This window comes from Zalophus californianus, chromosome 6 (assembly GCF_009762305.2).
Source record: "Zalophus californianus isolate mZalCal1 chromosome 6, mZalCal1.pri.v2, whole genome shotgun sequence".
Lineage (NCBI taxonomy): Eukaryota > Metazoa > Chordata > Mammalia > Carnivora > Otariidae > Zalophus > Zalophus californianus.
The window spans coordinates 19,581,364-19,653,452 of NC_045600.1; the positions used below are offsets into that span (position 1 = coordinate 19,581,364).

At 38.0% G+C, this 72,089-nt stretch overlaps 2 long non-coding RNA genes across 3 annotated transcripts; one reads left to right on the forward strand and one right to left on the reverse strand.

Moving 5' to 3' along the window:
* Positions 1 to 19,701: 19,701 nt before the first annotated feature.
* Positions 19,702 to 51,356, reverse strand: LOC113910128. The gene is made up of 3 exons (XR_003515924.2): positions 51,263 to 51,356; positions 22,371 to 22,500; positions 19,702 to 19,752 (listed from the first exon to the last, which is right to left on the reverse strand). It is a non-coding gene; the product is annotated as an uncharacterized LOC113910128 (long non-coding RNA).
* Positions 51,357 to 51,461: 105 nt separating this feature from the next.
* Positions 51,462 to 52,520, forward strand: LOC118357101. Of its 2 annotated transcripts, none has more exons than XR_004820155.1 (3): positions 51,462 to 51,501; positions 51,795 to 51,944; positions 52,124 to 52,520. It is a non-coding gene; the product is annotated as an uncharacterized LOC118357101 (long non-coding RNA). The 2 variants fall into 2 exon arrangements; XR_004820154.1 differs by lacking the exon at positions 51,462 to 51,501 and adding an exon at positions 51,523 to 51,677.
* Positions 52,521 to 72,089: the final 19,569 nt, after the last annotated feature.

Below are 72,089 nucleotides of genomic sequence, written 5' to 3' on the forward strand. Positions count from 1 at the left end.
GCCCTCTAAAAAAATACAAAATTATTGCTATAAAGTCAGGTATGGAAGTAAATATTTATTTAGAAAAGGTAAAGATATTACCAGTATTAAAAAGCTGACAACACAGGTATCATAAAAGTCTTGGAATATATAAATTATTATTATTATTGTTATTATTAGCTGCGTGATATACTTCTATGTTACTTTTTCCCTACATTGTAGAAGCATTTTTTTGAACACCTCTTCATATAATACTTTTATAGTAGAGAGAATAGAAAGGTAATTCTCTCATTGAAAAAAAAATCAAAACTTGTTGTTTGTGGAAGCCAGCTTACATAAAATCTGTCTTTTATTTTTGACAGTGTAGAGAAATAACTTTTAGTTTCATAATTTCCTCTGCAGTTCTTGCCCTGGTTGTGCCTCATGATGGATGGAAGCCCTCCAAAGCTCTAGTCCTTGAATTTCCCTTCTTTGACCCCTGGGGAAAGCCACTGCCTCAAACACTGGTCCAGGTTGGCCTAATCTCTATCTCCTGGGGTTTCTCCCCCCTACTTACCATTGCTGCCCCTGGGCCAGTCCGGGAGGTGGGGGGGGATGGATAAGCCTTGGTTATAACGTTGATCCAGCAGATAGAAGAACCATGATGCCTTCAGATCCTTCCCCTTGGTGTGAACGGTAGGGCCCAGATACTGGTCAAGGTCAACCAGGAGAAAGTGTCGCTCTGGACTTGGTGGTTATAGAAAGGAGTGCTGCCAGCATGGTGCCCCCTACTGCCAGCCTCAGATCCACCACTGGCATGTATGATAGGGCTCAAGGCACTTCGTGCCTCTACCACACCATTAGATTCCTTTCTCCTGAATCCCCAGAGACCTAGAAAGGCCCAAAACAAGTGAGGGACCATAATGCTTAAGTTTCATTACTTTTAAGTTAAATCTACTTTTGGAAGTGGAGATGGGAGAAGTTTGATTCTTTATAAATGTTGGCCATAGAATCAAGAGGCCTTGATGATGGATTGAATGTGTGTGTAAAGAACGGGAAGAAGGTGAGGAAAGCACTGTGGTTTTAGCACAAGTTCCTAGAAGGACGGAGTCGTCATTTTTTCAGATGGAGGAGAAAATGGGAGGACAATATTGGAGAATAAGAATAGAAATTCAGTTTTAGACACATTCAATTTCTAACAGTCACTGATGTACAAATAGAGATGTCAAGAAAGGCAGCTGGATATGAGTAGGGACATCAAGAGAAAGGACCAAATAATTTTACCATGTGTATGTAACATTGAATCATCACGTTATATACTTTAAATATATGCAGTTTTCTTTGTAAATTATACCTCAGGAAAGCTGGCGAACAAAAAGCAGGATGGGGAAGGACCAAAAGGAAGATATAAACTTGGGAGTCTTCAGCATGTAGATGGGATTTAAAGTAATGAGACTGTGAAATTAAAAGGGAATAGGAGAGATTTCCAAGGAGTATGTTCTATGTTGCACTCCCATTTTATTTTTTAATTTTTTTAAAGATTTTATTTATCTATTTATCTCAAATAAATAGAGAGAGAGAGCATGAGCAGGGGGTAGGGGCAGACAGAGAGGGACAAGCAGACTCTGAGCTGATCACAGAGCCCAAACGGCCTCGATCCCAGGACCTGCAGATCATGATCTGAGCGAAAATCAAGAGTCATACACTTAACTGACTGAGCCACCCAGGGGCCCCACACTCCAATTTTAAAGGATCTGAAAGATAAGAATAACCTGTAAAGGAAGAATAAAAAGGAGTGGCCTGAGGTAGGAAAAAGAAGAGAGATACAGGGAAAGAGAAATACTGCCTGGAAGCCAAGCGAGGAAAGTAGATAAGTCATCAGCTTGCCAAGTGCTGCTGATAGATCAAATAGGGAGAGGACCTAGAACTGATCACTGAATTAAAAAACATATAGGTTTTGGGGCACCTGGGGGGCTCAGTCAGTTAAACATCTACCTTTGGCTCAGGTCATGATTCCTGGGGTCCTGGGATCGAGCCCCGCATCAGGGTCCTAGGGTGGAGCCCCATGCTGGACTCCCTGTTCAGCAGGGAGTCTGCTTCTCCCTTTCCCTCTGCCCCTCGCCACCCCCCTCCCGATCATGCTTTCTCTCTCTCTAATAAAGTCTTTTAAAAAAATATAGGTTTCACTGATGGTCTTGACAAATAAATAGATGTGGATAAATACCTCCTTGCAGTATGGAAAGAGAGGGATTAAGCAGCTGGCTTGTGGTCTATTTGTCTACATTTACCTGGGTGATGTTTCCAGGAAAGAATGAACCAGATGACTCCAATTTGCACCTCACAGCAAATAAACTAATGGTATTTGAGGAGAGTTCTTATTCATGAAATTATTTTAGTAGAATATCATTGATTTATAGATTTTTGAGGCCTAGGTTCCTGGAAAACATCACATAATCTATGTAACTATCTGAGTACAGAATGGAGAGATTTCATTACCTAAATCTTCCCTGTGTGTGAGAAACTGTCCATTTCAATAAGAGATCAGTTCTTTTGACCTAGGCAAAAGAGTGCATCTGACACTGCTGGGAAGGACATTAGGAGACACTCTGCTTTACCTGTGTCACGAGATTACTCATATCCTTGAAATTATTAGTGAAAGATCTCTGTGAGATCTTTCTCACTGATGTGGCAATCTGAGCCTTTGCTTTAGCTGGAAGAGGATTCAAGAAAAAAATGAAAGAGTTTAACTCCCAAGGATATTTGCTCTTAATGGGACTAGAAGAATGAGGCAAGTATAGAGGAGACACGTAGTCAAGATAGGCTTTACTCTTAATGTTTTGAAATTCCTTTGAATTATCTAGAAGAATTAAAATCAGGGGAAACCCAACCTGCCTTCGGAAATGTTTATATATGTTCCCCCAAATAATGGACTAAAATGTTTATAGCAACATTATTTGTAATAACTCCAAAATGAAAGCTACCCAAATATCCATCAACAGAAAGGATCAATAAATGATATACTCACCCCAGGAAATATCATACAGCAATGGGAATGAGCACTCTACAAACACCTGCAACAGTATGAATGGCTCTTATAAACTTAGTGGTTGAGCAAAACAATAAAGGCACTAAAGATCTGTAAACTAATAATGTAAAGTACAATACATTTATATAATGTAGTGTGTTTGTAATGTATATATGAAGTACAAAAATGGGCAAAATCAATCTGTTTTGTTAGAAGTCAGGATACTAGTTATTTTGGGGGGCAGTAATCGGAAGGGGTCAGAAAGAGAACTTTAAGAATTCTTACAATGTTCTATTTGTTGATATAGTTTTCACAGATGAATTCAGTTTTTGGAAATTTGTTGAGTTGTATATTTATGATTCAGGTACTTCCCTGCATGTCAATAAAATTTTCTAAAAAATACTGGGCACAAAGGGGCTTCACATTCTCCTTATTCCACTTACAAGGCTTAATTAAATTGGGCCCTCATAAAAGCAAGCTTGAAAAAGAAAGGAGAAAAGAAGGACATAGTGAACTTTATAGTCTCTATCTCTTCATCTCCACACTTGGTCCCAAGATAGGAAATTCTCACAGCTGAGCATTCTTTCTTCAAAAGGATATCATGACCGATGACGTGATGTCAGTCACATTATTTAGATCATATCTTGACTGAAATAGATCCTTATCAAAGGAGATTCTTCTATAAATAGCCATGCAATATGCATGGTTCTCAATTTATGATTGGTAAAATGAGGAGGCATAAGATAGAGTAGCCCCACTCTTTGGACTAAACCTTGCTTCTCCCCCACCCCCAACCCAATTAAAATCAATGACGGGGCCTTCTTTTGCCCTACCTTGCTCCACATATTACCGGTAAAGCCCAGGTTACTTTTCACCAATTTATTTGTTTAGAACATGGTGATTAACATAACATAATAAAACACACACACACACACACAGACACACACACACACAACTTTGACCAAAAAAAAAAGAACATTAACTAGTTAACAGTAGAAGCCTTTTTAGGAGTCTGTAAATATTTAAGCTTGCTTAGAGAGACTCAATGAACTAATATGTGAAATTACAACATTCTTAAAGTCAGGTCGATAAGGAACAACATTCCCAGTGTTAATTTAGTATATTACTCAGAGTTCACACACTAGTTTGATGATTACTTTCGAAAGTGTTCTCATCTTCACTGGTGAGATGGATACAACCCTGACAGGATTAAGATCCGCCTGGAAGAGCTGAATCTCACAGAGCCGTAGCAAGAATACTCCCCCCAGGGAATGTACGATCAAGGGCATATATAAGACGTGGACATGTCAGGTTAAGTCACACAGGGGGATAGAGATGCTAAATGACACAAGAATGGGTTAGACTATAAAGATAAGGGGAATTACATTGGGGAGATATGGTGGTAAGCTGGATAAAGAAGGGAAGAACACAGAAATATGTGATTTGGGCGTGGGTGGGTGGGAAAATGAACGGCTGGGGCAGATGGTCTGATGGGTCTGTCCATTGAGTTTTGTGTATAATTCTTAGGTCTAGAGGAGTTGTAGGAGCTCACTGAGGAAATTTAGGTAAAGATTTTATAACGGCTTACCAAAGATTAGAACATTTTTTTCCCCAGCAAGTAGATAGAGAAAAGCATTGAGGACATTTACAAAGTTTTCATATGGCATGCCCAGCATTGGGTGGATGGGACACTGTCACTTGAGCTAAGTTGAAAACTATGGCATTGATTCTATGGAAGAAAACCTGCTAAAATCCTAATCCTCAAGAGGAGACTGAGGCATTCAGCAAGTTTCAAAACACAGGACTTGGCAACAAGGATGGAAGTTAGAGCTGGACTCCCCAGCCAGTCATAAGAGGGACTTTTCGCAACAGAAATAAAAATAGGTTGGGGTACAAGTATGGAGATTGGGGTGTCTCCTCCAGGCCAGGTCAGTGGAAATGATGGGGTTCTTTCAAATGGGTGTAAGCCACTCCTACTAGATCTTGGCATATTGAGAGGGATATTAAGGTCCCAATGCCGAGGCAAAGACTCTAGAGATAAGGGGAAAGAATAGAGAAGTTTCGAATTAGGCTGGCACTGACTCTTTTAAGATCAAAATCCTGTGGCACTTTTTGATAGTTACTTTCATGTGTCAACTTGAAGGGGTTTTTTGGATGAGATTAACATTTAAATTAGGGAACTTTGAGTAAGGAGACTGCCCTCCATAATGCCTCATCCAATCAGTTCAAGACCATACTAGAACAAAAAGTTCTGCCTCTGAGCAAGAGTGAATTATCCAGCAAACTGACTTCAGACCTCATCAGCACCCCTGGGTCTCCTGGGTCTTGAGCTTACCTGCCCACAAGGTAGATATGGGCTTGCTAGTCTCTACAGTCATGTGAACCAATTCCTTATACTAAATCTCTCTTTCTCTCTCTCTCTCTCTCTCTCTCTCTCTCTCTCTATATATATATATATATATATATATATGCATACACATTTTATTAGTTCTATTTCTCTGGAGAATCCTGACTAATACACACTTGACCATGTACCTCAAAAATATAAGACAATTTTGAGAGCTGAAGTGTCAGATCAACACTTTGGAGAGTAAGTCATATTATTTATTACTGATCTACACAGCTGCTTGGTACTATATATTCAGTAATATATACTCAAATATAAGATGAAGTTTGTTGAATAAAAACAATATGCAAAAGTCTTTTTTTTTCCAGAGGTGTCTGAGAAACAAAAAATCAATCCAACAAATAACATCATTTAAATTAATGTGAAGGATGCTAAGTCTAGAAAAAAAATAATTTTGATTATGGCTAGTCTCGTTTCCTAAGTTTTAGTTTCTGCCACCTTAATTTACATTATATATGTTCTTTTCCTAGTTGCTAAGGATATGCAATAACCACTGAGAGAAAGCCACTGCTTTTGTCAGTAATAATCACAAGTGAGTCTACCAATGATTTTCCCAGTGTTAACACCACTGGCAGAAATTTTGAGAATAAATAAAAAACCAAGATATAAAACACTTTCAACAACCTCCTAAAAAATATTTTAACTTTGCAACCTTGTTAAGCAACTTTCTTTTCAAAGCTCTGTCCCCAATTCCACAAAGTAAAAACTCTGAGGAACTAATATTTTCCTCAAGTGAAATGTACACTTAATTTTTCCCTAATGTCTGTGATTTGGGATGATTTACTGACCTCTCTAGGATATCAAGTATCCTACCATTTTAAGTGCACAAGGGAATAGGGACCATTGCCATGGTAATATTACTCTTGTTGTCCTCAGAAGGACACAGGAGTTGAGTGAGACCAATCTTTATTTGTAGCCTCTTCCCCTCACGATATCAGAGAGTGCCTATCACACTAGGGCCACTGTCTACCTCAGGTGCCCTTCAGAGAACTTAGTTTTTCACTGGGGCTGGGAAGGATAGAAGGTGGCTTGTTCTGTTAGCAATTAACTGTTTCCTAATTGCCTTGAGATATTATATATGTATTATATATATATCATATCACATCAGTTTCATATATATATATGTGTGTGTGACACGTCTCTTTCTCAGTCTTTAAAATAGTTTGGTTTGTTATTGGTATTATTGGTAAGGCTTTCAGTCAATAGTAGGCTATTAGTAGTCAAGATTTTGGGGAGTCAAGTTATACAGGGATGTTTGACTGCATGGGGAGCCAGGGCCCCAACCCCCATGTTCTTCAAGGGTCAACTGTAGATATTAGTCTTTCTACTAAGGGGAATGCTTCATTTGCTTCTGTTTACCATTAGCATACTCACATCCCTCCAGGAATTCCTCAGCCTTCCCTAAATCTAATCCTGCCTCAAAGTCTTGCTATGTCAGTTAAATGACTTAATATATGAAAGTGCAGTGTTTAGAGTAGGCCACCTGCTCTTACAAATCAACCAGAACTCTCAGTGGCTTAACACAACACATTATCGAACAATGCATGTCAGGGAATCGGGTGGATCTGCTCTAAACATCCAGGGACCCAGTCAGTGACTCTGCATCTAGTGGCTCTGCCATCCATCAGGTTTTCAAAGCCCACCCTTTATTTTCTGCATCTCACCGACAAAAAAGAGGAGAGAGAATATATGGAGAAATGCACTGGAGACTTTTGAGGGCAGGGTTTGAAAATGTATACATCACATTCAACAACATTCTGTTATAATTTAGTCACATAATAAGGTTAGGTGGGACAGAAAAATGGTAAACAGTTTTCTACAAGTGCTTAGAAAAATACTTGGCATAAGAAATCAATAATGGAATTTCTTAGGTAGGATCCACTATTGAATCAAGATTGATAAATCTGTGAAGTTATCATGACCCAACTAAACAAAGAAGGATTCAACTATCCAAGATACACTGATGGGGCTCCACGCTCAGTGGGGAGTCTTCTTCAAGAGTCTATCCCTCTGCCCCTCCCCCTTCCAAAACAGATAAATACCTCTTTTTAAAAAAAGAATATATTTAAGCTCAAAATCAAATCAGGCAGATCTGACACCTCAGGTTGGACTCAGGCTGGACACAGTTGGGAATATGTAGCACAGTTCAGTGGTGAGGGACTAGAAAACAGGATAAATGTGAGTGTGGCAAAGTGGGCATAGTGGAGTGAATTCAAAAGAGAGCAAAATAAAGACAAAATGCAGTTTCAATAAGAAAGGGTAACTAAGTGTAATACAATTGAAACTGCAGAAGGAAAAGGAAATTAGCATAAAAGAAAGGCATGCCCTTTAAAAATGGGGACTAAGAATATACTAAAGATCTAGCAGTGGATAAAAGGAATGATAAAGGTAGGAGGAACTGAGCAGGTTATTATGTTCTGAAAACTAGGAAAAGGCTAGTTCTGAGGATGTCTGTGCATCATGTCAGGGTGTTCCCAGCTAAATGGAATTCTATGAAGTATAGTGGTAATTCCTGGCTAAAGAGCTGAATTTGCACTGAGAAAAGTGAGCTATTGGAGGCTAAAATAAATTGGTAGATATGGGAGAGCACAGTGCAAATAGAGGTGAACAACCATCACCATGGTGTCCAAGTTACGATATCTGTAGGAAAGGAAAAGAAATTGTGTGCAAAAAAGACACTGTAAGGTCCATGTTAAGTAGAACCTTCTGCAGACCCTTTCTTGGTCGTCTTGACATTTAATCTGCAAGATCAGATTCTAAGGGTTGTTGTTTTTTTCCTGGATTTTTTGTTGTTGGTGGCGTTGGTGGTGTTGCTGTTGTTTTGAATCAGGAAGGGTCTCCTACACTATATATTTTTGGAAAGAGGTGGCTAAGAGCAGAGAGAGTTTTGGGAGGTTGTGGCTATCACCAAAAGGGGTGACAGAGGAAGACCCCCTGCTTTGTACAGAGCCACTATAGAGTTCCGTCCCCTGTGTCTTCCTTTGCAAAGCCCTGGGTATAGGACTGGATGTTTGCTTAGATCCAGTAGAACTGTTTTTCAAATAAGCTGAATGAAATCTTAGTGACTCGTTTAAAGAAATTTTCACATATTTTATACCTCTTTAGTGCCTCAATTTTCTTTGCACTTCAGAATAGCTGCAGACAGTACTGAGAGTAAGTAGAGATTACGTCCTTATTTTTTGTAAGAAAAACAAAACCCAAAGAAATAAAATTACTGTCTCAAAGTCACAGATCTTCTAATTGGTGGTTCTGAATATGAACACTAATTTATCACCCAAAGCTCATTTTACAGTCATATTGCTGACATTAAAAGCCAAATTAATCTCCTGATTACAGTGCATGTAGGATAGCCCGGGAGCAGAAAGGTTTGCCAAGTAAAAAGACGTCCTGTCAGGGAATGCATGCATGCAAGTGCACACTCACACGTGTGTAAACACATCACTCCCAGTTATAACTTAAAGAGAATCAGCGCAGTAGACAACACAGGCAGGTGACTGATTTTAAAATATTTAGTACACAAATGAGGTCAAATAAGATTTCAAATCTTCATTTTAATCCATCCAAGCCCAATACATTACGGACAAATCTATCTAGTTTAAAGAAAAATAACAAGTTGGGTGGCATTAGGTTGGTAACTAATATCGCCTGGGCATTTACATTGAGTCTGGAATGGGAAACAGAATCAATATGCTATAATGACTTATTTTATCCTTTTATTTAGTCATTGATTCAACAAATATTCACGGAGTACTTCTGAATTTCCAAACATTTTAGTAGATGTCAGGTCAGAGTGAAAACATAAATTAAAAAAAAAAGCACACGTATTTTCATTAAAAGTGTAAATATTATCACAGGTCTCCATCTGGTTAATAAGCATTATCACTTCTTCTGACCTAACTTTGCTTACTTTTACACTATTCTCTGCTTGATTTAATTAACAGCACTTGTGAGTTATCAAAACAACTGAAATAATATAGAGGAAAAGTGGCATACATCATGAATCTAGCATCTTCTCTGCCTCAATTTATTCCTTTTTTTTCCTATTATAAATTCTCAGGCTTCCTAATCTCTTCATATGTCAAGCTTGACTTTATTATAAGGCAGGCTCTTATAACAATGAATGCGGTGAGTTGGTGTCTCCCTCGAAAAAGGGGTTAATCAAAGAAGGTCATTTTATTCTGATTTGAGAAAATTTAATTATCTCTGCTGTCTTGATAATTTGCATATTTTACCCACAAGGCACCATAACACATTTTCCTTCAAAATTATCATGACCTATAGATGAGTCATTTTTATCCTTGTGGCCACTGCTGAGGAAAGTGATGGACAGATTTAGAAACTTCTGCAATTACTGTTTCAGTCATATCTAACTGAATATATGTTAGGGCAGAATGGAGGCAGGAGATTTCAACTGTCCTGATCTGATTCTTTTATTCTTTTTCTCTTTTGCTAAATCTGTCAGCGACTGTAATAGCATTGATACAATCTCTGAGTTGCTTGTCTACCATGACTTACACATTTTAAATTTAAACTAACTTCCCTTTTTTATGTATCTCATATTTCCTAAAGCAGTGGGCTAGTAAGCAGAAAGGTACACACCATGAAATGGGTAAGTAATTCTCGCCTCATAAACATCTTGAAAGTTAAAGCAGAGATACACAAACCCAAAACCAACCAAATAAAACAAAACAAAGACAGAAACAAACAGAAACCTATTGCCATGACATTAGAAAAGTGAACAGTGGGGGTTTATAAACACTGAGTATTTCACACCACATGGTGCTTAGAATAAGGAAATCACCTTAAGCAGGTTTTAATTAATGAGATGCTCCAGAGGTTAACTGGACTAAATTTTGACCTGGATTATCTTCTAAAGGCTAATTATAAAGTTTGCGTAACTCAAGGGGGGGGCAGAGCAAGATGGCGGAGGAGTAGGAGACCTGGATTTCATCTGGTCTCAGGAATTCAGCTGAATAGAGATCAAACCATTCTGAACACCTACGAACTCAACAGGAGATCGAAGAGGAGAATAGCAACAACTCTCTGAACAGAGAAGCGACCACTTACTGGAAGGTAGGACGTGCGCAGAAATGAATCCGAGGCAATATTCCGGAGGATAGACGGCAGGGGAGGGGGCCTCCGTCGGGCCGCTTCTGGCGAGTGATAGAGCCGCAGAGCACAAAATCGGACCTTTTAGAAGCCGGCTCCACTGAGGGATATCGCTCCAGTGGCTAAGCCGGGGGTGGAACCCTCGCGGGACAGTGTGGTCTCAGGACCCTTGGGGTCACAGAAAGACCGAGGGTGCCTGAGTGCAGCTGAGCTCCCAGGTATCGGAGCGGGGAAGCTGGCTGCAGAGACAGAGCCGAGGCATGGGCTCTCAGCTCGGGGTTGCCATAAACTGTGATCCACGGCCCAGTCGGGCCACTGCTCCTCCAGCAGGGACCCAACAAGTGGCAGAGCCGGGAGACTCCGCTCCCTCCCCAGGGAGGAGTGGCGCGGGAGCGCACTGCAGGGATCTGCTGGGCTTGGAGACTCCACCCGGGGGTCGGGGGCCAAAGATAGAAACGCTCAGTCACAGGCCGGGTGAGCACGGAGAGTGGCCGGAGACCGGGGAGACGGGAGTGACTGCTTTTCTCTGGGGCGCAGTGAGGAGTGGGGCCCAAGTTCTCAGCTCCTCTGGGTGGAGATTGGGAGACCACCATTTTCACCCTGGTGCTCCAAAGCTGTACCGAGAGCTTGCAGGGAACAAAAGCTCCTGAGAACAAACCTGAGCAGCTTGCTTAGCCCAGACTGACAAGGGCAGGGCAATTCAGCCTCCGGCAAAGACCTTTGGGAACCATGGCAACAGGCCCCTCCCCCAGAAGATCAGCATGAACAGCCAGCAAGCCAAGACCAAGTTTACCGATCAGGAGAACCAGAGAACTCCACGGCTAGGGGAATACTGCACATAGAATTCATGGCTTTTTTTTTACCATGATTCATTAGTTCATCAAAGTTAATTTTTTTAACTGTTTTTTTTTTAATTTTTCTTTTTCTCTTTTTCAACCAACATCTTATCAATCCCTTTTCTAAAAAAACATTTATTTTTCATTTTTAGAGTCATATTTTATCCCTTCATAGTAATTACCCTTATTTTTGGCATATATATATATATATATATATATATATATATATATATATATATATATATGTTGTTCTCTCTTTAAAATTTGAGATAGTTTCTTCTAACAGATCAAAATATACCCTAAATCACTAGTGTATGGCTTTGTTCTAGTCTCCTGCCTGATCACATTCTCTCCCTTTTTTTTTCTTTTTTTTTATCTTCTTCTTTCTTTTTCAAACAGCTTCTTATCTTATGAATTCCTTTTATAAAATCTTTTATAATTTTCATCTTTACAGTCATATTCCATCCCTTCATTGTATCAACCCTTATTTTGTACATATATGTCTTTCTTCCTTTAAAATTTTAGGAGGCACTTTTTTCTAACAGACCAAAATATGCCCAAAATCTAGTGTGTGGCACTGATCTATGCACTAGCCTGATCATATTTGATCATATTCTGCTTTTTTTGTATTGTTCTGTTTTTGTTTTTGTTTTTATCTTTTTCTTTTTTTTTTTCCTCTTTCTTTTTTTCTTTCTTTCCCTTTCTTTTCCGTGGGTTCAGGTCTTTTCTGATTTGTATAGAGTATATTTGCTGGGGATGTTGTTAACCTGTTAGCATTTTGTTCTCTCATTCATCTATTCTCCTCTGGACAAAATGACAAGATGAAAAAAAATCACCTCAGCAAGGGCGCCTGGGTGGCTCAGTTGGTTAAGCGACTGCCTTCGGCTCAGGTCATGATCCTGGAGTCCCGGAATCGAGTCCCGCATCAGGCTCCCTGCTCAGCAGGGAGTCTGCTTCTCCCTCTGACCCTCTTCCCTCTTGTGCTCTCTATCTCTCATTCTCTCTTTCTCAAATAAATAAATAAAATCTTTTTAAAAAAATCACCTCAGCAAAAAGAACAAGAGGTAGTACCGTCAGCCAGGGACCTACTCAAGACGGACATTAGTACAATGTCGGACCTAGAGTTCAGAATCATGACTTTAAAGATACAAGCTGGGCTTGAAAAAAGCATGGAAGTTATTAGAGAAACCCTTTCTGGAGAAATAAAAGAACTAAAATCTAACCAAGTTGAAATCAAACAGGCTATTAATGAGGTGCAATCAAAAATGGGGGCACTAACTGCTAGGATAAATGAGGCAGAAGAGAGAATCAGCAATATTGAAAATGAAATGATGGAAAATAAAGAGACTGAGAAAAAGAGAGAGAAACAACTACAGGATCACGAGGGCAGAATTCAAGAGATAAGTGATACCATAAGACAAAACAACATTAGAATAATTGGGATCCCAGAAGAAGAAGAAAGAGAGAGAGGGGCAGAAGGTATACTGGAGCAAATAATAGCAGAGAACTTCCCTAATGTGAGGAAGAAAACAGGCATCAAAATCCAGGAGGCACAGAGAACCCCTCTCAAAATCAATAATAATAGGTCAACACCCCGACATCTAATTTTAGTATATGTGCTGCCGAAGCGAGCACAACACCCCGACATCTAATAGTAAAACTTACGAGTCTCAGACACAAAGAGAAAATCCTGAAAGCAGCTCGGGAGGAGATATGTAACCTACAATGGTAGAAATATTAGACTGGCAACAGACCTATCCACAGAGACCTGGCAGGCCAGAAAGGACTGGCAAGATATCTTCAGAGCACTAAACGAGAAAAATATGCAGCCAAGAATACTATATCCAGCTAGGCTGTCATTGAAAAAAGAAGGAGAGATTAAAAAGCTTCCAGGACAAACAAAGACTAAAGGAATTTGCAAACATGAAACCAGCCCTCCAAGAAATATTGAAAGGGGACCTCTAAGCAAAGAGAGAGCCTAAAAGCAGCATAGATCAGAAAGGAACACAGACAATATACAGTAACAGTCACCTTACAGGCAATAAAATGGCACTAAATTCATACCTTTCAATAGTTACCCTGAATGTAAATGGGCTCAATGCCCCAATCAAAAGACACAGGCTATCAGATTGGATTAAAAAACAAGACCCATTGATATGCTGTCTGCAAGAGACTCATTTTAGACCCAAAGACACGCCCAGATTGAAAGTCAGGGGGTGGAAAACCATTTACCATGCTAATGGACACCAAAAGAAAGCTGGGGTGGCAATCCTTATATCAGACAAATTAGATTTTAAAACAAAGACTGTAATAAGAGATGAAGAAGGACACTATATCCTACTTCAAGGGTCTATCCAACAAGAAGATCTAACAATTGTAAATATCTATGCCCCTAACATGGGAGCAGCCAATTATATAAGGCAATTAATAACAAAAGCAAAGAAACACATTGACAACAATACAATAATAGTGGGGGACTTTAACACCCCCCTGACTGAAATGGACAGATCATCTAAGCAAAAGATCAACAAGGAAATAAAGTCTTGAAATGACACACTGGACCAAATAAACTTCACAGACATATTCAGAACATTCCATCCCAAAGCAATGGAATACACATTCTTCTCTAGTGCCCATGGAACATTCTCCAGAATTGATCACATCCTAGGTCACAAATCAGGTCTCAACTGGTACCAAAAGATTGGGATCATTCCCTGCATATTTTCAGACCACAATGCTTTGAAACTAGAACTCAATCACAAGAGGAAAGTCAGAAAGAACTCAAATACATGGAAGCTAAAGAGCATCCTACTAAAGAATGAATGGGTCAACAAGGAAATTAAAGAAGAATTAAAAAAAATTCATGGAAACCAATGAAAATGAAAACACAACTGTTCAAAATCTTTGGGATACAGCAAAGGCAGTCCTGAGAGGAAAGTATATAGCAATACAAGCCTTTCTCAAGAAACAAGAAAGGTCTCAAATACACAACCTAACCCTACACCTAAAGGAGCTGGAGAAAGAACAGCAAATAAAGCCTAAACCCAGCAGGAGAAGAGAAATAATAAAGATCAGAGCAGAAATCAATGAACTAGAAACCAAAAGAACAGTAGAACAGATCAACGAAACTAAGAGCTGGTTCTTTGAAAGAATTAACAAGATTGATAAACCCCTGGCCAGACTAATCAAAAAGAAAAGAGAAATGACCCAAATCAACAAAATCATGAATGAAAGAGGAGAGATCACAACCAACACCAAAGAAATACAAACAATTATAAGAACATATTATGAGCAACCCTATGCCAGCAAATTAGATAACCTGGAAGAAATGGGAGCATTCCTAGAGATGTATCAACTACCAAAATTGAACCAGGAAGAAATAGAAAACCTGAACAGACCTATAACCACTAAGGAAATTGAAGCAGTCATCAAAAATCTCCCAACAAACAAAAGCCCAGGGCCAGATGGCTTCCCAGGGGAATTCTATCAGACATTCAAAGAAGAATTAATACCTATTCTCCTGAAACTGTTCCAAAAAATAGAAATTGAAGGAAAACATCCAAACTCATTTTATGAGGCCACCATTACCTTGATCCCCAAACCAGACAAAGACCCCATCATAAAGAAGAATTACAGACCAATGTTCTTGATGAACATGGATGCAAATATTATCACCAAAATACTAGTCAATAGGATCCAACAGTACATTAAAAGGATTATTCACCACAACCAAGTGGGATTTATCCCTGGGCTGAAGGTTGGTTCAAATTCCGCAAATCAATCAACGTGATACAATACATTAACAAAAGAAAGAACAAGAATCATATGATCCTCTCAATAGATGCAGAAAAAGCATTTGACAAAGTACAGCATCCTTTCTTGATCAAAACTCTTCAGAGTATAGGGATAGAGGGTGCATACCTCAATATCATAAAAGCCATCTATGAAAAACCTACAGCAAATATCATTCTCAATTGGGAAAAGCTGAGAGCTTTTCCCCTAAGGTCAGGAATGCGGCAGGGATGTCCACTGTCACCACTGCTATTCAACATAGTATTAGAAGTCCTAGCCACAGCAATCAGACAACAAAAAGAAAACAAAGGCATCCAAATCGGCAAAGAGGAAGTCAAACTCTCACTGTTTGCAGATGATATGATACTGTATGTGGAAAACCCAAAAGACCACCCCAAAACTTCTAGAACTCATACAGGAATTCAGTAAAGTAGCAGGATATAAAATCAATGCACAGAAATCAGTGGCATTCCTATACATCAACAACAAGACAGAAGAGAGACAAATCCAGGAGTCGATCCCATTCACAATTGCACCCAAAACCATAAGATACCTAGAAATAAATTTAACCAAAGAGGGAAAGGATCTGTACTCAGAAAACTATAAAATACTCATGAAAGAAATTGAAGAACACACAAAGACATGGAAAAACGTTCCATGCTCATGGATTGGAAGAACAAACATTGTGAAGATGTCAATGCTACCTAGAGCAATCTACACATTCAATGCAATCCCCATCAAAATACCATCCACTTTTTTCAAAGAAATGGAACAAATAATCCTAAAATTTGTATGGAACCAGAAGAGACCCCGAATAGCCAGAGGAATATTGAAAAAGGAAAGCAAAGCTGGTGGCATCACAATTCTGGACTTCCAGCTCTATTACAAAGCTGTCATCATCAAGACAGTATGGTACTGGCACAAAAACAGACACATAGATCAATGGAACAGAATAGAGAGCCCAGAAATGGACCCTCAACTCTATGGTCAACTAAACTTTGACAAAGCAGGAAAGAATGTCCAATGGCAAAAAGACAGTCTCTTTAACAAATGGTGTTGGGAAAATTGGACAGCCATATGCAGAATGAAACTGGACGATTTCCTTACACCACACACAAAAATAGAGTCCAAATGGTTGAAAGACCTAAACGTGAGACAGGAGTCCATCAAAATCCTAAAGGAGAACACAGGTAGCAACCTCTTCAACCTCAGCCACAGCAACTTCATCCTAGAAACATTGCCAAAGGCAAGGGAAGCAAGGGCAAAAATGAACTATTAGGATTTCATCAAGATAAAAAGCTTTTGCACAACAAAAAAAACAGTCCACAAAACCAAAAGACAACCGACAGAATGGGAGAAAATATTTGCAAATGATATATCAGATAAAGGGCTAGTATCCAAAATCTATAAAGAACTTATCAAACTCAACACCCAAAGAACAAATGATCCATTCAAGAAATGGGCAGAAGACATGAACAGACATTTTTCCAAAGAAGACATCCAAATGGCCAACAGACACATGAAAAAGTGCTCAACATCGCTCGGCATCAGGGAAATCCAAATCAAAACCTCAATGAGATACCACCTCACACCAGTCAGAATGGCTAAAATTAACAAGTCAGGAAACAACAGATGTTGGCGGGGATGTGGAGAAAGGGGAACCCTCTTACACTGTTGGTGGGAATGCAAGCTGGTGCAACCCCTCTGGAAAACAGTATGGAGGTTCTTCAAACAGTTGAAAATAGAGCTACCATACGATCCAGCAATTGCACTACTGAGTATTTACCTCAAAGATAGAAATGTAGGGATCCGGAGGCGTACGTGCACCCCAATGTTTATAGCAGCAATGTCCACAATAGCCAAACTGTGGAAAGGGCCAAGATGTCCATCGACAGATGAATGGATAAAGAAGAAGTGGTATATATATATACACAATGGAATATTATGCAGCCATCAAAAGGAATGAGATCTTGCCATTTGCAATGACGTGGATGGAACTGGAGGGTGTTATGCTGAGTGAAATAAGTCAATCAGTGAAAGACATGTATCATATGACCTCTCTGATATGGGGAATTCTTAATCTCAGGAAACAAACTGAGGGTTGCTGGAGTGGTGGGGGTTGGGAGGGATGGGGTGGCTGGGTGATAGACATTGGGTAGGGTATGTGCTATGGTGAGCGCTGTGAATTGTGCAAGACTGTTGAATCACAGATCTGTACTTCTGAAACAAATAATGCAACATATGTTAAGAAAAAAGAAAAAGAAGAAGTTAGCAGGAGGGGAAGAATGAAGGGGAGTAAGTCGGACGGGGAGATGAACCATGAGAGACGATGGACTCTGAAAAACAAACTGAGGGTTCTAGAGGGGAGGAGGGTAGGGGGATGGGTTAGCCTGGTGATGGGTATTAAAGAGGGCACGTTCTGCATGGAGCACTGGGTGTTATGCACAAACAATGAATCATGGAACATTACATCAAAAACTAATGATGTAATATATGGTGATTAACATAACAATAAAAAATAAAAATAATAAAAAATAAAAACTAATGATGTAATATATGGTGATTAACATAACAATAAAATTTTTTTTAAAAAAAGTTTGTGTAACTCAATCTATAGCCCTAGAAAACATCACAGTTCCAGAGCTGTCATTTTTCTCCCACTCTATTTTTACTTATTATTATGTTTTGGTTTTGGTTTGCTTTGTAGGATGGGAGAACCAAGTTTAGGGTCAACAACCCAGTCTTGAATTATGATGAGATTCAAAAAAGTCCCCTTCACCACGAGCAGATCTCTGACAGCACTAAATTTTGTTATTAATAACTATACAATTCATCAGCATGTGAGACACTTTTGCAAATGAAATAGCTCATCTTTTTTCTAGCATACCAATAAATGCCATCTACTTCTCACATTCCCCACATGAACTGAGTTCAGTTACAGAAAGGGAGACCCTTCTGTATCTTCAGTTTTATGAACTCATGATTTTTTTTTTCTGAGCGCAAGAAGACTTGTTTCAGAGCCTGTTGCTCTTCTTAAACATGCTTAAGGAGCTTTTTGTTTTGTTATTTTCTCCCTTTGAAGCAAGTTAACATTTCTTTTTATTGTTTTGATAGGAAAACTTCAAAAGCTATTGGAGCAAAATAAGCCTACAGATACAAGTTTTAAATCTATAAGAATGCCATTCTTCTCTGATTTACCAAGATTTCCAGGAAGGCAGGTGACTCACTTCCTTTGTGTCCTTCCTCTAGTCCTTACCTCTCCAGCGGGTGCTATAAATATTTGTCAGAAGATTTTTTTTTAAACTGGAGAATATTACTGAGTTCTTATATAACAGATCTTATACTATATACTTTTATGTGTATCATCCCATTAAAGATCACAAAAACTCTGTGAAGTACATAAAATCGTTATCTCCATTTCTAGAAGATGAATCAGAGATTATGAAACTTACCCAGGTAAGTAAACAGCAGAGCCCAAGATCAATCTAACTAAATTTGTCAGGCTCTAAAGCCTATGCTTTTAGCTATTAGTCAGTCGCCAATGGAAACAACTCTACTGGGTGCCAAATAGGTCATGTGTTTCCCTCTAGTCTTCAGTCCTCCTTGCTGTTAGTTGGGGCCTCATGAGCCATCTAGCAATGGGATGTGAGCAGAACTGCTACATGCTGTTTTCAGTCTGAGGTAATTGAGGGTGGGGTGGTCATGTAATTTCTTTCCTCCTGCTGTAGCCAATCTGGAAGGCACACGTTGGCAGTATTCTAAAGTGGCAGAACCTCCAAGTGCCCAACTTTCTGAGTGTCTAACATGGAACAAAGCTACCCTCCACTTCCAAAATGTGCTTTAGATAATTTGGAGGGTAATTTGTTACTTGGGCAAAATCCAACCTTTCCTGACTAATATAGTGTTCTGTGAGAAAGAAAAAAACAAATTATTTAGTGACTAAATGGGTATATGATAGATTTCATTGGTTCTGAGTATATATTATATTAAGAAGGATACATAATTCTCATAATTGTCAATAGATGATACCACACACCTCACATAAAAATTTATTGGAAGTTCTGAGATTTCTTTTTTTTTAAGATTTTATTTGACAGAGAGGGAGAGACACAGCAAGAGAGGGAACACAAGCAGGGGGAGTGGGAGAAGGAGAAGCAGGCTTCCCACTGAGCAGGGAGCCTGGCGTGGGGCTCAATCCCAGGACCCTGGGATCATGACCTGAGCCGAAGGCAGACACTTAACGACTGAGCCACCCAGGCGCCCCTGAAGTTCTGAGATTTCTTAGTGGAAGAACAGAATAAAGTATACAGATGTCATTAAATACTATCAATATTAACTTTTTGAGAATATTTGCTTAAGCATTTTTTTCTTCCTTTTTAATCTAAGAGGATAAATATTATTGAACTTTTAACTTAGGGGGGAAAAGGGTGACATGATATCCTGGAACTTTTTATTCTTCAGTTAATTACATTTACTATTCTATCTGATTATAAGACACTTCTAAGTCAGGCCTATCTGAGACCAAAAAAATTGGGGAGAAAAATGTTCAAGTGCTGGGGGACTTACCAGGGTGAAATGGGGAGAAGAGCCTGCTTGATAGAAGCTGTAGATAAGGTCTTACTCCTCTACATAAAGATTTCAAGACAAACAGGAATCAGAGTTTCAAATAGCATTAGTCTCTGCAAAATATGACTCACTCACATAATGAGGTTCAATTTGTTCAAACTGGAAAAAATGATTGTTAGTCACAGAATTATCTTTTCTAAAAATGTGCACAGAAAATATCATTAGAAACTTTACTTTGGGAGCAAAGAGAGTATATGTGTCTCAGTACAGAGTAACCAAAACCATGGAATATCACAACATGTGAATAGGTAAATGAGTGAAATCATGTAGCTAAAGCTGTTACTTTGGGCTAGGAGCCAGGAGGCTTAGCTGTTGTTGATTTTTGTTTTGTTTTGCTTTTTTGTTAAAGCTTTAGAGACAGGGAGAGAAAGAGAGAGCATGCACATGAGCAGAGGGGAGGGACAGAGGGAGAGAGAGAAGCAGACTCCCCACTGAGCAGGGAGCCTGATGCTGGAATCCATCCCAGGACCCTGGGATCATGACCTGAGCCAAAGGCAGACGCTTAACTGACTGAGCCACCCAGGCGCCTGGCAAAGCTATTTATAGGATCATAGGCAAGTCATTAACATGCCAGGTTCAGCTTTGTGTAATTTGTAGAAATTTGTGTAATATGGCAAATTAATGTCTGAAATATCTCTAGTCTTAATATTCTGAAAATCTCTAACTCTTACAGCATAGTCGTTAAAAACCTATGCTCTGAACAGCTTCATAACCTGATACATTACCTAACCTTTTTATAATTAAGTTGTCAAATTTAAAATAATAATGGATCTATCTCATAAGGTTATTGTGTAAAGTTAAGATAATGCAAATAAATGCTGAGAATTATTTAAGAAATAAGAATGATTTTTATAGATAAAAGAACACATATTTTCCAAAATTGTTTATGCCCTACCAGATGCTGGGGAGGCAGAATTTTTCTCTGACCCTTTAAGGTTCTTTTGTCTGGTTTAAGAATTAAATTGACATGAGACAGATTAACAGAAGAAAATCAAATTTAATTATATATGTATTGGGGCCCCATAAAAAAATATGAGACCTAAGCAGTCAAGCAATTGAGGCTCATATACCTTCCAGAGCTAAGAAGAAGGAGTTAGAGGTCTGGGACTTAAAAGGGAAGGTAGACAATTCATAGGAAAAAGAAAAAGAATAAAGGTTTGGTAAACAAATGTTTGGTGGGCCATACAGAAACAATGGGACGCAGAAAGAAATTTTCACCGACTTTGTTAATCTCCTCCCTATCACATCTAGTTCAGATTATGCCGTACTTCTCTATGGTGATAATTCCCTTCCTGGAGCAGGTCCTCTATCTAAATTCTTTTGGGCAGTGAGAGGGAAGGTCAAAGGTTCTTTCTGAGCCTTCTGTTTCATAAAAATAAGCAGCCTAAAATAAGTCACATGCCAGAGACACATTTTCTCTGGTGGCAAATTATTCACCCCTACACAGACAATTTGACTAAGTTTTCCCCTAAGAAATGATCTAATTTGAAGTTGGCTAAGATGGGGTTTACTTAATGCAGTCACAAATTGTGTAAATCACTCAAGTTCTTACATGTTAATTCTAAATGTCTTTGCTCACGTTTATTTCCCTACAGAGTTTGATCTCATGTTCTCTTCAGAGTGAGTTGGAACTAGTTGAATGTTGCATGCATGATAATATTTTGCACATTTACATAATTCCTTTATCATTATTTTTTAGTTGAAGTAGTATACCAATGAAAGGGTTCTTTAATAAAGTTACTGTCCTTTTTTTAGGAGCCAGTTATGTCAGTTCATTTTCTCTATTCTCAGTATGATGTAGATGAGCCTTAATCCTCAGCTGGAAACTGATCTAGAACGGGGGGGGAACAGAGGCACACCAAAACTGGAAGAGATTTCCTTACACTGTTTGTCACTGTGACTAGAACAGTCAGTGATCTGTTCCCAGGAAGCAAAAGCATAATAAATAGGAAGCTTGGAGGATGGGAAACCTCGTTAAGTGACAACAAATGAGGACTCTGCTAAAATTTTGGCCTTTCTCAGATGATTTTAAAGGAACTCAGTAAAGATAATTGGGTTGGTGTTTAAATAGAAGTAAGGAGAGGCAAGCAGGGTGGTAGGGATAAGAACTCTTATGGAAAGGTAAGTGTCATAGTGACACTCCCTTCTCATTCTCTTGGTAGAAAGACATTATCTAACTCTGCAGTTTACTTTAATACAATCTTTCTTTTATGAAATCAGAGGAAACCTGTATATATATATATATATATATATATATATATATATATATATATATTACTTTCTTTAACATGAAAGGCTTTTATGTATTTAGGTGTACCCTCTATTTCTGGCCCCTAAATTCTAGATTAAGCAAGAGAAATATGCTTATATTCTACCTTTATTTTTCCTTCCTTTAATATTATGGAAGGAAGAAACATTCCAGTGTAAAAGTCAGAAAGATGTGTATTGGCAAATTAACCACAAACACACATATTGTGGAATCTACAGATGTTCTACGGCTTAAAATTTCCCTATTTCTACAAGTCAGTATGATTTTCCCTTGCTCAGCTCAACAGAATCTCAACGTACTCCCATGGGATGTTTCTGCCATTACCTTCCAAAAGGGATTAATTAGTACCTGGAAAAGTCATGCTGGAGTGTTGGTAATTGCTCAACTACATGCTGAGACTACAGTCATTTCCAGAAGGAGAAAGGGTGATCTGCTGCCGATATAGTAGGTAAGCTTTGTTTATACACTCCAACATTAACTGAAAGACAAAGGAGAACTAACTTCAGTAAGGAATTTTGCAAGTAAGAGTCAACATACGATGTCACTTCTTACTAGAACCTTGCCATCGCCAAGTACAGTTTGTTCAAGCTGAGGCCTGCCTGTCTCTTTCACAGTGACACCAGCATCTGACACATTCAGGGGAGGCGAGGCTATAATCTGAGCCAAGATACTAATTATAAAGAACATAAAAGGATGCTAAATTTGGCTGGTGAACAAAAGCAAATGACTGTTCTTTTAAAAATCAGTTCTAACATTTGATCTTCTTAATCATCTATGGTGATTGTAATAACACTGGAAAATAACACTGCATAAAGGATTAGTAAACACTGCTAAGAAAGAACTAGCCCAAAGATAACAAAATTATATTTGGTTAAGAAACCTGATTCTCTATTAAGCCCTCCCTCCTTATATATTCAACCTTTCTGTGCTTTTTGCAATAGAAGACAGCTCTGGTTTGCTAAATCATTGCCTGATTTAATTATTCATAACAATCATCTTTAACAATATGGATAAAAATTTTTATTGTTTTTTTTTCTTTTTTTGCTTGGCGGGGAGAAGAGTTCTTTTGCTCTTAGTGAAACCTACATGATTGAATGTATTGTACAGAAGATTGTCACAAGCAGAGAGTGCTTGTTCTTAGCCACATGTTCTCACTCTGCACGGCTCTTTGCTCTTCAGTAATGCCTTCTTAGGGACCCTGTCCCCTATTGCCTCATCCCTTCATCCCTTACAACTTCACGAACCCAATTCCACTTGAGCTTGTTGTGCACCCTCTTCTCGAATGAGGACAAATTGATTTAGCTTCAGCATTCCATTCCACTGACACCTTTCCCAACTACAGTTCACATTCAAGTCTGGGAAACCCTCCTCGGTAGTATAAGCAAAGCATGTACTGGCTGTGTTGGTTGTCAAAGAAAACCCAAATCCTGTCAAAACGTCTCAATGCCTACAACATTTATAACACGGTTACAGAAATTGGTATCAAAGGCACTTTGAGTATATTTTTTCCCTAAAAGCTTAGGTAAAAATTAACTGATATAACCAAAACGAAACCCTGATCCTCCAAGGTGGAGTGGGAGAGTTGTTGCAAAGAAAAGACTCACCCAGGAGAGACTATCGATTTTGAACCTTGCTAGATGAATCTAACTCGTAACATGCTCTAAAATGCTCCAGGGAAAAAGAGTCCCCTTTGTTTCTATTCTCTGAACTTTCTTCCGGGATAAATTCAGGCAGTTTTCCAATTCATGAATACTTCCCTCCAGCAAGGGCTGATTGCTGCAAATGTGTTGCCGGGATGGCAGACTCTTCTTTGGCAGAAACCCCAGAGTAAATAGATAATGTGCCTGGGAAACCAAGTTCCCAATCCTGGGAAGGTCAACCGAGATGGACTTCAAGAAAGTCACTTTTCAATCCTGCTGATTTCTTCTTCGGTAAGCAGTGCGGGGAAGCACAGACACTGGCAATACTGCTCTTCAGGTAAGTTTCACTCATTTAGCAGCAGTAGTAAACCTAGGAGGCTGACTGCAATGAGCAAACCGCAGTAATGCTGGTAAACAAGTGTTCACACCTGTTAACAGCTGTGTGGGTTTGCTGTAGCAGGTGTGCTACGTAAACTCAACTCAACGCTACATTTATCACTTTTTAAGAGTTATCAAACTGCACCATGCAGATGATCCCTCTGGCTATTGTCACAAATAAAGCTGGGTGTCATTTGTCAGGGGCCTCAATTAAGTGGATGTACAAGCACAATGTAAATCAGAGATCATATCACATAGGCTCCAATTAAAATTCTGTACTATTAAAAGATACTCCAAAGCCGTAGTCCTGGATGACTGCCACAAACCACTTAATTCTAATATTTTTAAGAAGCCAATGGAAAACTTTCTTGATGATTTTTTTTGCGGGGGGAGCAATCACAAAGGCAGAAGCATTTACAATTGTGTGAACAATTGTGATGAAGAGATGTAGATTTCTGATTAAATTGCTACAAAGCCAATCAAAACCAGACCTGCCAACTTGCAAATTATATTATAAATTCTGTGGTAATGATGGGAGAGAGACTGGGTGGCAGAGTTTCTAGGTACTACTTAGGCAATTAATTTGATTGTAAATTTCTTCCCCTGCTACATCACATACTTAATAAGTTGAATACTCCTACCATAGATAGTGAGCCCCTTGAATGCTGAATCACAGAATTTACGAGTTGGAACGTACTTTAGGAGTTGTCAAATATGTCCTCCCTCTGATATAGTAAGATTTTCCACATAATGCCTTTAAAGTCACTGATGAGCTTCTTCTCAAATATTTCTACCAATCAAGAACTCCATATTTCACAAGAAATATATTTTATCTCTGAAGATCACATTCCTCAATTAAGCTAAATTATACTTCCCCATAATTTTATACACCAATTCTATTTCAATCCATTTGTTCCTACTGCTTCTCACAAGAATGTAGGTTTCATGTGGGCAGAGGCTGTGTCTGTCTTGTGCATTTTTTACCTACATCATCTAGTACATGGCATGGGGGTGGACAGAACCAATACATATGTTTATTGAATGAGTGAAACAACAGACAGTAACCCTCCTTGTAGCGTCTCAATAATCTTGAGGGGTTCCTGGGTGGCTTAGTCGTTAAGCGTCTGCCTTGGGCTCAGGTCATGATCCCAGGGTCCTGGGATCGAGCCCCCCATCAGGCTCCCTGCTCTGTGGGAGCCTGCTTCTCCCTCTCCCACTCCCCCTGCTTGTGTTCCCTCTCTCGCTGTCTCTCTCTGTCAAATAAATAGAATCTGAAAATGTTTAAGAAGAGTTAAAAATCCTTTAATTCACATCTCAGCTTTCAATTTTTACTCCTATATTTTACCATCCTGATTGCTCATTTATGGGCTTATTTAAGTCTATGTATGTGTGAGTGTGTGCCTTGAGAAAGAGAAAATATACCTATGCCTTACCATATTACTGCTAGTATTCCTTAGTCATTAACAACTTTAAAAAGGTGTAATCATTTTCATCTAGTCAGGAGTGCTTTGTCCTAGCGTATCAAAATCATGATCTATAGGGCGCCTGGGTGGCTCAGTTGGTTAAGCGACTGCCTTCGGCTCAGGTCATGATCCTGGAGGCCCGGGATCGAGTCCCACATCGGGCTCCCTGCTCAGCAGGGAGTCTGCTTCTCCCTCTGACCCTCTTCCCTCTCGTGCTCTCTATCTCTCATTCTCTCTCTCTCTCAAATAAATAGAATCTTAAAAAAAAAGAAAAAAAAATCATGATCTATAACTCATAGATGAGGACCCCATCCAAACTGTGACTCAGCAAATCTTCTTGTCTCTTTCAAAGTCACAGGTTTAAATAAGAGCAATATTAAAAACACCACATATTCCTTCATTTCTATCAGTTTCTTATGCAGACCTTGAAATATACCGATAAAATAGTCCCCATCAAAATGAAGACAACAGATTTCTAATTGATATCACAGAAGTCTGTAGGGACCCTCAAAATTTAAATTAGAGTGAACTATACACTTTGCCTTTTTTTAAAATAAAATTGGAGACTTCAGAAAGTTAGAAAATTCAACTTTTTATTCTTCTCTTCTAATTTATTTGTTGTACTTAATTCTCAGAATTGTTAGCAGCCAGAACTGACATTTTTGCCAATCATGAACAAAGACTATGAAAACTTCCTGGGGTCAGCTCTTTCTAAGAGAAACTAGTGAGTGTTTATTTAGTACCTCCTGAGTTCACACAACGAGTATTTATTTAGTGCCTACTATGTGCAAGAAGCAATTCTAAATACCATCTCTTATAAACAGTTGGGATAGGAGGAATTGGAGAATAAATACAAAAAAATGAGTAAAAAAATGTATATATGAGATAATGCTAGTGGAAAAATAGACCAATCTATGTGTTCTGTCCAATGGGTGGGAGTGATGATTTGTTGCTCAAATACTGTAAAAGTGACATTTGAGTAAAGAAGTAAAGGAGGAAGGGGTCAGAGTTATGTAGATAATTGAGGGAAGCAGACAGAACAGGCTTTTTCCAATGCTACTCAAATGTTACAGTGCATATAAATGAAGGCCATGACACAAGGGTCCACAGAAAAACCCAACAGGGCAACATAATTTGTTGGTATAGTCTGATGATAAGAGATATGAAGGGAAGAGGAAAGGAAAGTGATTTTAGTTCAAAAAAAATCATAATCTTTTCTATAAAATAGACAAGGATTTCCCCCAACCCTTAATCTCAGGGTAATTCTCAGCCTTTGTGATTTTCATTGATGTGGCCATTATTTGAACCTATTTTGTGGTACATTCTCATTTTCATGTGCTATCTCACTTTTGGATACCATTAGGTGCTAACTGTGTAAGTGCCAAGAATATCATTTGGGAGCCTGCTTCGCATGAGCATTCTAGAGCCAATTTCGCATTCAGAAATGGATGGGAAAGGTTTCAGGAAAGCTACTGAATTTTCATACGGGTGCTCAAATGAAACCTTGACGCCATTTATTTGAATTTATTTTATTGCTACACACATATCATATAAATTTGCATGACCTTTTATAATACATATTTACTTATTGTTCTCAGCCCTCTGCTAAACCAGGAAGGCAAATAGATTTCATAGAAATTCTAATTATCCAAATTAAAAGATCTTAAGTGATTTTAGGGCATGTTATGCATGCCACATATATGTGTGTAAGCTTTCCCTCTCCCTCACACATACCTCTCTGGCTGATTTCTGGAAAACAGATAAACCAACTGTGGTGGAAAGAAAACGCCTATTAGAGACAGCATCAAATCTTCCACACATTATCTTCTCTCTTCCTTCTCTTGCCTAGGTAACATAATTCAATTCTGCCTTGGCCATTCACGTTTGACAGAAAACCTTAAGGCGATGATTCTGTGAGGAAAATCTTTGATAAAATAATTCCATCCTTTGGATATCTTGGCCTCATGCATTTATCATCATTTAGAAAAGTGGCTGAACTGTTACCTTTAGGACAGGGACTTAAAAGAGACTGAATAAATGCTAAATGTCTTTAGTTGGCTTTGCCCAATACTTTGGGTGGAATATAAAATGGATCACAGGAAATCTCTTTTTTTTTTCTTTCTGTGCAAAGCCATTCAAAATTTATCCATTATCATAGAAACAACTCAATTAGCAGCTCTTGGGGACCAGAATATAGCCCTACTATCTATACCTTAATAGCATCTATTTATCATCGCAATCTAATTTCCAGGTTGAACTGAATGTAAATGGCAGTTGCCCATAGATTAAAAAAAAAAGTTTAAATTGTACTATTTTAGTTCCATTCCCATAATGCTCTTCTGGTATACATATTAAATATTTTCCTCTAATTCACACTCTGAGTTCTGTAAATTAATACTGCTATTTTGATTTCAGTTAGACTCTTTAATTTTCAGATAAATTATTTGGATGAAAGGGAACTGTTTGCCCGTTGGAGCCTGTTTGCATTATCAGTGAATTATTCAGTAGTATTCTCCCCCATGGTGCTCAGAATATCAGCCCTGCTTTTCCCCTCCACCCCCTGGTGTTTTTTTTTTGTTTGTTTGTTTTTGTTTTTGTTTTTTGTTTTCCTTCTCAGTACTGCATCTGAGCAAAGCAGAGCAAGCTAAGGCCTTGCAGGAGGAGGACTCCATTTTTCTGGGGCAGAGGGTCAAGACAGGAGGGCCTGTTTTTAGTGCCTTGAGTAGCAGCTCTCTCCTGGAGCAGAGGAAGGGGAGGAAGAATTCTCACTGCCAAAGTACAGGAACATGAAAATGTTCACCATCTCCTGCGTCACCCCTGTAGGTTGAACATGCTGCTTCTCCTGGACTCTTCTATTTCATTCTCCAAGGACAGAAGATGGGGTGGAAATCTGTGCTGGAAAGAGGAAGTGCAAAGAGGGTGGTGCTCAGTTGCAGGAAAAATGCAGACTGTTTTGGAGATCCAGTCTGGCCTGGCCCTCACGGAACTGGAGGGAATTACTCGGGTTAGTGGAGGAGGTGAAGAGAAGGAACTCACAGTGCATCTGTCGTGGCATTTGGGACGGCCCCTACGTGGTCCCGTTGTCCCTCCCATAGCCCACGTTGTAGCCTTTATCACGTCAGCTTTGAACTGATGACTTGATTCGAGCCACTGACCTATTCCCACTTTTCTGTCCAAACCCTCATACTCTGCCAGATTATAATCTTCCTACAAGAGAGCTTTGCATGAGTCCTCCCTCTGTTTTAATGCCTGCAATTATCTCTGCATTGATCCCTGCAAGATAAAGCTCATACTCCTTAATTATAACATCTGATGCATTCTGATCTTTACTTTCCCTGCTGTCTTAAGAAAGGCCTCTGTGCATCAACAGATGAATGGATAGGGAAGATTATATATATATATATACAATGAAATATTATGCAGCCATCAAAAAAACAAAATCTTGCCATTTGCAATGACGTGGATGGAACTAGAGGGTATTATGCTGAGCAAAGTAAGTCAATCAGAGAAAGACATGTATCAAATGATCTCACTGATATGAGGAATTCTTAATCTCAGGAAACAAACTGAGGGTTGCTGGAGTGGTGGGGGGTGGGAGGGCTGGGGTGGCTGGGTGATAGACATTGGGGAGGGTATGTGCTATGGTGAGCGCTGTGAATTGTGTAAGACTGTTGAATCACAGATCTGTAATAAATAATACATTATATGTTAAAAAAAAAAGTTAGTAGGAAGGGTAAAATGAAGGGGGGAAATCGGAAAGGGAGATGAACCATGAGAGACTATGGACTCTGAGAAACAAACTGAGGGTTTTAGAGGGGAGGGAGTGGGGGAACGGGTTAGCTCAGTGATGGGTATTAAGGAGGGCACGTACTGCAAGGAGCACTGGGTGTTATACGCAAACAATGAATCGTGGAACACTACATCAAAAACTAATGATGTGATGTATGGTGACTAACATAATATAATAAAATTAAATTAAAAATAATTAATAATAAAATTAAAAAAATAAAAATAAAGGGCTCTGTTCATCCAGCCAGGTGGGTTTTTCTTTTTCTGAAAAGATAGAAATGTCTTGTTCTTATACAGTTGTGGAAAGCCTTCTTGCCTCTTCTCCATGTCACATCTTTTTTTTTTTAAGATTTATTTATTTATTTGAGAGAACGAGAATGAGAGAGAGAGAGAGAGAGAGAGTACATGAGAGGGGGGGAGGGTTAGAGGGAGAAGCAGGCTCCTCGCCGAGCAGGGAGCCTGATGCGGGACTCGATCCCGGGACTCCAGGATGATGACCTGAGCCAAAGGCAGTCGCTTAACCAACTGAGCCACCCAGGCGCCCCTCCATGTCACATCTTTTTCAAAAACCAGCTTATGCTCTGCCAGGCCCTTTAGGACACACCCCCTTGGAAAAGTGTCCTGACCAATCTCATTTCTCACCATGTCTCCTTATATGCCCTGGTATGGTGACTGCAGGCTTCTTTCACTATTGTGCTAGGCTAGGCTTGCCTGTGCCTTAGGCTGTGCTGTTAGGACCACTACCCAGCATCACCATCTCCCTCCCTTCCTCATTATCCTCTTTGTCGCTTGTGGGTCTAGTGAATTTTACACACCCTCCAAGGCCCAACCCGTTTATTTACTTTTCTGGCTCCAGATTTTTCTCAACACAAACCCCAAGAAGAATTAGATTCCCCGCAACTGCATTCCCATTCATCTTTACCTATACATTTTTAATTGCATGCATTCTTTTTTCAGAGTTAGTATTTGCATGTTTTGCTCTTGTACTTCTTAACCCAAGCTGCAACTCACTGAGGATGGAAGATGGGATATACTTACTTGTCCTCCAACCTTAGCATAGTAAGTGGCTCATATATGGTGCTCAGTCAGGGTTTATCACTAATAACAGTGTGCTTTAGGGCGCCTGGGTGGCTCAGTTGGTTAAACGACTGCCTTCAGCTCAGGTCATGATCCTGGAGTCCCGGGATCGAGTCCCACATCGGGCTTCCTGCTCAGCAGGGAGTCTGCTTCTCCCTCTGACCCTCTTCTCTCTCGTGCTTTCTATCTCTCATTCTCTCTCTCAAATAAATAAATAAAATCTTTAAAAAAAAAAACAGTGTGCTTTAGCTTCCTTTTCCATAAATTTGAAATGAAAGTAAATTCCTCCCTTCAAGGAATCATGATCTTTTCAGCTATCTCATCAAAACCAATAGTCTCAATAAATGCGGCTCTTATCACCAGTGAGTATCTCTCCTTCTCAGGGTCTCTGAGCCCTGGGTAGTTGAAGAGCAACGAGGTTATCCTACCAGGACAAGCTGAAAAATAGGCAGAGCTCTCTTAAAGCAATTAGAAGGGCAGGAAAGAAAAATCTTTCTGATTTTTCATAAAGCACAGGCTGGGGTTGCTGCACAGTGACAAACTGTGATACTGACCTCTCAACTCTCCACCCAGGGAATAAAGACTTTACCATACCAAGACTGGCATTTAAAAAAATTGATAACAATAGCCGTAACTACGGGAACCCTTCACTACCCCCGTTTTGAATTAAAAGAAAAATCAAATCTCAGAGGGATTTGTTTTATCATCCCTAACAAAAGGTGCTGCTCAGAAAAAAAAAAAAAAAAAAGAAGTGACAGCTTGTAAATTATGAGACATCCATCTGATGCAGGCCTGTCAGTCACGCAGCCCCTCCATCAAGAAGAAAGACAAGTAATAACAATTCTGGGATCAGGAAGCAAACTCGAGAAATGGAAATTCAGACAGCCATTCCTGTGGTTCTTTTTTGCACTGGTCCTTTCAAAATCTACTTCATCACAAACACTGGAGAAAGGTAACAAATATTAGTGACAGTGTTTCCTATTCTCTGCAGTTCGGCAGGCAGAAATGAAGGAATTACAGTATTGTGGAAGATGCTGCTCTGGAATCATTTGCATTCCAAGTGGGAATGGAAAGTTAGGGGGAAGAATTATATCCCTTTCAGCATGTTTTCAAGCTAAATTTGGGAGACCGGAAAAATCTGAATAAATTATAAAGCCTACACCAACACCTTAGTGATTTTAACTGAACCCAATTTCTTTTAATTTCCCAAATGACTATTTGACATCTTGACTTTTGTGTGTTAACAACATTTAGTACTGTTCTTTTTAATTACTGAATTTCACTACATTAGAATTAGAACACAGATACTTTTTCGAAAGGAAAAGAAATAGACCAAAAGATTGAGCCCACACAGGAAATCTCAAAATGGGTAATTTACACACAGGAATTATAATCTTTTGAACTATTTTGACTTTAGGATAACTTCTCCTTCTCTCTCCTCCCCTACCCCACACATGCAAACACACAGACACATATATGCATATATATACACATATATATCTGAGACTTCATATGTATATATGTAGATATCTATGTGTGTATATACAGAGAGAGATGAAAATAGGAAATTGAAAGAATTTACATTCTTAATAGTCCAGAAATGTAGACAAAACCTTTACTCCCAATTTCCTGAATGTCTTTTTATTTTTAAGATTTTATTTATTTGGGAGAGAGAGAGAGAGAGAGAGAGCACATGAGCGGGGTTGAGGGGCGGAAGGAGAGAGAGAAGCAGACTCCCCGCTGAGCAGGGAGCCTGATGGGGCTTGATCCCGAGACCCCGGGATCACAACCTGAGCCAAAGGCAGATGCCTAGCCACCTGGGCCCTCCGGGTGCCCCATGAATGTCTTTAGATAGAAACTACTGTAACAGTCAAAGAAGAAAAAAGAGAAAAAGAAGAAATAAAGGAGGAGGAGGCAGAGGAAGAGGGACGAGGAGAAATAACGGGAGCCCGACATGACGGGAGGATCTGGAGTGAGACAGTGAGCAAGACAGACCCTGTGCTGTCACGGAGCGGACAGACTATCAGGTCTTTAAAAGGCATTCAAAATGATCTGCTTATTCAGTAAAAGTATGATCCAAGAGCCAAGGGCTATGGGGCCAATGGCCGGTGGATATGGGCAATTTCACATAGAAGATCTACAGACCAGGCCACAGATCCTTGTCACCCCTTCTCACGTCCCTTCTCTGCTTGCCTCCACGACGCTCAACTGCTCTGTGTCTTAATTTTAAAGCAGTTGTTGTAGGTGTGACCTGTGAACTCCCACGTGACAAAAAGGACTTGCTCGATGTATTAGGGTTCTACAGAGAAACAGAATCAACAAGACATATATAGATATGTAGATATGTAAGAGGAGTGTATCTGAGGACTTGGCTCACGCCGTTACGGAGGTTGAGAAGTCCCACAAACTGCCGTCTGCACACTGGAGAACAGGAAGGCTTGTGGTGCAGCTCTAGTCTGAGGCAAAGGGCCCAAGAATCGGAGGTCTGACAGCGTAAATCCTCATCTGAGTCTCAAAGCCCAAGAACCCGAAGTACCAGTGTCTGAAGGCAGAAGGTGAATGTTCCTGGCTCAAGCAGAGAGAGAGTGAATTTGCTCTTCTTCTTTTTGTTACATTTTTTGTTACATTTGGTCCCTTAACAGATTAGTTGATACCCACACTGGGGAAGGCCATCTGCTTTACTGGCTTCACCAATTCAAACGCTCATCTCTTCCTGAAACACCCTACAGACACACCCAGGAATAATGTTTTGCTAGCTATGTGGGCATCCCTTAACTCAGTCAAGTTGACACATAAAATTAACCATCCCCCCAGAAAACTGTACTGAGACACTTGGCCAGACTTTCAGCTAGATTCTGCCTGCACTAGGCTGTGACCCGAAAGGTGACTGAAGTCCCTTCAGTGCCACTACAGGTGGCTGAGTCTTTGAAAAAGCAAACACAGTACTGACAAACCATGAAACGTACCTTGTCCGAACGCACAGTGCCTAACCATTTTCCACACACTCCCCTTCCGTGACTTTACATTTTCCCCACAGCCTCCCAAGCCCCTTTTTGTTCCAGCTTTTTCACGTCTCTCTGGCCCTTTTTTGTTCCCTCTATGTTCTCCCAGCTCTAAAAACCTCAGTCACCTCTGCCTTAGTTGCCATTGGGCTCAGTTTATACTGGAGTCTCTCTCTCTCTCTCCTGCCACAGTCTGAATAAAATCTGTCTCACTGCCTTTAACAATTTTCAGTGCTATTTCTCTTTGCTATTTCAATAGGGCATGTTGGCTTCATAGGGAGCAGTGAATGAGTAAAGCTTGTAAAGAAGGTGGATGTTATTCCATTCATGGAGAATGGGAGAGAAGATGCTCACCTAAAGAGAGAGGCTGCCTGTTATCATGTGTGCACATTCACTCAGTATTCTCAGATCTTCTAATTTTTTCAAGAAAAATCAGAAATCAGAATTTTTTAAGTTCATTTGCCATACTTTTAAAATGATAAATTACCAAACACTGTACAAATTAGTAAGCACTGTACACACACACACACACACACACACACACACACACACACACACACACACAAATACCAACTTTCCTCACTTGCTGTGGCAGGGTGTGAATGAGAATGTGTATGTGTATATCTCTAAGCCCTCCTGGATTCTAAAGAGCCAGAATAAGAAAGTATTTTCTGTTATTTAATGTAAATTGCTAAGCTCACTCTTGCATCAACTGCTTGAGACAATACTGCAAGCAGAATAACACATATGAGATACCTGTTCTGTGAACTAATGGAGGGATTCTATCTCTAGAGCTGTCAATCACCTTTCAGTCCCTGCTAAACTCATTTGAGAAACAGTCCGTTTCTGAAGCATGGATTATTTGTCTGAATAAATGGGAATGTATGCTCAATGGATGCCATTTGGACTGTGGATAGTATCCTCAGTGATAGTGTCACCGTTAATGCTAGGTAACTACAGATTTTTAGTTACATTTGACAAAAACTAGAATGCTCTGTTTCCCTTGTGTTAAGCATTTTACATTGTGTTTCATCACCAAATAAAGGATAAAATCACCATAAGACAGGCACCTACATAAAACTACCAAAGCAAGATTTGTCTTGAATATTTTTATATCCCCTGCTGAAGTTGGTTTCTCCTTCCTGTAGCCCTTCCTCTAAAAAACTTTCCTTTCTTCTTTCTCTACTTGTTTTCCCTTTTATCTCCTTTGCTGTCTCCTTCCTTCCATTTCCTTGGGGGATTAGTAATTAACATAGCAATGTTTGTGAAAGACGGCTCTTCCATTTTATACCACGTTGTCATGATACATGGCGCCTCCAGGTAAGATGTTATTTTATTTTTTTTAAAGACTTTATTTACTTATTTGACAGAGAGAGACACAGCAAGAGAGGGAACACAAGCAGGGGGAGTGGGAGAGGGAGAAGCAGGCTCCCCACAGAGCAGGGAGCCCGATGTGGGACTCGATCCCAGGATCCCAGGATCATTACCTGAGCCAAAGGCAGACGCTTAATGACTGAGCCACCCAGGCACCCCTCCAGGTAAGATTTTAAAATGAAACAGAAAATTTGGGAAAAAACTACTCAATATTGGACATTGTGGTTGCCTACATGATGTGCATCCCACATGCCACCACTGGGTAATTTGAATGAATAAGCCCATCTTCCATAAACCCATTGATAGGAGAGTCTTAATTTTTTCAGTCAATCAGAATATTGGTTCTCAAGCATTTGAATCAGAGGGAAAACCTGAAATTTAGTAGAGTGGTAAAGGGGAAAATATCTGTAAAGAAGAAACAAGCTAAGGATTTGGTGGTGCTCATTCTTTGACCCTAAGAAAAAGCAAACATAGAGAAGAAGACAGAACTAAAGGAATTGTAGAGAAGTATAGATATAATCTTATATCATAAACTTCAGGAATAAACCCCTATCTGGAGTTTTACCATACTTTTTTAATCATGTGGGACAATATGTAGCTTCTTTATTTAAGCCAGTTGGAGTTGAGTTTGCTGAAATTTGCATATAAAAACACTTAATTGAGGGACACCTGTGTGGCTCAGTTGGTTAAGCATCTGCCTTCAGCTCAGGTCATGATCCCAGGGTCCTGGGATCGAGCCCCGCATTGGGCTCCCTGCTCAGTGGAGAGTCTGCTTCTCCCTCCGCTGGCCGCTCCCCCTGCTGTGCTCTCTATCTCTCTGTCAAGTAAATAAATAAAATCTTTAAAAAACAAAACAACAAAAATAAACTTTTAATTGATATACTCTTGATGAAAAGTCATTTGAAAAATTTTAAATGTCCCCTAGGCCTATAAAGTTGGTTTGACTGAATATATCGATTCTGTCACTTACTAGGCAAGTGGCTTTAAGTAAGTTACTTATAACCTCATTGTCTAAGATTTTCATCTGTAAAATGGTACTATAATATCCATTTTCCAGAACTGCTGGGATTATTTGATAAAATATGTGAAAAATGATTAGAAACTATATAAAATACTTGGTAAGTGATGATAGCAATAAGGAAAGAATTTGGGCTTGGTTGTCCATGAAAGCAAAATGGCAAACAGTGGCAATGGTCCTTCAGAAACTGGCCAATAGACAGGAGTGCTTGCAAAGTGACTACTAGTAATCCTGCCCCCTTAACAAAGGCATCTGGAATTTTATTCATTCAATAAATATTTGTTATGCATTTACTATGTGACCTACCACTCAAGATGTTAGAGATACAGTAGTGAACACACTGGGCAGCATTTTCTGTTTTCATGATATTTTCCTTCTGATGGAGGTAGTCAAACAAATAAAGTGCACATAACATGTATATAACATGTCAGATAGTGATGAATACTGTGGAGGAAAATCAAGCAGGGAAAAGAATGGGTAATTTGCAGGAAGAATCAGTTTTATCCTAATCAGGGAGGTGTTCATTGGCAATGGGAAATTTGCATAAAGTCTGAAGAAGGTGAGTGAGCTCTGAAAATATCTGGAGGAAGAACATCCAGACTGAAGGTACATTGTGTAGAAAGGATCTGGGGTGAGACTAAGCCAGTTGAGCTCAAGGAACTCAAGGAGGCAAGTGAGCAGTCGTGAGTGAAGGAAGGGATGAACAACAGGCCATGTGACCCTAAAGGTAATTGTCCCAGTAGTGACAGAGAGATAAACACAATGCTGACACCATTAAACATATGACTTGACTAACTTCCTTTGTTTTGATTCCCTTACCTAACATCTTTTTCTTCTTATTAAAATGTTTTAATATTTTCTACTATTTTGAAAAGTATCAAACAGGGGAGAAAAGGAGTTTCCTTCGCTACTAATCCCCAATCCCAGGAAAACTCTATCATTAACTCTTTCTTCACATGGTTGTCACCAGTATATTACTAAATGATATTCTTAAGCCATTACTGAATAATTTGACAATTTTAGAATATTAACCCTTGACCTATTGCTACACTAGATGAAGTTTAGTGTACTTTTTTCTGTTCCCACTTCATTTCCCCTCAAATAGACACCTTTCCTTTACACCTTTTATAATCATATTTTTAAATAAAAGTTTAAAAATACATCTTTATTTCTTCTTTCAATAATTAAAGACAGTATTTCTTGATTCTCCATTTGAAAAATGGGGGCTATGAGCAACTCTTATCCTTGTTTCCAAGCTCCCCACCACTCTCTGACACCTTCCATCTTCAAAATTATGTCATCTGTATTTTTTCTTTTATATTTTCAAAGCTGGTAACATTTACAGGCCCTTCTGTGACTATAATTAATTTTGAAATCAATAAACCTAACTTACTATATACATCTGATCTTGGCCAAAAGGCCGAGAAGTGATCATAACTTAACTATGTAAATATTCATCACTGATGATTACATTTTCTTTCATCTATGGATTTCTTCCATGTCTCCACTTCTCAGATCCTAATTGTCTTGCTTTACTCTTAAATAGCATATCTTTAGCTCCTTAATTTTTATTCCTTCCGCTTTCATTCCTGCCAGTGTCTCTTAGCCCTATCTTAAACAGATACTTGAGGCCTTCCCTTATTTCCTATCCTACGTTGGATCCACTGTTTTCCTAACCCAATCTTTCTCTGTCCCAACTAAACCTTCTTTTGCCTAAAGTGTATAATTAACTTCTTTTAATGATTTATATGAGAAGTAAATACACTGAGTACTTATGATTCTGAAAATGTCTTTATTGTGTCACACTGGGGTTTACAATTTTGCTTGATGCCATATTCCAAATGGAAAATACATTTTCCTCAAACTTTAGGTGTTTAAAACAATGGTGAGTGCCATGAATTGTTAAGATTGTTGAATCACAGACCTCTACCTCTGAAACAAATAATACATTGTATGTTAAAAGAAAAAAAAAAGAAGAAGAAGAAGAAGATAGCAGGAAGGGAAAAGTGAAGGGGGGGAAATCGGAGGAGGAGACGAACCATGAGAGACTATGGACTCTGAGAAACAAACTGAGGGTTCTAGAGGGGAGGGGGTGGGGGGATGGGTTAGCCTGGTGATGGGTATTAAAGAGGGCACATTCTGCTTGGAGCACTGGGTGTTACACACAAACAATGAATCATGGAACACTACATCAAAAACTAATGATGTAATGTATGGTGACTAACATAACATAATAAAATAAATAAATAAATAAATAAATAAATAAATAAATAAATAAATAAATAAATAAAACAATGGAGCAACTCTCAATTGCTAAGTCTGAAGCTAAGTGGACTCCTGTGCCTTTAGACATATTTCTTTTCTCAAAAGCTTATCTCATCTTTTCATTTGATTAGCTGGGTTCTGAAATAGTTCAGTGATATGTTTAAGTATGGAATCTTTTCATTCATTTTGTTGGAAATTCAAAAATCTGTTTCTACCTGAAGATAAAGTTCCTTTGCTCTTTTTTTTTTTTAAGTTTTATTTACGTATTTGACAGAGAGAGAGCACAAGTAGGCAAAGTGGCAGGCAGAGGGAGATGGAGAAGCAGGCTCCCCGCTGAGCAGAGTCTGATGCAGGGCTCAATCCCAGGACCCTGGGATCACGACCTGAGCCGAAGGCAGACACTTAACCAACTGAGCCACTGAGGCACCCCAAAGGTCCTTCTGCTCTTAAGAATTCATTCCATGATATCTTTCCTTGTATTCTTTGTTATGATTTTTTGATGTTCTTTTAAAGATTTATTTATCCATTTTAGAGAGAGAGGGAGAGAGGGCACGTGAGTGGGAGAGGAGCAGAGGGAGACAAACTTGGGCCAACTCTGGTGGGCTGAGCATGGAGCCTGATGTAAGGCTCAATCTCACAACCCTCAGCCAAAAACAAGACTTGGATGCTCAACTGACTGAGCCACCCAGATGCCCCTTGATGTTCTTTTAAAAAATGTTATAGTTGGTTATTAGACCCTAGATTTATCTTTTATATCGTATTTTCGGCTCATATTTTATGTCTCTTTTGTTTTTCTTTCTGAATTTTTTTTCATAACTTTTCCTTTAAACCTGTTAATTAAAAAAATTGTCAACTAAATTTTTTTTTAACTAAAATGCTGTCATAAGGTGGAGAACACATGCCCTGGAATCAGATTGCAAGGTCTAAATCCTGCTCTGCTACTTACTAGCGATGTGACAAGTTATTGAACCTCTCTGTATCTTGGTTTCCTAATTGGTAAACTAAAGATAGTAAGAGTTTCCACTTCGAAAGAGTTATAACAAGAACTGAAAAGTGAATTTATTAAAAGTTCTTGAGACAGTGATATGAACCTCTCCTCAAAAAATATCATCAATTATTATTATTATTGTTTAGTTGTTAACCAAATATTTATTAAGGCTTATTATATAAATCAGACATATTCTAAATATTTTGAATACATTAAGGAACAAAACATCAAAAGTCCCTGAGTTTGAGAAATTCACATTCAATTTTGGAAAGCTAGACAAAAAAAACATAATAAAGAAGTAAATTATGTATGTTGGAAGGACGCACTGCTATTAAAGAAACTAGAATGGAACAGGGGCATGAGGAATTGCAGGTGTCTATAGTGTATAGGGACAGGGGCACAATTTTACATGAGGCAGTCAGGGCAGGCCTTACATTCAAAGTCCTGTTTGAGTACTGACTTCAAGAAGGTTATAAGATGAAAAGTCAGAAGGTATGTTAGGACAAGGGGAACAGATTTGTTTTGTTCCAAGCAAATGTTGTCTTAATGTTCCCCCTTATTTAGCATGTATCTCATATATTTCATTTTGTAATGATATGTTACTCTTAATGATGGCAATAAAATACACTGGAATGGGTTTGGTGGATCTCCACTTTGTGCTTCCAGCATTTCCCTTGGCCTCATCTAGGAAAGTATGAGACTCATGAGAAGTGAATAGAGTTCTTAATTTGATATGAGGTTAAATTTTAACAATGGAGATAATAATTACCCATCTCTCCCTTTCCAATCCTTTCCAGATTCAAAGTGACTAACAGTGACCTTTTAAGGCCAGCATGCAGATGGTTTGCTGATGAAAGAGCTCTTGGACAAGGACTTAGGAATTGCTCCCTCCTTCGGCTGGAAGGCATGGGGGAAGGGCTTCATAATGCCCCTCCTGCCCCACTTGCTCTTTTATTTGAGACACACATGGCTAAGCAACTGACCTGACATCAGGACTAGCCCCAAGAATATCTACCCTTATATGTTACATTTTACTGGTCAACCAATCAAAATAAAGATGACATTTATTACTTCGTTAACTTTTCGTTTGTTATGGAAGTAATTTTGTAAAAGAAAGTAAGCTTTTTTTTAGTAAAACTATTCTAAAGACTACCATTACAATTACACAGTTTGTAATAACTATATAAACAGTAACAAAACAGTATTACTATAATAAAAATAGCATTTCTGTAAAACAATAATAACATATTTCAAAATATATATAATTGTAATTATTTAAAGAGCATCTTTCTATTCTGGTGTGCAGATTTAAACAGTAAATTCCATGGTCTCCTCACCTATAGGTGAATTGGTTGATTTTTATATTAGAACAAGGGTCAGCGAATTAATAAGGACAGCCTAATTTTTTGTGCAGTCTATGAGCTAAGAATTATTTTTACTTTTTTAAATGGTTGGAAACAAGAACAAAAGGATTCTATTTTGTACAATATGGAAAGCACATGAAATTTAAATTTCAGTGTTCATAAATAAAGTTTTATTGAAACACAGCCCTACTCATTGATTTATGTATTATTCATTTCCTACTGCAAAAGCAGAGTTGAGTAGTTGCAACAGAGATCATGTAGCCTGCAAAGTCCAAAATATTTACTATCTATCTGAGCCTTTATAGAAAAGTTTGCCAGCCCCTGCACTGGAGTTACCTGGCTTCCTGTAAGAATGATCTTTCGCTATAAATTAATAAATAACCATATCATCCCTGCAATATTGGTTAATTTAATTCTTCCCTATAACATAAACATGGGTGCTAAAATATAAAATTGCTGAGACTGCAAATATGAGGGCCAGAACCTGGTTCTTGGTAGATTCCCAAACTTAATGAATTCCATACAGTAGGGCTTCTCGGGATATTGTATGTTAGACATTTTCTGCATCATCTAATGATAGCTTTTATAGTATTTTTTCATTTGCCATTTTTCAGTTACATTATTTACAGAAATATTCCAAGGCTCATTATCTATTTGAAAATTCACAGCTCTGAATTTACTTCGAATGATAAGGCTGTTATATTACCAAGCTAGTGAACAGGTGTGTATATACCTACTGCAAGCTTGCTTAAGTACCATTATCCACGCACTATTTAAAATAAGAGTAGATCAACAATGTCTGCTAGGCATTTCATAGAGAAATGTTTTTATTTTCAAGAGTAGAGGTTAAAAAAAAAAAGAGAACGAACTGCTTTGTGTGATGGTCTTCAACATTTGGACCAGTGTGGGTTCAATACCATAAATATTCCATCTGTTTGATTGAGATCCCAATTAATTTATGCTTAGCTAATTAAAATTAAGTGTGAAGTTGTGCTGTTATTGAGTAGCTATGGTACCATTCAAACAATTGATTTAGATAATTAAGAAAAGCAAGTTTAGTTTAGGAACTAATGCTGAGGCCCAATGCACAGAGAAAAGCTGGAACAAGACTCACTTTAGGCATTCATTCTAACACAGGTTTAGTTGGGTTATATTGCATGGTTAAGAATAATTGCAGGGGAGGGCGCCTGGGTGGCTCAGTTGGTTAAGCGACTGCCTTCGGCTCAGGTCATGATCCTGGAGTCCCGGGATCGAGTCCCGCATCGGGCTCCCTGCTCAGCAGGGAGTCTGCTTCTCCCTCTGACCCTCTTCCCTCTCGTGCTCTCTATCTCTCATTCTCTCTCTCTCAAATAAATAAAAAAAATCTTAAAAAAAAAAAAAAAATTTAAAAAAAAAAAAAAAAAGAATAATTGCAGGGGATGGGGACCTGAGGATAGAATTTTCTAGTATATTCAGCTATAATGTGCAGGAAAAAAGAGATTAAGTTGACTTCAGTATTTCAGGCTGTTAGGGTTACATTGAATAATCTTCCCACTATAAATCTGAACATATGACTTACATAGGTAGCAGCTTTTTTTCAGTAATTGTAAGCTGCTCTTTACTTAGTATATATTATATATGAAAGTAGTTATAGACATGGGCTCTGACCCACATTACTTGGATTTGTTTCTAACCCTATCTCTTAATAGCTGTGTAGACTAGAGGCAAACGACTTAATCTCTCAGTAATTTCATTTCTTGTACACATTAATAGTTTGTGAGGATTAAATAAGACAGTGCAGGTAAAAAACCCAGAAAATTTGTAGCATGATCATTATCATTGCTTTACTTTTAATCTACACAACAACACTTCAGGGTAAGAATATCATCCATTTGGGGGAAGCACGTCAAGGTGAGAAAAGTGGGGGGAGCTATGGTAATGTGGTTTGTAAGAGACACATTAAAGATTCAAAGACAAGATTGTCTGATGATAAAACTCCCTTTTGTTCTTCCTATTTCAGCGCATTGACTCCTTTGTAGATTCATCCATTTATGTAAGTAATGTCTGCAGCCCACATATCAAAGATTTACAGTACCTAACTAGTTTTCCAACAACCCTCAACATTTGATTCATTTAAATTCTGATTTTCATAGCTTACCTGATAAATTATAAATGTTATTAGGGAGTTTTGGAGTTTAAACCCATTTTTTTTTTAATTTGCAAAGGAATGAGGTATGGAATTGTACATAGACGGAGTTATTTTTGGTGAGAGTAGCTTTTAACACTCCTCAAATTACATGTACTGCAAGCCAAAAAAATAAAATCATCCATATATCTCTCTGTTAGAGAAAGGAACAAAAAGAACATTAGGATAAGTTTTTAAGAACATCTTAACTGAGGACTTACTTGGAATTCAAGAAGCAACTAAAAAGCATTTGAATGCATTTTAAGAGATAATTGCTACCAAATAATTTATGGGTGCAGAGCAATACCCAAGGAGAAAATACCACTAGTTATAACCTAGTAAATTAAAACCAAACAGTCTACACGCCTGGTATCGTGTTTAAGATTAATTGGATCATAGCAGAAAGTGCACATTATGAAGATCAAATACTAGGGGGAAAGTCATAAAGTTTGAAAACATATCAGGGTATCTTTATCTCTGCAGATGCCTTTTATTTAATTTCAATGTAAACAGATGTTAATGACATTGTAAGATCTAGAGAGAACTAGAGAGAGAGAGAGAGAGAGAGAGAGAATTTCCCTGAAGATAAAGGAGAAAAACAAGTAACAGAAAATCTTGTAACTTATATTCACAAAGAGCATACTTTCTGAAACTAAAATTTGTTTATTTTCTTTGTATTAAGACTAAAACACTCATTCCAAACTCGAAGGACAAAGGCATGGGATGGTGGAGGGGGGAGGGGAAGATGAACAGGGAGAAGTGGTTTGGATTATTGCATCTATTTATTAGCTAACAGTATTACATTTAGTTCTCTAAGGAGTACAATTTTCTTTGAATCATGCTTATAGAATAAAACAACATTGCCTTAATGAGGTTTTGCCGTAAAATAATGATTTAAAGAATGAATGAAAAAGTACTACTTAACTCTTGTTTAGGACTCAAATATTTTCTCCTTTATTTTTCCACTTGGAGCTCCCTTTACTTTAATAACACTGAATTACTGAGAAGTCTGTCATATTCCAGATAATAAGCTCTGTCAGAGTAGGAACCATACACACATCTTAGGATGTCCTTAATTTTTCAATAATTATTTGAGGAATACAAAACTCTAAGAAGGTGTAAGAACGTCAACAATCCACTTAGGTAGGGTTGTTCAACCCTGGTGCTATGGGCATTTTCGACTGGGTAACTTTTTGACCTGAGGGCTGTCCTGTGTTTCATAGGATGTTTAGCAGTATCCCAAAGCTCTACCTACTTGATGCCAATATCACCCTCTTCCAGTCACAAAATAAAAAATGTCTCTGGATATTGCTAAATGTCCTGGGGGGTGGCGAGGAGCAGTGAGGAAGGGGGCAGGTAAAATCATCCCCAGTTGAGAGCTTCTGACTTAAAGAATTAACATTTTAGTACATATATATTTAACATATATATAATATTATATATATCTGTATATAATATTATATATGCACACATATATATATATTTACACAAGAATGAGTTGTATGTTCCACTATTCCTGTTGCTGCCATGTATTTCCTCCATCTCTCTCTGTCTCCCTCCCTCTCTCTATATATAGACAGATATAGATAGATACAAGATCTCTCTCATTCTCTCTCTCTGACACACACACACAAAGACACACACACAATCCTACCAGAGTAGAATATGAATTCAATATGCCTGGCAGTTTGAGTTAGATAACACTTTTTCCTCAGCCAGGAAGCATCCATTGATATACAAAAATTATATAGATAAGTGGACCCTCTGGAAAGAACTCGTACTTTATATACACACTTAGTATAAGCCTGTTTGATAAACTTATGTGGATGCAGTTGGGTGAAGAAGAAATCACAAGTAGGCAGGGGAGAGGAAGCAATCCGCAAATTAGACAGTAGCACCTGATGCTCTGAGGAAACTACTTGAACCCACCCATGACCCAGAGACCCTGAAGACTTTCACGTATCTCTAGAGAAAGGGAAGAGTACAGGCACTAAAAGGCCTTTAATTCTTGGGAACCCAAGATGTTTATTGGGTGGAATTCCAACCAAAGACCATAATACAGAGAAGGGAAAGCTATTTATCAACAGAAGACAATTAAGACCTTGTTTTTTTTTTCTTTTTTTTATTATGTTATGTTAATCACCATACATTACATCATTAGTTTTTGATGTAGTGTTCCATGATTCATTGTCTGCATATAACACCCAGTGCTCAATGCAGTACGTGCCGTCTTTAATACCCATAACCAGGCTAACCCATCCCCCCACCCCCCTCCCCTCTAGAACCCTCAGTTTGTTTCTGAGTCCATCGTCTCTCATGGTTCGTCTCCCCCTCCCAATTTCCCCCCCTTCACTTTTCCCTTCCTACTATCTTCTTCTTTTTTTTTTTTAACATATAATGTATTATTTGTTTCAGAGGTACAGAGAGGAATAGGAAGCACCATCTGGTGGCTGTGGGTATACTGACTGGCTCACAAGGGGCAAAAAGGAAGGAAAAGCCCTGATGGTGCAGTGAAGTGACAGTGGTGAACGAAAAGTGGCAAAAGTCATCAAGGGCTGGTCTGGGATCAAGAAAAAGGGAGAGAAGGCCATGAGTGTGAAGGCAGCAGGAACAGCAGGAAGTTGAGATAGTACAGACAGTCCACAGGGGCTGAAATGAATCTGAAATCTCACAAAAGATTTCAGTATTGGGACCTGCAACCTGAAGGAGAGCAATGACGCGGGTGTAGGTAAAAGCCCAAGGTGTTAAACAGCACAACTTTGATACCCCCCAAAGTTCTTCCAGGGGTACTGCAAGGAGAAAGAAAATTTGAATAGAAGGTGGAAGGAGATTAATTCCCTACAGTTATACAACTGAGGTTGCCAAAGAGTAGAATTTGCTCCCATTCCACTTAGAATTTATCCCAATGACGCAAAGTTTGTTAAATATTAGGTAATATGACAATGCACTTAATGGTAGTAATACATTAAAAAAGAAAATTATGTCATTTCAATAACTATAGAGACTTGTTCTATGATTTAACACTCATTTATGATTAAAACAACAAAACTCTTATAAATAATTTTTTGAAGGCAAATGACTTACACCAATAAAAAGTATACAATGAAACTCTATAGCAAATATCCTACTTAGAGATGGAATATTAGAAGTGTTGCATTAAGAGTAATCCACAAAACAAGGATTCACTCTTCAAACCTTAGTGTTACTCAAAATCTTACTGAAGTTAAAAATATGTGACAAGAAAAGAAAGACCAATAAGAATAATAAATGGAACTAGAGGGTATTATGCTAAGCAAAATAAGTCAATCAGAGAAAGACAATTATCATATGATCTCACTGGTATGAGGAATCTGAGAAACAAGGCAGAGGATCATAGGGGAAGAGAGGAAAAAATGAAACAAGACAAAACCAGAGAGGAGACAAACCATAAAAGACTAAATCTTTGGAAACAAACTGAGGGTTACTGGAAGGGAAGGGGGTGGGAGGGATGGGGTAGCTGGGTGATAGACATTGGGGAGGGTATGTACCAGGGTGAGTGCTATGAATTGTGTAAAACTGATGAATCACAGACCTGTACCCCTGAAACAAATAACACATTATATATTATTAATAAAAAATAAATTTAAAAAAGGTACCATCAGGTTAAAAAAATAAAGGTTAAAATTGGAAAGGAAAAAAAATCCATTAATTTTTTGATATTTTCTTGTTTTTATTTAGATTAATATAGGATGGGAACTGAAACTTTTCATAGGTATGAAGAGTTTAGGTTCTTTTAATGTGGTTCAGCCAAGTAAGAGTTTACTGCCAAGTTCTAAACTAGATGCTGAATGGATAAAGTAAAAAATATAAACAAGTACTGTCCTCTAAGATTCCATATGGTGTGAGGGTTAAGAGTTTCAGGGATTAAGATCTAGAGTCAGAAGGAGTTCCCAATCTCAGTTTTGTCCCCTTAATCACTGTGATCATGGATCAAGTTAAATAACTTCTTTAAGTCTCAGTTTCCTTAGGTTAAAATGGGCATGAGGATGATGCATGAACATATCGTTGTCAAATTGATCGTTTAAATTACTAACATTAATTCAAATCTTCAACCCTTCCTGTATTTTTATAATTTTCTTTTGTAATTATTATATTATTTCCATCACAAATTTTAGAGCCAGTGAACAATTTCATTTTCATTTCATTAGGTAAATGTAAGTTAAAATGGCAATGAAATACCACTACACATCTGTTAGAACAGCCAAAATCCAGAACACTGAAAACACCAAATAATGGTAAGGCTTTGAGTAAGCAGAACGTTCATTCATTGCTGGGGTGGGGGACACAAAATGGTACAGCCAATTTGGAAGACAGTTTGATGGTTTCTTATAGAACTAAACATACTCTTAAAAAAAAAAAAGATGTATTTATTTGAGAGAGAGAGTACATGAGAGAGGGGAGGGTCAGAGGGAGAAGCAGGCTCCTCACCGAGCAGGGAGCCCGATGCGGGACTCAATCCCAGGACCCCAGGATCATGACCTGAGCTGAAGGCAGTTGCTTAACCAACTGAGCCACCCAGGCGCCCTAGAACTAAACATACTCTTAACATACACTCCAGCAATCATGCCTCTTGGTATTTATCCGGAGGAGTTGAAAACTTATGTCCACACAAAACCTCCACATGCATATTTATAACAGGTTTATTCATAACTCTCAAAACCTGGAAACAACCAAGATATGCTTCAGTCAATGAAATTCTGGTAAATCAAGAAAATGAAATATTAGTCAGTACTAAAAATAAGTGAGCTATCAAACCATGGAAAGACATGGAAGAAACTTAAGTACATATTACCAAGTGAAAGAAGCCAATCTGACAATGATTCCAATTATATGATTCCAACTACATGGCATTCTGGAAAAGGCGAAATTGAGGAGATAAAAAAAAAAAAATCAGTGGTTGTCAGTGGTTGTGGAAGAAAGTAAGAGATGAATAGGTGGATCACAGAAGATATTTAAGTCAGTGAAATTACTCTGTATGATATCATAACAATGGATATATGGCATTATACATTTGTGCAAAGCCACAAAATGTACAACACCAAGAGTGAATCCTAATGTGAACTATGGCATTTGGGTGATAATGATGTGTTGATGTGGGTTCATCAGTTATAACAAATGTACCACTCTGGTGTTGTATACTGAGAAAAGGGGAGGCTGTGTTTGTGTGGGGGCAGGAAGTATATAGGAAATTTCCATACCTTCCTATTAAATTTGCTATGAATCTAAAACTACTCTAGAAAAAATAAAGTCTTAAAAAAATGCTGTGGGAGACAGCAAACCATAATCAACCCTGAAGAGCTTGAAATGGCCATGTCAGCAGGCAGTGGGGTGTCCAGGACCCAGATAGAGGCCATTTTCACTAAAATACTAATTGCAATAGAACACTCAGTGTGAATCTAGTTGCTTATTATTCAGTGGCACTAGTAAATCAAATTATCCAATGACAGCTGTGAAAAATTGTATTTTTCCTTTATAAAAAAGTTCACAGAAAAATGTGAACAGTTGGCAAATTTAAAAAAAAAATAATTGCAAATCAAATTGTAGCAGATTTTGTGATTTTGACCTTTCCTTCCCTAACTCCCCTGCCACCTTAAACTGGGAAAACATGAATAATACTTATAGAAAATCCTGACAAGACCACATTAAGGAAAGTGATTTCCTTCCCTTCTAGTACCCTCAAAAAAACACTTATTTTGATAGCACAATCAATGAAATACCAGTTTTTCCAGCTAGTCAATTTCCCTTATACATGTTTCATTCCAAAACCAAATGTTTGGTATGATTTTGCTTTAGAAGGTTATTTTCACCATCTTTTATTTCTAAGCACCATTGCTATGAAAAGAAAATAGATCATAAATGACTACCTCTGAGTCTATGAGTTAATGTACTTCTGTGTTATAAAGGGTGTTGCCAAGTGTTTCTTTTACCATTGTTACATTCTATAGGGAACTTAAGTGAATCACTTATGAGAAAGACAAACACAATTTGGCTATTTGGCATTAAATTTAATTTTAGAGAATTAAACAGTTATTCATTTAAAAACATTTTATTTTTTAGAGAGAGAGAGGGCATGTGCTCACAAGTTGGGGGGAGGGCAGGGCTAGAGGGGCAGAGGGAGAGAGAGAATCTTAAGTGGGCTCCATGCCCAGGGTGGGGTCCTATGTGGGGCTCAATCTCATGACCCTGAGATCATGACCTGAGCTTAAACCAAAAGTTGGACGCTTAACAGACTGAGCCACCCAGGATACCCTCATTTAAACATTTCAAATGAGAGCATACCGTGTTCCAGAGACAGTACCAAAAGCACAAAGAAAAATAAATTTAAAAAAAAATGGATCCTACCCTTTAGGAAAACACAACAGAATAATAGAGAGATTAATGTAACTCATTCCAGCCCATATGGCAATATGCAATGTGTTTATTAATGCAATGTGTACAAGATCAGGTAGAAGACATGAATTTAGCTACGAGAGGTGAATGGGGAATTGAAAGGGTAGACACTGGTCAAGATAAAATGGAGGTGGGGTAAATTATACAGAGAAGAATGAGCCATGCAGTAACTTGGAAACCTGAGAAAGCTCAATGCTACAAGCTCTTTGGCCTTGCTGGAGAGCAATTTATAAAATGATTATGCTATGATCTGAATGTCTGTGTTTCCCCAAAATTCATGTTGAAATCCTAACTCCTAAAGGTGATTTGTCGATGGGCCTTTGGGAAATGCTATCCAGAGGGTAGAAGACTCATGAATGGAATTAGTGCCTTATGAAAGAGGTTATGGAGAGATCAGTAGCCCCTTCCATCATGCAAAGACAGAGTGAGCAGGTGCTGGCTATGAACCAGAAAGAGGGCCATCACCCAATCATGCTGGCACACTATTCTTGGGCTTCTAGTCTCCAGCATTGTGAAAAATAAATTCCTGTTGTATATGAGCCATCCAATCTAATGCATTTTGTTATAGCTTCCTCAGCGGACTAAGACAGGTATTGGCAGATGAAGCCAGCTCACTTCTACTAATACTCCAAGTCTCAAAATGAACACATTTTCCCCAGAAACACTGAACTCTTTTGTTCCCCATATATTGTCCTCCCAGATCACCTTTAATCATAATAGAATTATTATAGCTTCTCTAATTGTCCTAGATAGGATGTAAGTCCCATGAGGGCAGGGGCTATTCTGTCTTGCTCACTAATGATTCCCAGTATGTCCACAATGCCACAGTGTCTGATAGGAGTTCAATAATATTTCTCAAATGCATCAATAGAAAACAGAATGAACAGATCTTGTAGTAATGAAATCAGAAAGAGTTATACATAGAAGTTTACTGAAGGTGATGGAGGAGTGGCTAAGGATTTGATTAAAATATATGCTCAGATTTGCTTTCTGAACATATCATTATTAAGGGGCTCCATAATGGGAAGGAGGTGATAGTGAGAAGGTTAAACAAGAGTTAGGGAATTAGTTCACACACTAGAAAAACTCAAACAGTATAAGGTAATAACAGGTCAACATTGATACATAAAAGCAAAACAATGGGTCTTTGTGTAGCAATTCTGAGCTCCAAGTGGGAGTAAAGGTATCTGCTAGTGTATTCTCAGGGGCTACAGAAGTGCCTGAAACATAGAGGACACTTGCTAAAAATATTGTCAGGTGAACAAATGAAAACAATAGCTGACATGTATCAAGATTTTACTCTATTTCTTACCTGTTTTTATCCTTATCATTTTCTATTTCTACCCACAGTCCCAAGGAAACTTAAGCAAAAAAGGAAAAATTACATGCACTAATTTCCCCCACGAGGTAAGACTGGAGATAGGATTTAAAACCAGAGATGTCAGACTCCCAAACCGGATCTCTATCCTACTGATTCAAGTACAGATGTCTGCCATATTTTTATTTTCATCTCTTTATTTAAACTTTATCATTACTTATGCCTGGATAGACTTAAGCATTATTCAGTGTATTAGGGTTCTCCACCGGAGAACCAAGAGGGTACCCAGAGAGATATGTAAGAGGAAATTTATTATAGAAATTGGATTATACAGTTATGGAGGCTGTGAAGTCCTAAGACCAGCTGTCTGCACGCTGGAGAAACAAGAAAGCCAGCGGTGTGGTTCCAGTCTGAGCGTGAAGGCCAGGGAACCAGGGGAGCTAATGATGCAAATCCAATCTGAAGCAGCAAGAACCAGGAGCACCGATGTTCAAGGGCAGAAGATGCATGTACTAGCTCAAGCCCAGAGATTAAATGTGTTCTTCCTCTGCCTTTTTGTTCTATTCAGGATGGGATCACGTCTACCAGCACAGGTAAGGTGAATCTTCTGATTTAAATGTTAATCTCTTCCAGACACACCGTCACGGACACCCCCAGAAATAGTATGTCACCAGCTATCTGGGCATCCTTGGGCCCAGTCAAGTTTTACAACACATAAAATTAACATCACAACCCCTTATATTTTTGCAGGCACTTTCTAATTTACCATACATTGCCTACTCTTCTGCTGTATAACACATCATCACAAAAATGTGTGGCTTAAAACAATACCATTTATTTTATTCATTAATCTGCAATTTGGGCAGGCTTTGGTAAGGAAAGCTCCTCTCAGCTCCACTGGCATCAGCTGTAATGCTGAGATTATCAGAAGCCTTACTCACTCACATGTCTGGGGGGCAGTGAGTCCCTACCTGGGACAGTCAGCTGGAACAACTACATACGGTCTCTCTGGGTGGCCTGGGCTTCTTCATGGCATGGGGGCTGGCTTCCCAGGGTAAACATCTGGAGACACAGAAAGAACTGGGAGGGAAAGAGGGACAGAAACTCTACCACCTTCTATGACCAGCCTCAGAGGTCACACAGTGACTCTCTTGCCACATTCTATATTCTATTCATTATAATGAGTCATTAAAACCAGCCAATGCTTAAGGTAGGTATTAGACTCCATCGTTTGATTGAGAAGTTGCAAAGTTTTAGAAAGGCATGCAGGATATTACTGTGGATACTTTTGAAAAATACAAGCTGCCTACCAATGGCAGTACAATTGGGAAGTTCCTTTAGAAAGTAGAAAGGATCATTTATATTTATGGAAAAGAGCATTTCTTTGTAAGTAATGAGAATATCGGTAATGTATGTTTATTACTCACTTACTCAGAACTAGTACTCACTTCATCCTTATCCCAAACCTGTAAAGTAGATCTAATCATCATCTCCATTTCTCAGTTGCAGAAATGAAGGCACAGATAAGTGCAGTAACTTGCCAAGTGTTACACAGCATGTCCAACAATGGAATCGGCAGTCAAGCCCAGAAGATCCACTTCCGCTCTTAGATACTACACTTCACTGACTTTCTAAGAAGAGTCATGGAGAAAAGTAGGTTTTTCTGACTCTACAGACTGTCTCGCCAGTTTGATCTTCTTTCCTCACACATTCTTGCCCTCACACATTCTAGATTAAATAAAGCTCGTTTGAGTCTACTGACAATGTGTTCACTTAAAATATCTACAAAGAGAAACCCCATTAAGCAGCTGAATTTCATTTTATTTTGGCAGATACGACCATTCCTCAGGAAGCATTAGCAGCAAAAATACTTGCAGTTCATCACACTCAAATTAAGAACAAATAAAAGATGTGCAGGAAGAGGACAAGACGCAGTTGAAATATTTTCCTAAAACAAAATTATTCTATTACTGTTGATTTCAATTATTCTCTTTGTAACTTGACTACAACCTATATGAAATATGCTAAGGGAACAGTCAGAGGATATTTGATTGAGATAAAATTGAAATGGCCTCAGAATTTCTTCTTGAAGACTGCTCATGAAGGCGTCAAATATTTAGTCAAATCTTCAGAGTTAATTTTGTGTGGCCTCAGTGCAACATTTGCCAAACACAAACACTTTAAAAAAATTCTAGCCCTATGGGACTATCTCTTATCAAAGCATCAAAGAGACACATTATTAAGACTATTAAAATCTGGATAATTGGCATCACTGAAAATGCTAACTTCCTAGTTTTTCAGCACTGTGATCATCATCATCATTATCATCATAAAATTCATTCAGTGACTGGCTTTTTGCATCTGACACTTATATAAAATACAGATGAACAGTCCTTGACTTCTAAATTCTAATCCACAAATTACACAACAGATATTGTTATCTGTAGAAATTTTGAAAAGATTCATGACATTTATGTGCATGCAGGTTTTTGAAAATTGGTCTTTTTCCCCCTGACTTTTGTGTACAGGAACTGACAAGAAAAAAACAAGTTTTTATCATACTGTTAGTACACAGTCTGATTACTTTATGTGCAGTACATAATATGTCCAGTGAGAATTCATCATCTGTGATTTGCTCTTTTAATACTGATGTTAAATATATTGTTTTAATTTGACACAAAATTGTTATGTTAAATGGGTTAACATAGTTTAACATATGTTGGTTGTATTTCAAGATGATTTGGCCCCGGGCGCCTGGGTGGCTCAGATGGTTAAGCGTCTGCCTTCGGCTCAGGTCATGATCCCAGGGTCCTGGGATCGAGTCCCGCATCGGGCTCCCTGCTCCTTGGGAGCCTGCTTCTCCTGTCTGTCTCTCATGAATAAATAAATAAAATCTTTAAAAAAAAAAAAGATGATTTGGCCCCCTTTAAAATGTCAGACTGTGGAGTCATTTTTAGAATATTCCAGTAATTCACTCAGACAACCTGGGTTGTAAGTGAGTTGAATAATCAGAAACAGCTGGATAAACTATTCTGCCATAAGAAGATATAGGGCGCCTGGGTGGCTCAGTTGGTTAAGCGACTACCTTCGGCTCAGGTCATGATCTTGGAGTCCTGGGATCGAGTCCCGCATTGGGCTCCCCGCTCAGCGGGGAGTCTGCTTCTCCCTCTGACCCTCTTTCCTCTCGTGCTCTCCATCTCTCATTCTCTCTCTCTCAAATAAATAAATAAAATCTTTAAAAAAAAGATATAATCATAAAAGAGAGAGGTTTATAGATGCAAGTTCATAAAATTTTAGAATAATAAAGTACCACAAAGACTATATAACTAAACTGATATATTTTATAAAGGAGGAAAATATACTGAAGAAAATGACTTTTACAAAGTCACACCTCTAGTTAGTGTGTATTCAGTCTGGAATCCATGTCCCTGCTTTCCTATCCAAAGCATCTTCCACTCTGCCTTGCCATCTGGATGAATATATATATACAAATATATATGTATATATATATGGAAAAACCAAAACACATGATCCTTTTAGTATTACTTTACTTGCTCTGAGGAGAAACAAACAGCAAAACACATATACTGTTTCTATGAGATATTAACTCTATGAAAAAAAAAATCAAAAAGAATCTGACAAATTAACTACAAAACTGTAGTTAGTCCAAGCAGCAGAGTCAGGCCTTTAAAAACCCTGGTTTTGTTTTTTGGTTTTTTGTACAGTATAGGCTTTGATGCTTAAAAGTTGCAGTGTGCTGAATGGTGGCCACCCAAAGACAACACTTAATGCCAGGAATTTTTAAACGTTGCCTTATTTAGAACAAGAATCTTTGCAGGTGTGACTGAATAAAAATATCTGAGATGAAGTGATTACTCTGGAATATCTGGGTGGACCCTAAAGACCATCGCAAATATCATAAGAGAGAGACTGAGGGACATCAGACACAGAGGAGAAAGTATTATGAAGATAGAGTTTGGGAGGCTTGTGGCCACAAGCCCAGTGTATTAGTCAGAATTCTGCAGAGAAACAAAACCAAAAGATGTGTATATACAGAGAAGGAGATTTATTTTAAGGAATTGGCTCATGTGACTGTGGAGAGCTGGTGAATCCAAAATCTCATAGGGGAGGTTGGCAGGCTGGAGACTCAGAAAAGAGTTGCAGTTTGAGTCCAAAGTGAGTCAGGCTGGAGGACCAGAAAGAACCTTTATTGCAGATAAAGTCTGAAGTCAGAATTTCCTCTTCCTTGGAAGACATTCTATTTCAGCCTTCAATTTAATTGGATGAGGCCCATTCACATTATGGAGCACAGTCTGCTTTAAAAGTCCATCGATTTAAATGTAAATCACATCCCAAAACACCCTCACTGAAACATCCAGAATAACATTTGATCAAATCTGGGCACCATGGCTCAGCCAAGTTGACATACAAAATTAACTCATTACTCTCAGGAGCCACTAGAAGCTAAAAGAAGCAAGGGACTGATTCTCTCCTAGAGCACCTGGGAGGAGCAGGACCCTGCTCTATTTTGGATTTGACCTCCAGACTGAAAAAGTAAAGTTCTTTTGTTTTTAAGCCACCAAATTTGTGGCAATTTGTGATGGCAGCCTCAGGAAACAAATATAGATGTGTGCTTGATTTTTTATCTATGTGTGTGTTTTCTTTTTCCTAAACCAGGCATATTTTATTTTTTAGGATTTTATTTATTTGAGAGTGAGAGAGAGAGGGAGAGAGCACGAGTCAGAGGAGGAAGCAGACTCCCAGCCGAGCAGGGAGCCGGACTCAGGGCTTGATCCCAGGACCTTGGGATCATGACCTGAGCCAAAGGCAGACGCTTAATGGACTAAGCAACCAGGTGCCCAAACCAGGCATATTTTAAAAATCAAAATCCCCTATATAAATCTCTACGTATGTGATCTAAAATACCCCGGGGTACTCAGTATTTCAGTCCCCATAAATTTCTGCCCCATTACATTAACCACTGCTATTTTATAAGGACTTTTAATTGTAGTAAGTAGGAGTCAAAGTGCCTTTGTGTAAAAATGAGTGAAAATACACATCCTAAAGAAAATGGGCGCCTGGGTGGCTCAGCTGGTTAAGCTACTGCCTTGGGCTCAGGTCATGATCCTGGAGTTCCGGGATCGAGTCCCGCATCAGGCTCCCTGCTCAGCAAGGAGTCTGCTTCTCCCTCTGACCCTCCCCTGCTCTCATGTGCTCTCTCTCTCTCAAATAAATAAATAAAAAATCTTAAAAAAAAAACTTAAAAAAAAAGAAAGTGTTCTTAACTATCAAAACTTACGTAAAGCAAAGCATATGAGAAAGTTTATTTTAGCTTAAAATTAACTGTCTAACATCCCAAATACAAATATGACTACTTTAGAATGAAATAACAAAAGTGAACTCTTCAGTTTGATCCAGGTAGATCAGAGTCTAATCTCCTATTTGCTTGCTTTGGTCAAGTATTTCCCCCTTTCTGACCCACAGTTTTCTCAATACCTATTTTATTTTTTTAAATACTTTATTTATTCATTTGAGACACAGAGATACAGAGAGAGAGCATGAGCAGGGGGAGAGACAGAGGGAGAGGGAGAAACAGGCTCCCCGCTGAGCCAGGAGCCTGATGTGGGGCTCGATTCCAGTACCCTGGGATCATGACCTGAGCTGAAGGCAGACACTTAACCATCTGAGCCACCCAAGCGCCCCTCAATACCTATTTTAAAGTCATTATAAGGATTAAACGTGGAAAATAGCACGATTGCATAAACGGAAGTTGATTCCAATTAAAATCCATAGCTGGAAAGTTACATATCACACACACACACACACACACACACACACACACACACACACACACACACACACACAACATTCATATATTGGTTTACTGCTTAGAATAGTGCCTCAAGTAAGTGCTATTTGTACATTTGTCAAATATATAAGCAACTTCTTTTAAAATATAACACTTAAAGAAAAAATACAATAAAATGCATTGGGAATAAATTCTATAAGATGCAAAGTAACAATTTAAATAGTTGTAAAACTTTATTCATAGTAACCACAGAACAACTAAATATATTAAGAGATAGATATCCTTAAGAATTTGAAAATATAATATGATAATGGTGTTCCCTCCTGCCAGAATAATCTATAATCCAATTCTAGTCTAAATTCCTGTGGGAATTCCTCTGGAACCTATAAAGCTAATTCTAAAATTTAGATTGAACAGCAAAATTTCAAGAATAGCAAAGGTAATCTGGGAGAGAGAGAAGAACAATCTGGGAGAACTTTCCTTCCAGATAACAAAGTATGTTATAAATCTATAGTAAGTAGAGAAATCAGAACCATCATGCATTGCTGGTGGGTATGTAAAATGGTATAGTCACTTTGGAAACACAGTTTGGTAGTTCTTCAAAAAGTTAAACAGAATTACCATATGAGTCATGAATTCAATTCCTACATACATATCCAAGAGAAGCACACAGACAAAAACCTGTAAAGGAATGCTCATCACAACATTATTCATAACAGGCAAAAAGCAAAACAACTCAAATACTTACCAATGGATGAACGGTAAATAAAAGGCAGCATATCCGAATAATTATTATTCAAAAATAAAACAAATGAGGTACTGCTGCACGCTAAAACATGGGTCAACTTTGAATACATTATCCTAAGTGAAAGAAGCCTATCATAAAAGACCACATATTTTATGATTCCATTTATATGAAATGCACGGAAGAGGGAAATTTATAGAGAAACCAAGTATATTAGTGATTTCTTAACCAAGGAGGAAGAGATGGTCATGGGTAGGAAGAGCTGGGGAGTGAGTGCTAAAGTGTAGGGCATTTCTTTTAGGGTAATATGTTCCAAATTAGATCATGGTGATGACTGCACAATCCTGTGAATACTAAAAATCACTGGACTTTATACTTAAAATGAATGCATTGTACAGTAGGCAAATTATATCTCAACAACTAATCAATAGTATCTGCACAGAGATAAACTAAAAACAAAAAACACAACCAAGGGCTTAGAAACAAAAACACTCATAGAACCAAACATAATATATTATAGCACTGAATTTTTAAATCAGTGGCAAGAGTAGAGAATTACCAGAAAATGATTTGGGCATAATATGTTATTCATACGGAAAACATATGAAATTGGATTTTTACCTTACACTCAACAAAATAACTCATTCCAGAAGGAATTCAATAGTAAATGTTATAGACAAAAACTGAAAGCATTTTGTATGTGGAAACTGTTACACACACTTTAAAAGAGAATTTGGGATTGTCTAGCACATTTGAAGATATGCATAACCTATGTCCCAGCAATTCCACCTCCAGATGTATTCCCTAGAGAAACTCTTATACATGAATAGCACGAATATACATTGACAAAAGTATGCATGCCACTATTATTTGTAATAATGCGAAACAGAAAATCCTCAGCTTGGCACTGGAGCACTGCATGGTAACATGGGTGAGTAGCTCCAACGTAATATTGAAATAAAAGAGACAGTCTTAGAATAACACATCAAGTGTAATTCTGACCTATAAAGGCTGAAAATATACAAACTAAATGATATAATATTTAAGATATGCAGAAATGCGCAATGGCAGTAAAGTCATGAGATTAAGGTCAGATACTTGACACCTTGAAGTTCCTTGTAAAGCTATACTGTAAGCTTTATATGTGGATTTTTGCTTTATTATTTTTTAAAATTATCTTTAAAAGAATGGTAGTTTATAATCTATTTCAATATATAATTACTACGAAAACAGTTTCTGGTATAGATTTCAGTTGGATGGTGAGGAGGTGAGGTAAATTTTTTAGAAGTTATTTTTGGAGGGGTGCCTGGGTGGCTCAGTCAGTTAAGTGTCTGCCTTCTGCTCAGGTCATGATCTCAGGGTCCTGGGATCAAGCATTTCGGGCACTCTGCTCAGTGGTCCATCTACCTCTGCCCCTCCTCCCTGCTAGGGATCTCTCTCTCAATTAAATAAATAAAATCTTAAAAAAGAAAAGAAATTATTTTTGGAAAATCAGGAATTCCAATTAACCTGTTTAGTCATCTTTGTAATTAGTAAAGCTATTATATGAAATAGTAAATGGATATGAGATCTTATCTAAATATAATATAAAGGTTGTATTAAAATTTCAATGTTTACTAAGTAAAGAGTAATTTAAAATGCAAAATTTTCATAGTTTACAAACTGAGGGAGAATCCTTTCATTCCTTAAAACAGATCACAGAGCTATCCTTTATTTGTTCTTAAGCCACAGGGTTTTATTTGTTTTGTTTCTAAATAGCAACTAATTGAAGGTGGAGAGGGGAAAACCTTTCTTTGGTTGCTCTCCTGATGAATCAAAATGGACAATAGCCTTTGGGCTGGGTGTATTAAAGATATGACTTTCTTAATTTATAAATTCTTATAGGTGACACTTACCATATTATCAGGATAAACATATTAATAAAAAAAATCCCATCAGAAAAAAAGTGATTCTAACATAAATTAACTGAACTCCATCTCTTTAATCGTCACTCTTTATAAGTCTCAATGGAATGTTTCCTTAAAATCAGCTTTACTAGAAAAGTGTGATGAGAAAGTAAATTTTAGTTTTGATTGCTTTAGGATATGGAGGCAGTTCAACATTTCATTCAGGAATTTAATTACACCATTTGTAAGGAGTTTATGGTGGACTGGCCCAGAGCCAGGCTCCTGTGCCCTGACAATGCACTTAGGTGAGAATGAGATTCTCCCCCTCCATATGGCACCTCAAGGAAAGGAGACTATGCATCCGATCTATTTTGCTAGAACTATCTCAAGTTTATTATTAGGCTTTATCTCTTCTTAAATCTTCCATTTCCTATTGTACTGTCAAATTAAAACCCTCATGTGAGTCCATTTTTATAGGTGTACCAGTGAGGCTCTGACAGTTGGGCAGTCAACACAGATTCGTATAGGAACACCACATCTGAAGGGAGCTACGAAAAACATGGAGAATATGAGCCATTGAGAGAGAGGCGAGGATGGCTTCATTTTTGCTCTCTCATGGAAAGCTCTTTCTTTTTCATAATTACCTAAAACTGAACTCATCCATCCATCCATCTATCCACCCATCTGTCCATTCATTCACTGAGTCAAATAAATGTGTTTTGAAAATTACTGTTATGACTAGGAACTGTATTAGGTACTACGAATAGTACCTAATACAGGGTGTTAGGGTTTCCCAAGAAATTTCTCTGTGACATTACCTGGCACTAAAGGTTTAAAGGCTATATAAGGGATTAAAGAAGATTAAACAAGTTTGTTTACTATAGAACTTGGCACAGGTGGTAGGAAGGACATATCACCTGAGCAAAGGAGTTGCAGAATGTGAAACAAGTTTGTTTACTGTAGAATTTCTCATGATCATTAAGATAAATGTGCATTATAAATCTCCAAAAGAAGTATATTTATTCAGGCTTTTCTAAGGTTATTTGATTGAATAATCATTTTCTGTCCTTTTTTTTTTAATTACAATATTTTGCAATAAATTTTTCAAGGGGATATAACTTGGAATTACTGATCTAATAAAAGGTTCTGACTGAAGATCTGGTTTACTTCCAATTTTTGCATTAGTAGAGACAAGACGAGGATTGGGATTTGGATAGATCTAAGGGCTACTGTTACTATGGGTATGTTATACAACTAAGTCATTAAAATATACATATACATATGTATTATATACATATTCTGTGTGTCTGTAATATTTGTGTATACATACACACACATATATAGATTATATAATAATATACCACAGAAAGTTATTTCGAGGATGACATATAAGAACATACTAATTAAGCTCAGGGCCCTTCTTATAGTAGTTTCATAAATTGTAGCTCCTAGGACAATGACAACGAAGATGATGAGGACAAAGGAAAAGAAGAAATATTCTGACAACAAAACACAGTGTCCCCTATGCCAGGAATGAATCCTGGGACCCTATTTGGTCTTCCTGAAGCAGCACTTCTAGCCCCAGAGATATTAGCCACCATCATTCCCAGCATCTCCTTTCCCTGCTTACCTCCTTTCAGCCTCTTTCCTGGGTAGCACCTTTTTCCCCCCTTCTGTTATCTTTATCTCTACTACCTGGAAACTTTTTAAAAATAGACATCCTGGAAAAGTCAGAGAGAGACTCTGCCTCTTACATGTTATGAGTACCATTCACTGCTCTATCCTTTCTCCAGGCATAGATCTCTTATAACCCACTCCACCAAGTATTTAAAGGAATCAGTGCTAGGAATTTGGAGGGATGGTAACTGAATCACATGGATTATATTTTCAATACGGTAGAGCAAGTAATACTAGTAATCTGTCTTGAAAACTTAACAGCCTCCCACTTTGCATGCACAAAAAGAAATCACCATCAAATGGGTACAGGTTTATTTTAAGCAGACACATGGAATATGCTTACAAAAGACAGGAAGCTGCTTTTTGAATTCACTGAGTTTCACTGGTATTTAATATTAATATCTTTAGCTTTTGAATTCAATGGTTCTTCCATGTATACTCATTCATAAAACAATTGTTTATTGGATACTGTTATATACCAGACACTGAAAATAGGGAATAAATTTTTGAAATAATTTTGAATATTTTAAACTTAAATCATATTTTTAATCTAGAGTGTTTTGATTTCTTTAGGAGCTTAAATGACTTTCATGATGTCAGCTGGCAAACTGAATTATTTCTGTAACACTCACGTATCATAGCAATTCAAGTGAAAGTTGGGTGTGACTGAAAAATCTCACATCAAGAAATTCATGTTTTCAAAATTCTTTAGCATGAAACTGTTTTAAAGGCAACTGGTTACAAACTCTATAACTAATCCCCAAATTTGGAAAACAACACTTACCTAAATATATTCACTATGTTCCTGCCAAAGAGAGAGAGAGATAGAAGGGGTGGGGGAAACAAGTAATATGATTTTATCTCTAATCAAGTTGAATTTAAGGTAAGAGAGCTTGATGGGGAAGAAGCATTCTCATAATTTAGGAAAAAAACTATTGAAGTCGTATGATCTCATTAATCACCTTCTGCCAAAATTTCAATTAAAATCTCAATCCATTTCCAAAATAGTCTCTTTGTGCCAAGGCTTAAAAATGACTATAATGGTCAAACTTCGAACTTTCTGCTAAATTCCCTAAAAGTAGTCAAGAACCCAGGAGTTAAAAGGCTGTACAAGTGAACCTATTAAAAATAATAAACTAGGATCTATTTAATCACATGGTGTGCTAGTAACCGACACCGAAAATCAAAACCGAGGAGGATAATATCTGAATAAGTGTTAGATTAAGAAAGGGGAGCTATGCTAATGAAAAATTAGCTCATTAGTAATGAGTAATAACAAAATTTGAAAGCATTTATACATGACCCAAGAAAAACAAATGTGGAAGTTTGGCTTTCTAAACTGGTAAGAATCTGGCAAAACTTTATTTAGACGGGGCCAAAACTTGTTTCTGTCCAGGCTTTGAAGCTGAATGAACACAGACAGAATGAAGTGTAGATTTTTTTTTTGGACAATTATCTGTAATTTGTATTATTACATATTCTTTTCCAAAGCCCACTATATAATCTGTCCTTTTTTTTTTTTTTTAACTCCCTCTGTATGATTAGTATAAGATGGTGTTAATGGTACTACAGGGACCATGGGAGTATTCAAAAGTCAATCATATTGGTTTGAAAACAAACAAACAAACAAAAATCCAAAGAAATTTTATGCTGGGAAATGAAACGGACACTTAGGTGTACTGATTTTATTTCTCAAAAAGTAGTGGTATCTGTTTTAAGGTTAAATGGTGAAATTATTTTTTGGAACAAAAACTGAGACATATGATAGGTTCGACAATTTCTTTCATGTGAGATCATTATAAGAAGAGGTTTACAATCTTATAAAATTTAACTATTGCTAATTCACACAATTAGCAAATCACCTTTACTAAAAGCTCTTGTTCTCCCAACCTGAATATAAATTTATATGTAGGGACAATGCTACGTTCAACTTGGTATCACCAGGCCTAACAGGTAAATCTCACACCTTTAATCTTTTGAATTGTTGAATACAATCTTGCAGGAAATTAGAAATTTCCTGGAACCCCCCTTAGTGGTTAGTCAGTTTAAAATTAGGTGGTCAACTCTGACTTTACAAAAATATCTTCTTTGGGGGCGCCTGGGTGGCTCAGTTGGTTAAGCGACTGCCTTCGGCTCAGGTCATGATCCTGGAGTCCCGGGATCGAGTCCCGCATCGGGCTCCCTGCTCAGCAGGGAGTCTGCTTCTCCCTCTGACCCTCTTCCCTCTCGTGCTCTCTATCTCTCATTCTCTCTCTCTCAAATAAATAAATAAAATCTTAAAAAAAAAAAAAAAAAAAAAAAAAAAAAATATCTTCTTTGTTGCTAAAGTGTTTCTTCAGAGGAGATTTCCTTCCGAGTTGTAAGAAGAATTGCAGCAATTACCCATTTCACACAGTTGGTGTCTAAATGTAGCAAGATAATGGACTAAGTAAGGCACAGCTAAACTGGGCCATACACAATGTTGCAATGGTTGTTACAGATTGGCCTTGCTTGGTTTACACAGCTACAGCAATCCATACTGTCTTAAGACATAGAGAAGCCATGGAATTTACTTCTGCCGGTCTATAAGGATTACAGGACCACCCACCATCCTCAGAGCTCTCTCTGATTTTCTGACGGACTGCATAGACCAGTGACTCTTGAACTGCACAATTATGTGAACCTCTTGAGAAAAAACTATCCTTAAAGATAGCTTCAATAATGACTTTAATTATCTGTACTTTGACGTTCCTTACTTTGATACAATACTATGACTTTTTTTTTTTTTTTTTTTAGTAAAAATTTTGCTTTTTCATTCTGCATTCCGTTCCTCCTTTGGTTTTTAGTGCCTCAAAAACAATTCAAACTGAATGACTCTTTTCTAGGCAAAAGACATTCTACTACCAAATTTTCTGGTCGGATGGGGTTTAAGGACACTTGACCTTCCTGTCATTCTACAATGGTGTTCCCAGGGAAGGAGAGATCTTTACTGTTAACATGTGCTTAAAACATGTAACATGAACTTTAGGACTTTTTACATTATTGCAATGAACCAGTATAGAACAGAGTCTGTCTAATCCCAATCTGGAGCCATCCATTCAGTTTCTCACTTTCTCCCCCTCTATCTCCTATATTCTCACTCATGATTCATGATCCTACATAATATACACTTGTTGCTATGAGGCACTTACGTCTGGGTGAGAAGGATGTGTGGGACAAGGCTTCACCTTATTTCTGAAGACACTGTTCTCCCAGCATCTTTCAGAACATACTCCTGAGTATATCATTTCCTATCAAGAAAAATAAAATAGCTTTAAATGTAATCAACAGATGTTCTGTGTTAAGATATCTGTGTTTTAAACAACCACACAAAAAAATTAGTACAACCATCTATACCTGTCATATATATAAAGGTGAATACAGTCAATGAAGAACACAGAAAACAGTGAAAGACAAACTGTACTAAGGCTCCTTGTAGGAATGAAATCGGCACATAAATAAAATCAGGGCATTCGAAGGTTTTTGGTAATGGATTTTAATGCCTGTCCTGAGGCTTTTCATTAACGTTAGTTATCACTATCATTTACTTATTCACTACCTCACTTACTTAGCATAAATTTTTGTATGAATTTGGGAAATGTAGAGGAGTTAAGCTACTGAAAAGACCAACTTCTAATGAAAGAATGCATACAGGCTCCTGGGTCTCAGTTCATGGGCATATTTTGATTGTTAACAATGAACTGAGATAATACATTGGTTTACAGGATTAATGCTGATCTTTTACCAAAGGATTCCTATCACAACAAATCCTATCACTCAATTCACAGCAGTGTTGTAGTTAGAAGGGCCAACAGGGGCTACAGCTGGAAAATTAACAAGCTTTAAATATCAATAATTGTGAAATCCATGAAGCATTGCTAAAATCAGATTAAGTATCAAGTTCATAGCAGATCATGGTAGGCTAGATAATACTTCCCTCCCCAGCCCCTGCCAAAGGAACACATCCTAATCCCCAGAAGCTGTGAATATATTCCCTTGGCAGTAATTAAGTTAAGGATCTTGACCTGGGCAGATTATCTTGATGGACCCAATGTGTAGACTCAATGTAACTGCAAGGTCTCTTTAAGAGAGAGGCAGGGGGATCAGAGTAGTTGTAGGAGATGTAATGAAAGGAAAGGGGGTAAAGCTAAGAAATGTGGGCAGTGAGAAAGGATAAGGAGTGGATCCTCCCCTGGAGTCTCCAGACGAACTAGAACTGCCAACGCCCTTAAGAATGATTTTAGACTTCTGGCCTCCAGAGCTATAAAAGAATACATTTGTATTGTTTCATGCCGCTATACTGTGGTAAGTTGTTGTAGCAGCAATAGGATTAACAGTAAACTAATACATAAGTGTAGATCTTTTTTGGGGGGTAGGAGAGAGAACCCAAAAGAACCCTGGATAACATTACTGATATTCTTTCTCTTTTTGAGAAAATTTTTGAAAAGAAGAAGATGATATATATTACATATTTCCACAAAGTCTCACATTTACACTGTGCTGGAAAAAAAAATGTAATGCCATTTGTCATTCTTCCAAAATCTTCTCCCCATTTCTATTTAATTCTAAAGAATCAATCTAATCTATTTGTAGGCCAGAAAGCCTAAGAATTTTGTTATAGTTATGTCTTCTGTTTAAGATAAAAGTTCATCATAAAATGAGTGCCATTTACTATTTAGGATACAGATGCAAAAATTCATAAGATAATTTTGGGCTTTGATTATCAAGTTCAGAAAGAAAGACTTTGGAAATAGAATTTGATTTTCGCCTGGAAGTCAGAAAATGTGGGTTCTAGCTTCAATCAGCAAAATTTATCTTCCGGTATCCTGATTTTTTAGATAAAGTAACAAGAGTAGACTGCAACCAAGGCATCTCTCAAGTATTTATGGCATAAAGGGAAAGTGAACATTTTTGTTTTTGCTTTTGAATTCCAGAAAGAGTCATAAAATAGGGCTCAAAAGACAAGGCAAGTAGGCTTTCTGAGAATCCCAGAAGACTCTGTACCAAAGAACTGATCCCCAAGATAAGCCTTCACTAGGGGTGCTGGTACAGTTACTATGTCTCAATAGTCGTACAATGTTTGCTATGAAAAAGAAATTGCCATTATAAAGCTACGAGAGCTGGGGTGGTAGATAGCCCAAGGAGGCATAGGATGATGTTTATTATTATTAAATTAAGCATTTAACAAAGCAAGTATAGATCAAGCTCAGCTCATCAGTATAACATATACAAATGTTTTTCAAAAAGCAAAGTTAATTATTATGTCAAATATGACCTACTTAAGTAGGTTTATCTTATTCTTCGAGTTATGTTAGTCTTTTTAGGCTGAAGTTCTAAGATTTCCCTTCTTAGATAAAGTACCTTGTTCTACCTTGTAGCTATCTTGTAGTAAATTTTCAAAACTTCAAACATTTCTGGTATCTTTTTAAAAAGTAAAAAAGGAACAAAAACTTTTTAAATTTTTTTTAAAAAATTTAAGATTTTAAAAATACAAGGCATTTTCACTCAAAATGCCAGAAAAAAACCCACCCTACAATAAATTTGAAATCCATGCATTATGTCTTTTTTGAGACAATGGGAATGTTTTAACTAAATTTTATATTGTCTTTGTGAGTAGGCAGAAGGACAAGACCAAGTCTACTGATCAAAACTGACCTCCCTCTCACTGTAGGGAAAACGAGATTTTCCATAATATCGCATAATGAAAGAGAAGGCAATGAGGACCTTTACATTGGCAGGATATGTATCTCATTTTATAATATAGGAAATAGTTAAAAATAAAAGCCTTGTTAGTCAGCCTAGGTTTGTATCTCAATAGGACTTCTTCTTACCTGTAATCATGGATAAATTTACTGAATCTCTCTAGGGATTAATAAAGCCAACCTTCCAGATAGGCTGTTGTGGGGCTTAAATATGGTAATTCATATGAGGCACTTCTCATCACATTCAGTCTCATCAAATCCTCGAATGATAGTTATTGTCATTTTACCAACATTATCATAGGCCAACCTTTCCTAACTCACATTAATTGTTGTGATAAACAGCATAGGCAAAGATATAAAAAAACAAAAAAGGGGGGCCTGGATGGCTCAGTGGGTTAAGTGTCCAACTCTTGGTTTCAGCTCACTTTGTGATCCTGGGTCATGGAATGGAGCCCCGCGTGGGGCTCCCTGCTTAGTGGGATTTTATGCCTCTTCCCCCCCATTACCCCTCCCCCTGCTCACACTCTAAATAAATAAATAAATAAATAAATAAATAAATAAATAAAATCTTAAAAAAAAAAAGCATTTGGGTTTAGGGCCAAAGACAAAAACCTGACGTGAAAGGATTAGTAACAGAAATAATCTTTTTACTTTGGATTTTACAATGTCAAATTTATAAGTAGGTTTTTTTAATTCAAACATCCAAACATTTACCATTTAGGAATAAAAATTGAAACAATGTTAGTAAATTTCATATATATTATTGACAAATAGCTTGCATCTGCAGATTATTGAATGTCAAAATAAGACACTGAGTTCATTTATCATCAAGATGTTTAATGGCATAACTGACTTTCTCTGATGTCTATTCCACTAAAGCTAAATCATTCAATCCCCTTCTAGTCTGAAACTGTGGATGAACTTCCCTCTGCTCAATTCTATAACAAGTCAAAGACAGTATATGGACAGCCGAGAAACAAGTCAATTTCTCTGACCCTCTGCTCTGATTCTATGAACTGGCCTCTTCAATTATTCCTTATTTATCTCTTCAAATAATTTGTTTATAAGAAATTTCTTCTGTAGACTAAGGCTTTAATAATGAAGCAGTTCTTGACTTGGTTTCCTGCTCACACCTGTCTTGTTTTACTAATCCTCTTGGGCGCTAGAATAATGTTCTGGAATCAACATTAATCCCATTCAGCCCTTCAGTACAACCCCATGAACACCCTTGATGATTTTCCTTTGTCAAATTTTGAAAATTTGCAGAAATTCCCACTCATGATATGATGCTCATTGTACCTTCCCATCTGAATTTTTCTCTCAACGCCTACTGAAAATCATATCCCTGATTACATGTCGTTCTCTCAAGACCTTTCTCATTCTGAAGCCCCTGCTCTCTGAGGTCTGTTCATTCTCAACACCAACTGAGACCTATTCCTATTCTGATGATTTACTCAGAGTTGAAACAAACACTACACTCCATCCCAGCACTGAATAAGCAACATGTTAGCTCAGGCAAATGGTGCAAGGGCAAGAAATCCCAGAGTGTCTGAATGACCACTAGCTGCGTTAAGTCCATCCGTGACTCTGCCAGCGTGCTATGACCCTGAAATTACTCAGAAAGGCAGGCTGTGCAGTCAGGAGAGAGTGGTACACCTACAGCATTATCTTTAGTCCAGGACTACCCTGGGTTTATGTAAAGTCACTGCTACTCACCTGCTATGATCTCTGTGCTCTTGTCAGTGATCTGAGCGTCACTGCTCAGAGTGACAAATTCCTCATCTATAAAAAAGAAGGTAGAAACCTATCTCACTGGGAGTGAGGATTAAAAATGAAAAACACAGGGTGCCTGGGTGGCTCAGTGGTTAAGCATCTGCCTTTGGCTCAGGGTCCAGGGTCCTGGGATCGAGCCCCACATGGGTCTCCCTGCTCAGCGGGAAGCCTGCTTCTCCCTCTTCCACCCCCCTTGCTTGTGATCCCTCTCTCGCTGTCTCTCTCTCTGTCAAAAATAAATCAACAAAATCTTTAAAAAAATGAAAAACTTGATGTTAAGGACCTGCCATAATGTAAGTACACAAAATATCAGTTATAATGAGAGCAAAAATAATTATTACTACAGGCACAATCCTCGTACTGCTATCAGCTTAAAATCCCTTTCTCACCAGATAGTCTTCCTCCTTCCGCATTTCCCCCACCCCGGACATAGATTGCCAATAAATGAATTTTTAATCTCTAAGGTTATCACCTTTGAACTTTACTTCAACCAAATTCCCTCTACACACAAATATTAAGGGGCACTATTTTCCCAGGACCCTTATTTTCTGGTAAGGTCCTTCCCATTCCTCAACTTTTTCTAGCAATTTCTCCAAGCAGGGCAAATGACCAGTTGCTACAGAAGCTTTAAGCTTTGAATTGTTCCTTGGGGAAATGAAGTTTGGTGCTTGAAACAAATAGGCCATATGGAGTAAATGCCAAACGTGAGTATGTGCTAGATATAAAAATTTTAAAGCAAACAGTGTTGCTAAAGTTGTAATAATGGTCCATAGAAGAAATATGTATAAACATGCATTATTTAGTTTGACATTTAGTCCTTTGCAAATTGATTCGATGTTTCAGAGCCTAAAAATATTGTGTAATTTATTTAATATTTATATAGCAATTTACATTTGTTAAAATCTTCTAGGACATTTATTACTTTGTGATTCATACTTGCCCAGTGTACAACCTCCTTCTTACATATTGAGAACTTTGAAATTGATCACTTTTTCAGCCTCAGTATGCTGTCATGTAATAAATTATGGTCATATTAAATAATAGTTCTATAACTTGTTAAACTCCAATATAAGCTAGCAGCAGCCTGAAGGAAACAGACCAGCATTCACAGGAATGACATCTATCTTTATGCTTTATTTTGCCAATGCCCCTTCCAATGATAGCATCTGATTCTGTGACTAGGACTTCCAATCTGGATACATAAGGGTTTAAGAAAACTTAATTGCTTAAATATTCAATAGATTCAACTTTTCAGGTAAATCTGCCATGTTCAAAGCAGAATAAATGATTCTGAATTACCAAACATGAGTCTAAGCTTTAAGAGGATGTCTTGAGTTGAATAGTTTCATTTAAGGCTATTTAACCATCATATTTAATACTTGGCCCAGAGAAGTATAGTGAGTATTTATAGGGTAATTGTATATAAAGTTAACCTGCCTATATCTCTTTTTATATCTACAGCACAATGAAGATACTGGATAAATCTTGGGGTTTTGAAGAAAGAAGATAGGTATACACTATCCAAGAACATTATGGATCTGACATTTGCTTGCAGTGTGTCACTAGAACGAAGCTATGTATCACAACCCTCAATACTGCTTCAGCCTTGGAAAAGAAACTATAAAGCAAGGTAAGACACGGTGAGGTTAGATAACTATAGTACAGTTTGGTTGCTTACCCTAACTCAAAGTTTTAAGTTAAAGAACACCTTCAGAGGGGCGCCTGGGTGGCTCAGCCATTAAGCGTCTGCCTTCAGCTCAGGTCATGATCCCAGGGTCCTGGAATCGAACCCCACATAGGGCTCCCTGCTCGGCGGGAAGCCTGCTTCTCCCTCTCCCTCTGCTGCTCCCCCTGCTTGTGCCTCCCCCTCTGTCTCTCTCTCTCTGTCAAAATAAATAAATAAAATCTTAAAAAAAACACCTTTAGAAACTGCCAATTTTTAAAAATCTATTGATTAATATAAGCACATATTTATTGTTTCTCAATAGGAATAACTTGTATTTATGAGACTTTGTTTTTTGTATGATGTTAACTTCATTAAAAATAAAATACTAAACAGTTTCATATATGCTTCATCTTTGGGTAATTTATAAAATTTTCTCTCTTCCCCAGAAAGTACAGGAGAAAGCAAAGTAGTTTTGGCATTAATTAACAAAACTTGCCTTGTAATATTGATTCTGCCACGTTCTAGTTGCAATGATGCTGAGCTTCAATTTTGTCTTCTATAAAACGGGGTTAATATTACACACCTCACAGAGTTATTGTGAGAATTCATTTAAATAAATGAAGCAACCGACATGCCAGTGATTATGTAACTTGCCTAAGTTCTCCCAACTAGGAAAGATGCTGCATATTTTTAAATTTCTGCCTTTTACATTAAGATAAGTGCCTTTCAAATTACATTTTCCTGGTGCTTGAAACAGTACACAATAAACTGTTATGTACTCAACCTTATTTCTGTACAGAATCTTGTGCGTGGCTTCTACTAGTTTCATATATTTCTAAGTTCTAAGGAACCCTTTCAGGCTACAAGAATGTTACACGAACCAGTTCTAAGGGCACTTAGTGGTCTTAAGTAAGCCCAAAAATTATTTGATACTCCTCCCTTCTAACAGTGGAGCCTGAGTCCCCTCACCTTGAACAAGAATTATGCTTAACAACTTGCTTCCAATGAACAGAAAATGGTGGAGGCAATTGTGTGAGACTTCTGAAACTAGATCATAAAAGATACTGCCTTTCCCTGTTCTCTCTCTTAGATCACTCACTCTGGGGGCACTCAGCTGCCATGCCATGAGGGTCCTCAAGCAGGCTTAAGGAGAGGTCCACCTGGCAAAGAACTGAGCCCCCCTGCCAAGAGCCCTGTGAGAGGGCCATTTTGGGACTGAATAATCCAGTCTCAGTCAAGCTTTCAGATGATGGCAGGCCAAGCTAACAACTTGACTGCAACATGACAACAGAACCTGAACCAGAATCACCCAACAAATCTAGCCCAGAATTTCTGACCTAAAGAAAATGTGAGACAATGAATATTTATTATTTTAAGCAACTGTCAGGGTAATCTGTTTTCTGGCAATAGGTAACTCTAAAAGACAAACACAGAAAGATATCATCTAAGCCCTCTGCCTCTTTAGGAAGGAATCATCCTAAAATCCTTTTCAGGTACATATTACAAAGCAAAACAATTTACATGAATGCAGTAGGGATTTTCAAACAGAATTCAAGGATATAATTTATCCAAGAAAAGGAGTGAGGGAAATGTACCATGTGATACTCCTTTGAATATCAGATGGTAGTTTTGGGGGGAGCATTGTATCACTTTTCAGAGATAAAACGGGAGAACAAGGGCAATGGTAAATTTTAATTTACATATTCATCTGCTCTCCCAAGGGAATTATGTCCCCCAGGCAACAGTAGAACTAAAGTAGGATTCATAATCATGACTTGAAAATTGATGCTGATCATAAAAGCACAAGAAGGAAACTTCCATTAGAACTCAAAAATGGTGAGATGCATAAGCCAACTCCAAGGGTTTGGGGGTGAAATTCAGCTTTGTAGATTGTGCCTATAGTCCCTACAGGCAAACACAGTCAGAATCTTCCTACAGAGGGGAAATGGCCATGCACTGCGGGAAGCATCCAGCCACCATCCTCGGTAGAGAACCTCAAGTCACCCGGAGCCGCTCTGCTCCTTTCCTAAACTGGAATCTTATCTTTTAGACTGACATTTCCAGCCCCATTTTGGAAGAAACAGAATAGTTCCTTCTATAATTTGCTTAACATTTTAACATTTTACCTTAGTCTATGATATATTTTTAAGAGGAAGAAATTATGCAATAAGGGCGCCTGGGTGGCTCAGTTGGTTAAGCGACTGCCTTCGGCTCAGGTCATGATCCTGGAGTCCCGGGATCGAGTCCCACATCGGGCTCCCTGCTCGGCAGGGAGTCTGCTTCTCCCTCTGACCCTCTTCCCTCTCATGCTCTCTATCTCTCGTTCTCTCTCTCTCAAATAAATAAAAATAAAATCTTTAAAAAAAAATTATGCAATAAAATAGCTGTTTAATAATAGTTATCAGTATTAGTATTATTAATGATACGAAGAATTTTTATAATGATAGACCTTTAACACCTTTTGCTCTCAGCACATTGTACCTTTCTTAGGTCTATTCTCCTGTCACTGGAAACACACCCAC